The following is a 72,089-nucleotide window of genomic DNA, read 5'->3' as shown; positions in this document are numbered from 1 at the left end:
TTAAAAGACATCATCCACAAAGGCACTAAATCAGCAGGAAATGAGAGTTACATTGCATTGTGATATATACCTGCTTACTATTATGTCATCACAGTATATAAAGTGCATGAATACAAGAAGAAAGTCATATATGAAAAAGTGGCCTCACTCACCATCATTTCCAGTAACTCATTGTCCAGATTGGTCCTTATTATTCTGAAAGCTGCAGGCTACTCAAATATTACATTCTTAGTTCCTAGAAGAGAATGATTTACACCAAATGAAACAGAATGGGTCACATGGAATAGGAAGCTCTGATTTCCTACTCTCTCTGGAGGCCCAGTGTGCAAAGATAGGCAGACACTGAAAAGAATCACTCTCTTTAGCTTCATGGGTCCTGATCTTCAGAAGGAACATAGAGCTGCTACTTCACAATGGAGTTGAGAGAATGCATTTGAGGAAAGACTGTAATAAGAACATTTCTCTCATTACATTCATGTCTTGTTTTGATGCACAATTACCCTGGTCACCACCCTGTCCTGAGAAGACTATGGTAATTGGGGTTGCAAACAGCTCCTAAAATAAGGCCATGGTACACCACACTAGATATTCCATGAAGACTAAGAAAAATGCTGGTTAATGATAAGATTTATTTAAGATGTGTAGTGAAGTATGTGAATGATGAGAATGTCATGGGGCTTTAGAATCCAAACTTATGCAATGGGCCTAAGTTCATCATGAGGATATTTTATATTTAATATTTATTAAAAATTGCTGCTTGAGTTGCTGACTTGAACTTCTTGAAAAATTAAATAATATTGGCCTGGAATTAAGCTAGAATTGGAAAAAATTTCTACAAATGTTTCTAATCAAACTTCTTCCATTTTGTACTCTTCATGTATGCAAAATGGCATTCTTATCATTGACATTAAAGCAAAAATCATTCAACTTTGGAAAAAATTTCAGATGCGGTTGGTCAAGGAATCATTCAATATTTGGTCCTTTTTTATTTTGCAATTTTTATAAAAATCTTCCATGATTATAAAAAATATCCCATGGTAAAACCCTCCCTACCCCAACATTCCCCTTTGAAATTCTATTCTCTATCATATCCCCTCCCCATCTCAATCAGTCTCTTTTATTTTGATGTCATGATTTGCCCTCGTCTTATGATGGTCTTGTGTAGGTAGTGTCAGGCATGGTGAGGTCATGGATATCCAGTCCAATTTATGTCTGGATGGAGCATATTGTAAGGAGTCCTATTATTCCTTTGGCTCTTACATTCCTTCCTCCGCATCTTCCACATTAGACCCTGAACCTTGGAAGGTGTTATCAAGATATTACTCAGTACTACAGTCACTTCCTTCCAGCACCATGATACCTTCTGTGTCATCCCAAGGTCACTGCCATCTGAAAAGAGAAGATTCTCTACCAAAATTGAGAGTAGCATTAATATAAGGGTATGAATATTAAGATAAGTGCTTACTGGGCAGTTTGATAAGCATAGTATATACATTTATCCAGACATCAGAAGACGTTACACCCCTAGGGCTCATAACTACCCCTGTTATAAGTTTTGAGTATCAGGGATGTATTGCCTCCCATGGAGCAGGCCTCCAGTCCAGTTAAGAGGGCAGTTGGTTTCCACAATGATAGATGTACCACTATTGCACCCATTGGATTATTTGACCTGGCTGGCCAAATATAAGGCTTGTAGTGTTCACTGTTTAGTATCTTCATTGGTGGTATCTCTTTCTCCCATTGAACTACACGTAGAATGGCTTCCTCTGGCTTTCTGTCAGCTGGTCTACATGGAGGAGGTTATCAGTTCAGTTCCAGCACGTTTTCGCAGTGGCCTTGCATCCCAAGTATGTGGAGTCTTCAGTCATAGGGTCTACCATCTATTCTTGGTGGGAAACCAAGGGCCTTGGAAATGGCCTATGATGTTTTGGAGGCATCAGGGACCTCCCTGGACAGCAACTCACCGGAAGGTATCCCATCCCTGGCACTGAAAATTTTCTAGCAACAATGTATGGCTCCTGAGTGTTACATTGTCCAAAAAATGGAGGATTCCATATGAATTGTTTATATCCTCTTAGATTTTGATTAGCCCTCCCTCCACCTTCCCTTACTCAATCTCTTCCTCTGTTCTCACTTTGGGCCTTTACACCCGCATTAATCTATTCTTCTACTTACATATATACAATACAATCCTATTAAGAATCCCCCTCCCTTCCTTTTTCTTCCTTTTATATCTCTTCTTTAGCTTAGTGGCCTCTGCTACTGAGCTTTCCCCTTCTCACACAGAAGCCCAATTATTGACAGCTAGGATCCACATATAAGAAAGAACATGCAGCACTTGGCTTTCTGGGCCTGGGTTACCTCACTTAGTATAATCCTTTCTAGATCCATCCATTTTCCTGCAAATTTCATAATTTCATTTTTCCTGAATGTTGAGTAGAACTCCATTGCATAAATGTGCCACATCTTCATTATCCACTCATCAGTTGAGGGACATCTAGTCTCATTCTATTTCCAACCTATTATGAATTGAGCAGCATTAAACATGGTTGAGCACATATTTATAAGGAAATGAGATGAGTCCTTAGGATATATACCTAGGAGTGCTATACCTGTGTCATATGGTAGATCAATTTTTAGCTGTCTTAAGAACCTCCACACTGATTTCCACAATGGCTGGACCAGATTCCATTTCCACCAACAGTGTAGAAGGGTTCCTGTTTTTCCACATCCCCACCAGCATTTATGATCATTTGTTTTCATGATGGTAGCCAATCTGACAGGAGTGACATGGAATCTCAATGTAGTTTTAATCTGCATTTCTCTGATGACTAGATATGTAGAACATTTTAATATTCTTATAGGCCATCCATATTTCTTCTTCTGAAAACTCTCTATTTAGCTCCATAGCCCATTTTTAATTGGATTTTTTGACTTCTTATTATTTAACTTTTTGAATTCTTTGTATATCCTAGATATTAATCCTCTATCAGATATATAGCTGGCAAAGATTTTTTCCCATTCTGTAGGTTGCCTCTTTGCTTTATTCACAGTGTCTTTTGCAGTGCAAAATCTTTGTAATTTCATGAGGTCCCAGTGGTTAATCTGTGGTTTTATTGCCTGAGCAATTGGGGTTATATTCAGAAAGTCTTTGCCAAGACAGATATGTTGAAGGGTTTCCCCTACTTTTTCCTCTAGCACTTTCGGAGTTTTAGGTCTGATGTTAAGGTCTTTAATCCATTTTGGAGTTAATTCTTGTGCATGGAGAGAGAGAAGAATCTATTTTCATCCCTCTATTGATACATATCCAGTTTTCCCAGCACCCTTTGCTGAAGAGACTGTCTTTTCTCCAATGAATATTTTTGACATTTTTAACAAATATAAGGTGGCTATAGATACCTGGACTTATATCTGGGTCCTCTATTCTGTTCCATTGATGTACATGTCTGCTTTTTGCCAGTACCATGCTGATTTTGTTACTACGGCTCTATAGTATAGGTTAAAATAAGGTATGGTGATACCACCAGCCTTATTTTTGGTGCTTGGTATTATTTTAGATATGTGAGGTATTTTGTGATTCCAAATGTATTTTTGTATTGTTTTTTCTATTTCCATGAAGAATGCCACTAGAATTTTGATGGGGATTGCATTAAATGTGTAGATTGCTTTTGGTAAGATTGCCATTTTCACAATATTGATTCTTCAAATCCAAGAACAAGGGATATATTTCCATTTCCTAGTGTCTTCTGCAATTTCTCACTTGAGTGTTTGGTAGTTGTCATTCTCGAGATCCTTTACTTCCTTGGTTAGGTTTATTTCTAGGTACTTTATTTTCTTTGATGCAATTGTGAATGGGAGTGATTCTCTGATTTTATCCTCTGTGTGTTTGTTGTTAGCATATAAGATGGCTAATGATTTATGTGTATTTATTTTGTATCCTTGTACATGGCTATAGGTGTTTATCAGCTCTAACAATTTGCTGGTAGAATCTTTAGGCTCCTTTATATTTAGAATCATGTCATTTGCAAATAGTGGTAACTTGATTTTTGTTTTGTTTACATGATTTTGTGTATGATCTATAGCTTTTCTTGCTATTGATTTGTACTTTGATTCCATTGTGATCAGATAGAATGCAAGGAATTAATTTCAATTATCCTATATTTGTTAAGATTTGCTTTGTGTCCTAGTATATGGTAGATTTTAGAGAATGTACAATGTGCTGCTGATGAGAATGTATATTCTGTAGGATTTGGATGAAATATCCTGTATATATCTGTCATGTCCATTCCTTCTATGACCTCATTTAGTCCAGATGCCTCTCTGTTTATTTTTTCCCAGGATGACCTGTCAGTTGATGAGAGTGTGGTGTTGAAGTCACCCACTACCACTGTGTTTGGTGTTATCTGTGATCTTAGTTCTAACAGTGTATGTTTGATGAATTTGAGGGCCCCCATGTTAGGTGCATATGTGTTTATAATTGTAATGTCTTCCTTTTGGAGTGTGCCTTAATCAATATAAAGTGACCTTCCTTATCTCTCTTGACTAACTTTGGACTGAAGTCTACCTTGTCAGATATTAGGATAGCAACCCTTGCTTGTTTTCTAGGTCCATTTGCTTGAAGCACCATTTTCCAACCTTTCACCCTAAGATAGTGTCCATCCTTTGTAGAAAGGTGAGTTTCTTGGAAGCAACACATTGAAGGATCCTGCTTTTTAACCCAGTCTGTAAACCAATGTCTTTTCATTGGGGCATTGAGGGATTGATATTAATACATATTATTGAAAGGTGTGTATTTATGTTTGCCATTTTTTTTTTTTTAGTTCTTCCAGTTTTACCTTTGCTCTCTTGTGTTAACTAGTATTTGAGTATTGGTTGTTTTTTCCAGTTACTTATATGTGTGCTTTTCTTTCTCTTCAGCATGGAGGATTCTTTCAACTATTTTCTATAGAGCTGGTTTTGTCTTAAAATACTCATATTTTGATAGATAGCTTTGCAGGTTAAAGCAACCTTGGATGATAGTTGTTATCTTTCAGAACTTGGACTACATCACTCCACACCCTTCTGACTTTTAAAGATTGTATTGAGTAATCTGCTGTAATCTTGATAGACTTGCCTTGTAGGTAACTAGTTTTTCTCTCTAACTGCTTTCAATATTTTTTCTCTGTTTTGTATGTTTGTTAGCTTGATTATAATATGGCGAGGAGAGGCTCTTTCCAGGTTTTGTCTGGCTGGTGTTCTAAAGGCTTCCTGTATCTGCACTGGCACCTCTTTCCCAATTTGGGGAAGTTTTCTTCTATGACTTTGTTGAAGACACCTACTATGCCTTTGGAGTGAAATTCTTTGCCTTCTACTATGCCCTGATTTCTTTTGTTTGATCTTTTCATAGTGCCCTGAATATCTTGAAATTTCCATTCATACTGTTCTATTATTTTGTCTTTCTCTTTGTTGGACTGTATTAGATCTGCCACCTGGTCTGTCCTCTCCTTCATCCATTCTAGGGGTGAGATTTTCTACAGGTTTTTTTTTTTTAAATTTCATTTACTGTGTTATTTATTGCTGGTAATTCTGAGTGTTTTTTCTTTATTATTTCTATTTCCTTATTTATGTCTAGTATTGACATCTTTATTTCATTCAATTGGCATCCTATGTTTTCTTTGATTCCCTTGATTTCTTCTTTGACTTCTTTGAACATATTTATAATCATTCTTTTGAAATCCTTTTCAGGCATTTCCTCTATCTCATTCTCACTGGAGGTCATCTCTGATGCATTAATACTTTTTGGTGGATTTATATTGTTTTGATATTTGGTGTTTGGTGTATTATAATGTATATATTTTGCATAAATGATTAAATTAATGCTTGGAATTTGTAGTTAGTTTGGTATTATTAGATGTATCAATCAACCTGATGTTACATATCTTCAAGGTAGGGGCTTAAGGTGCTAGGTGTGGCTCTCAAGACTCTCAGAGTATCTACAAAAGTGACTCTAGGTGTTGTGTTTGCCTGCTATGAGAGTATGCAAGTAGGCTGAGTAGACAAAATACAGATAATTTAAAAAATTTAACTAAACAATATATACCTTCAATGAAAAACAACAAAAAGTATTTATCCAAGAGTAGATATTATGATAACCAGATCCTCTGTCCTTTGGGGTGTGTGGTACCCCACCCACTTCCTTAATCCTGACAACAAAGAGGTTAAGATTTCTGGTCTTTTGAGGGTTCCAAGCCAGCTTATGATCAGGTGAGACCCTTCCCTAATGTATAACAGAAGAGGAAACAAAGCCACTATACATCAAGAAGCAACAAATAACAAGCCCAAAATACAGCTTATTTAAGAATGGCCAATCTGACCATCCATCAGATTTAACACATAATTTATCCTGATATGGAAGGGGCAATTAGTACTTCTGGTTCGGGCCTATATACCAGGTTTATTTGGCGGGTAGTGACTTGGTGTAATCCCAGTTACTTTTGGGGATAATTGTTGTCTCAGTTATGCTGCATTCCTGCCTGAGTCCCTCTTTGGTGCATGTGGGTTCTACTAGGCTGGCCTGGTTGCTGGATAGCTGCTTTGTTCACTGGAGCTGGGCACTGGCGATGTAGGAGGGGAGGCTGCTGATGCTGGCTGTAGTTCTCTCACTGGCTCAGTGTTCTTTTCTCTGTGATGTGCTCTTATGTTGTTCAGTCCCTTCACGTTTCTTGAGTTTTCAGAGAGCTCCGGTGTGAGTAAAAAATCCCCTCACCTGGCTTTTCCTGTGTCTCAAGCCAAGTCTGGCAGCTGCGGTCTCGTGGACCTGGCATCACACTGCTGGAGCCGCTTCTGCCAGCCTATGTGGGCTCTGGATCTCTCCTACTTCTCTATTGCTATTTCAGTTTCCTATACACCTCACTTTTTAGTAAAAGTGTGTATTTTGGTATTGTTTTTTTTTTTTTTTTGGCTTTTCAACCCCTAGGCTGTTTTGGCCTGGTTCCTAAGCTGCCATCTTATCCGGAATTCCAAAATAAGCACATTTATTTCATTAGCATGAAAATTAGATTTATTAGTTAATAAAATATAAAATTACAGTCACATGAGAATATTTCTTTAATTTATTTATTTGAGAGCAACAGACAGAGAAAGAGAGAGAATGGGAGCACCAGGGGTGTCTAGCCACTGCAAATGAACTCCAGACATGTGCACCCCTTGTGATTCTGGCTAACGTGGGTCCTGGGGAATCGAGCCTCATACCGGGGTCCTTAGGCTTCACAGGCAAGTGCTTAACCACTATTTTTAAAAATAAGTTATTTATAACTTATTACTAGTAAAGGTTTTGATTGTATGTCTATTTTCTATACTTATATAAAGGTGAAATTGGTCATTTATATTATGTATACTAAATGGATGGAGGCATTACTCTACTGCTCTCACATCACACCAGTTAATGTTTATTAAAATTATGCGTGTGGGGCTGGAGAGAGGGCTTAGTGGTTAAGCGCTTGCCTGTGAAGCCTAAGGACCCCGGTTCGAGGCTTGGTTCCCCAGGACCCACGTTAGCCAGTTGCACAAGGGGGCACACGCGTCTGGAGTTCGTTTGCAGTGGCTGGAAGCCCTGGCGCACCCATTCTCTCTCTCTCCCTCTATCTGTCTTTCTCTCTGTGTCTGTCACTCTCAAATTAAAAAAAATTTTTTTTTTAAATTATGTGTGTGTGTATGTGTGTGTGTGTGTGTGTGTGTGTGTGTATGTGTGTGTGTGTATGTGCATGCACGAACACATATATGTGTGTATATAATTTTTATTTATTTATGAGAAAAAGGTAGATAGAGAGAATGGGCACAATAGGGCCTCTAGCCACCGCAAATAAACTCCAGATACATGCACCACCATGCACATCTGGCTTACGTGGGTCCTAGACAATTGAATCTGGATCCTTTGGCTTTGGAGGCAAGTTCATTAACTGCTAAACTGTCTCTCAAGGCCTAGTCGATGGTTTTACTCAGGGAGACTGAACTGCAGCATGTAGTTAGGAGGTCATATAATTGCCGAACAGAGAACTTTGATGGGATTTAGGGTAAGAGTATTTATTTATGTAAACTAATCTAGAATTTGCTCAGATTTGAAGGTATTCTTTTAATACAAAGTCTGCCAGTTGGCATCATACTTGCTAAGTAACCCAAGCTGAACATGCTATATTTTTGTCTCCACTGCCCAAAAGATGATATGCCACCATGGTTGAGGAATTGAAGAGTTTTGAAGAAAATTAATTTATCTGAATGTAAATTAGTGCAAGTAAGATAGGCATGGGCACAAGGAAGCTATAAATATAATTTCCTAAAATCCCTGTATCTCCTGTGATAAGTTTTAGTTTTCTTCTAAAAATTTTTAATTTGGACAAACACATGAATATACCTCAAGCTTCTGTAGTAGTGGTAACAGGAGTGATTACTACTATTTATTTCTAAAGATTACAAAAATACATCCTTTACATATGTGGAGAGAGAAATGCTTTTAAACAGTTATTTTAGTTTAATATTTTGTCAAATTTATGAAATTTTCATGCATGTATAAATAATAGCCTCTACAGATCATTGGTAATAATTGTGACACTTTTTAGATAGCTAGCATTATTAGAGGATATTTATAATGAGAATTGCCCACTCTATCCAATTAACTCATTTTATGGTTAAACAGGTTATATGCTCTTCTTTCTATTCACGCCTGCTCTTTTCCAGTAAGGAGTATAACAATTTATTTCTCAAATTATAGTTAAGCAGTGTTATTCAGCTTTCAGATGTCTTATTTCCTTTTTATAGGAATTATTTGCATATTTAATATACTCAAGCACTTCTAAATATATACAAATTCTCAATTCAGTTTTATTTTGTGTTATTACAAAGCCTGACAGAATATTAGCATGCTTATTTCTGGACATCTCTTTCACACACACTTTGTTACTCTCTTGGAAACATGCTTAATAACTACAGCATGGCCATGGTACAATGTTCAATTGATGTCATGAGGACAATCTATATATTGATGAAATGAATATGTTTCTGTTAAACTGTTTGGATAGAGATTGTGTAAACCTAGTATATTTCTAAGGGTTTGAACATGTGAAGAAAAGCTAAGAAGGGTTTATTTGCTATAGGAAACCAGCAGTGACACATATTTCCATTTTGTAAGACTAGCAATAGTGATTTCCATAAGACCTCCTATAGTTGGAGTCAGGCTAGTTATAGTGTCATCTAAACATTTTCTTCTAGAAAATAGTTTAGGTAGGTCCATTTAGTTTGCTGTGGCCTTCTTAAAATGAGTGTGTCTATATGATAATTACATAATGTCACTTGTTATAGTTATACATACCCCAAGCAGCTCATTGATAATAGACATTATCACACCCATTTCACAGATTAAAAAATGAGGGTTAAGCACTTTAATAATCTTGCTTATGGTCACAAAGAAAGAAACATCAAGTACATATCTGAACATAAAGTTCTTGCTTTTTCTATATATAATATTCTGTCTTCTAATTTATCATCCAAAATCATAAACAAAAGATATGATATGACATTTTTATCACTATGTGTATAAGAGGCAGAGAAAGAGAGAGAGAGAGAAGAGGAGAGGAGAGTATGACAGAGACAGGCACTAGCATCATCATTGCTTTACTATGTTTGAGTTGATTAATTATATGATTCATTATACTATCAGTCCTTTTACTGAGTTATCTGCTTTTTTTGAGGGAAGATGGTACTCTTGAAAAGGAAAATGTTATGTGGTAGGGGCATTAAATTGCTATCCATTGGAAGCATACCTAACCACTGAGATATCTCTCTAATCCAGAGCTAATGTATTCTTTAATTTTTTTTAGAAATGAAACTCACTGTTTCTATTTATTTATTTGAGAGTGACAGGTAGAGAAAGAGGCAAATAGAGAGTGTGAAAGAATGGGTGCGCCAGGGCCTCCAGCCACTACAAACGAACTCCAGACTTGTGCGTCCTGGGTCCTGGGGAATTGAGCCTCAAACCGGGGTCCTTTGGCTTTACAGGCAAGCGCTTAACCGCTACGCCATCTCTCCAGCCCCAATGTATTCTTTTTAAAATAAATTTATTTACTTATAATCGAGAGAGAGAAAGAGAGAGAGAGAGAAAGGAGGGGAGACACACTAGGACCTCTTTCCGATGCAAATGGACTCCATATGTATGCTCTATTTGGTGCATCTGGCTTTACACAGATACTAGGGATTTGAACCTAGGCTGTCAACCCCATACAAGCAAATGCTGTTGATGAATAATATATCTCTCCAGCCAAAAGCTTATATATTCTAATGATGACTGAAGGTTATAAAATGATGCTAGAAGTATAAGCAAGTGATAGGACATCAAAATATATGCAGGTATCTCCATTTAAAACAGTGTTCTGGGCTGGAGAGATGGCTTAGTGGTTAAGCGCTTGCCTGTGAAGCCTAAGGACCCTGATTCGAGGCTTGATTCCTCAGGACCTTCGTTAGCCAGATGCACAAGGGGACACACACGTCTGGAGTTCGTTTGCAGTGGCTGGAGGCCCTGGTGCCCTTTCTCTCTCTCTCTCTATCAGCTTCATTCTTTCTCTGTCAGTCCTTCTCAAATAAATAAAACAGAAAAAAAAATTAAAAAACTGTGTTCTACATTTTTCTGTGACAAAATATCTTTAATAATGCTTCAAAATTTCTTGGAGTAATTTTGCTTTTCTATGCCATTTTTACTATAAGAAAATATAGTATATTAATTGCTTTGCTTATTGTGACTAAATACCTGACCTTAAGGAAGGAAATCTTTCATTTTGACTTACAGTTCCAACAGAGACATGATGAGAAATGCATGGCAGCAGGAACAGGAAGGATCTTGTCACATTGCATCCATAGTCAGGAAGCAATAAGGGTGAACAGACAGTGGTACTGGGCTCCAAATCTTAAAGATAATCAGTAGTCACCCACTTCATCCATTAAGGCCTCCACTCTCCCTAAAGGTTTCACATTCTTCCCAAGCAGCGCTCCAAGCTTGGGGACCAAGTATTCAAACAAATGAGCCTATGGGGATTTGGAAATTGTGGAGAAATTCCACGACCCACGAAATACTTTTATGCCTGAAAAGCAGTGTCACGTGGACAATGCTGCCAAGTTCTTCTACCAGCTTGAGATATAGCCTTGCTCCCTTGGACCCTAGTTTCATCAGTGTCTAGGTGCCTTCCATACTGACCCTGATGAAACAGGACACTTGGTTATATACTATAGCATAAGATTCATTCAGTTTTGGTACTTTTCTTTAAGCTGAATTTGGAATTTCACAATATGGAGCCTCAGATAGATGCCATGTTTCTGTCAACATATCTTTCGTATCGTCCAGGTGTAGTAAGGCAGTTTCTCCTTAATAGTGCTGATTTTTTTAACAACTGCAGATGCTTTCAGAGCATCATAAATGTAACTTTAAACTTCCTTATTTACCAGGTAAACATCTCATAACTTTTGTTTCACTTATTGCTGTTGCTGTTGCTCCTTCTATTTCTTCCCTCCCCCTCCCCCACCTCCTCCTTCTTATTTTTTTCTCTCTTTCTGTGTCTTTCTCTCTCTCTTTAACTGGACCTGAGAAGTAGTTAGTTATGATATCACAGCTTGAATATAATCATGTTTGGAAATTACCTCACCAAACAATGATTACATTAGTTTTGAATTCAAACTCATTCAAATTCTCAGGACACAGAGCAAATGGCACCAGATTATTGCCAGATTATACCTTGAACTGCTTCTAGCCAAGTTCTGAAATGAGTCCTTGTTGACCTCTATAAAACCTGATTGAGCCTGGCCTACATTGTCCACATTTCTCTAGGCATTCTTTATTTTCAAGAAAACCCAGCAGACTGGCCTTTTTTTTTTAAATGAGAGGATAGAGAGCAAGATAAAGAGATTGAATTGGTGTGCCAGGACCTCCGGCTACTGTAATTGAACTCCAGATGCCTGTGCCAACTTGTGTGCATGTGCAAACTTGCACACTTGCATCTCTTTGTGCTTCTGGCTTATATGGGAACTGGAAAGTTGAACATGGGTCTTTAGGTTTCACAGGCAAATACCTTCCCCATCAAGCCATCTTCAGAATATCTGTTAGTATTCTGAATTTGTTTGCAATAATATGGATCATTGAGATATGCTTACAGAATTTTAAGCCTTTTCTAGCCCAAAACTCCAAACTTTTCCACTTTCCTCCAACAAACCAATGTCTGCCAACACCATTATTTGGCTTAGTACAGCAAGGATTCCACTTATTAGTAAAAGTGCTCTCTATTATATATTTTTTTCTTGTTGCTGCCATAAAACAATGTACAAAACCAACTTAAGGAAAGAAGGGCCAACTTTTGCTTCCACTTCCAGGGGCTTCAGTCCATCATAATGAGGAAAGCATGATAGCAGGAGCAAGAGGCTGGCTGGTCACTTTGTAGCCTTTGCAACTAAAGTCAGGAACAGAGGGAAATCCAGAAGATGGTTATATCACCTCAAGTTGCACACCCAGTCACCCACTTCCTCTATCCAGGCTCAACCTCCTAAATGTTCCACAAAACCATCAGAAGGGGGCATGTTTTCAAACACATGAGCCTATGGGGGATATCTCAGTCAGACTACAAGTGACATGTAGCATCTTGTTATACACACACTGAATCGTATTGTCAGTCTTCAGACCTAGGTCTATGTGATTTTAAAGACTCCCTCACAAACATTAGTTTAAACTTCAGGTTTGTTTGCTATTCTTGAACACTGAGTTGGCCACAAAGAAAGGCATTTGCATGGAGAACCAAGGTTTGCTTTTCATCCCTTGACATTCCTATTTCACATATGCATTGGGTTTACCTTAGCAATTCAAATCATCCTTTGTCACTTTTTGTTGAATAAATCAAGTTTAAGTACTGACATTTAAAGGCTGGGAAAATTAAGGTTCTTAGTTCAACACGTATGAATTAGCCACCTACTGTCTGCCAGATACTGCAGTACATACTGGTATGAGAAAGATAAGAGTATTATAGAACTATACTGACATTTCTATAACAGGTGTATGAAGTACCAAAAGAACAGTGTACTGGGTAATTATCTAGAATGCATTTTATTTGAATTTGATCTTAATACACATTTTTATATCTTTAAACAATAATGATTCCATTTAATCTGGTTGTTTTCAATGTAGGTGTAAAATGTACTTGTAAAACATTCTTATTTGTGTATGCATGCAGAAATAAAACAATAAGACAACTTTCCTAATATTTCAAAATCCAAATTAATAAAATGTACCTTTCCATCATAAAACTGCACAAGCTAGTCAAAATCAAAACTACACTTACTTTTAGGTTGGTTTGCATAGAATCAGTATCAGAGCAAAATTACTTGATTGGTTCTTGATGACATCATATTAATATCTAAGCCGATGACTATTATACCAATCATGAATAACAGAGCTCTGTGTGAGGTAGTCATGGTATTCAAATTAAACATGCTCAGTGTGTGACTAATCTGGAATTTGAGCACAGATTGATGACCACATTTAAATGATTGGTTTCAGTGAGAAGTACATAAGTTTCTGCAGACTTGCTTGATTTTATAGCTTATCACAAACATGACAATGATAAATGGGATTTCATAATGTTATTATAAAACCTTCATAATTATGGATTGTTGGTTGAAATCTGAGTCAAGAGTGAACCTGTAAAATAACAATAATATTGATGGCATGAACTAATAATGACTTAGTAAATGTAGTTTAGTAGGAAAAATAGGGAGGAAATGAACATTATAAATGATGGTTTTATACTTGACATCCAAGGAATTGCCTGATTCACAACCCTCATTTTTACTTCTACTTATGTTTCTTACTTTCTTTCACTAACTTTTGAGTTCATTTAGGAGTTTAGTTTTCTAATGGTTTATATATTATATTATTCGCGAAATTAATTAATTGCTTTGATATTTTAAATAATTGCTGTATTGTGTGTTTCTGTATGTTAGAGATTTCTTTATAAAGCACAAAGAATAAGGATGTACATCAAATACTGCAAAGAGTAATTGATATATTATTCTTCTCATAATGTGAAAGTAAAATGTCCATTTCAATTACCAGCATTTCACTGTGTTCTATAGCTATATTGACTCTGGTTGATACTGGGTATTTAATCCTTACATGTATTTTTTTTTTTTTAATTTTTAAAGTTGAGAGAGAAAGAGAGAGAATAGGCACATCAGGACCTAAGCTGCTGCAAACAATCTCCAGAATCATGTGCTACTTTGTACATCTGGCTTTATGTGGGTACTGGACAATTAAGCTCAGTCATTAGCATTTTCAGGCATGCTCTTTAACCACTGAGCAATCTCTCCAGCCCATAAATCCCCACATATATTTTTAAAGGTTTTAATCTTAGAAGAATTTTCTTATTAACCCAATGTCAAATGTTCTCATTTGCAATGTCTTAACATGAACATTTTGTTTGCATATGTTCTTCTCTTTCTTTTGAAAGAATGATATAGAATATATACATATGTAACCATTCTATTATATTCACTTGTACTTATTATATTACTTTTCCATATACTTTCTTTCAAAAGACCTTATTGTTAATCAGTAGTAGTGGCTCATGCCACTAATCCCAGAACTGGGGAGACTAAAGCAAAGAGATCTTGAGTTTTAGGCCACTCTACCAAACAACCAGACATTTTCTCAAAATAAGTAACCACAAATTCAAAGAAAAATGGCAACATCTATTATCTATTAAAATTACTATAATTATTATTTATCAAAAAGATAACTTTTATGTAATAGAACTTTAAGGATATGATGACCTGGTCATTGAAACAAAAATCCTGAAATGGCCATACTCTTTTTTGACAAAATATCTATTACATAAAATTTATAAGATTTGAATTGTGAAATTCTATGGCATCTAGAACATTCATATTCTAAAGGTCTATGCTTACTCATCATAGATTGAGGGCCAAAACTGAAGCTCCTTCAGGAAACATGAGACCAATCACAACATATAATGCCAAGTGTTTGTAGAACAATGTTCTTACCATTTACCCTCCCACTAGTGAGCAATTCCAAAAGTGTGGGCAGGTTATTGCCTTGGCTAAGGCAACAGCAATGAACGGGGGTGGCAGCTAACATGTGCACTCTGCTTTTCTCGCCAAGATCTGCAGCTACTTACTTCATAAAGTACCTCTGTTATTATAGTGTTTCCATTTAGGTTTTTTGTTTTGTTTTTTTGTTTTTTTTTGAGGTGGGGTCTCACTCTGGTCCAGGCTGACCTGGAATTAACTCTGTAGTCTCAGGGTGGCCTTGAACTCATGGTGATCCTCCTACCTCTACCTCCCGAGTGCTGGGATTAAAGGTGTGCGCCACCACACCCGGCTCCCAGTTAGGTTTTAGAACTACAAAACCAAGTTATTCTGATATATTTTTTTTTCCAGTTTAATGGGTTAGTAGTTATTTGTGTGGGGACAAGATGATCCTTAGGGCCTTCCTGTACTACCAGTTTTACTAGTCTTTTTTTCTCCTGTAGTGGGGACTGAAGCTATGGCATCACATATGTTAGGCATGTGTTTTATCATCAAATTGCATCTCCAGTAAAGTTCTGGTTTTATACTCTGTTAATATGTTTATTTACTTAATCACTCTGAAGATAGGGATAATAAATACATTGTCACTTAGGGCACAATAAAATATTTTGATATAGTTTTAAAATATATTTTATTTGTGAGGAAAAGAGAGGACAATGGGGAGAGAAAAAGAGAGGAAAGAGAGAGAGAGAGAGAGCAAGCATGTGGGCGTATCAAAATCTTTTGCTGCTATTAATGAATTCCAGATGTATGTGCCACTCAGTGCTTCTGTTTTTGTGGGTATTGAAGAATTGAATCCAGTCCATCAGGCTTTGCAAGAAAGTGCCTTTAACCACTGAGTAATCTTACCAGAACTGAGGTTCCAGTTTGGATGTATTTGTTTGATGATTTTTTTTTCTAGTAAAATGGACTCCTGACAACATTAGAAATCAAATTGAAATCCCAAATTGTGGGAAATTGTTGTAACTGAAGCATCAGTCATAGTGAGGTATATTCTGTACAAAAAAATCTATTCATGACAGAACATTCAAATAATAGTAAGCTCATATTCATATCCATGGGATGGATAACATTGAATTTTAAGTGGATAAATGGGTCCCATAGGAGGGGAATAATTTATGTTTCTACCTGCATAGCTTTGTCAGAACTATGTTTTTGTAATGAATCAAGATTGTTTTTTTTTTTTTTTTCAATAAGAGGTGTAGTTTCCTCCTCCCTAATGCCAGTAGAAAAGTTTATTTTTTTCTTTTTAATGGTGATTACTTTTTTGAAAGTGTCAGCATGAAGCTGAGGCAAGGTCCTGAAGACAAACCAAGTAACTGGTTATTCTCAGTTCTTCTATTCTTTTAATTTTTAGGGAACTTTGAGATATTTTACTTTCTACCATTGAAAAATTATGTAGAAAGTAAAATTAACTTTAATACCTTGCCTGATTGTGATGACACTTGGATAATAAACTTCTGTCTTAGTGTATTTAAGTTATGAGTTTTTCCTTGATTTAGGTGTTTCATTTTCATGTGAGCTTTAACTTTGAACAGAACTAATTCTTCTGGTAAGGAGCTAGTGAAAAGGAGGTTATCTGCCAGTTTCCCAATTTTAATTACATCCCAGGTGAAATCATATAGCTTTTGGGCTTCCATATCAAAGTCACACACTACTTCAAAAGCATAGTATAGGTTTTAACACCCCTATTTCTATTCAAGTGAAACTGTTGCTGGTAGAAACAGCAGGTTCTCTTCTCTGCACTGATTTGACATCAGCAGTGGCTCATACTCTATAGTATTGTTGAATCTTTGCTCATATATCCTGCCTGAAAATACCTCCTTGAGATTTTTAGGTGTGACCCCTTAATACAAAGAGTGAAATATCAATGTAGAATATAAACTTCAGCAAGAATAGGAAAGGGTGTGACTAATGTTTGAGTAGCCACAATGTAGTTACATGATTTTCTTTCAGTTAGATTAATTAGACATTATGAAATTTAACAAAATAAGTGATACTAGGTACCACAGGGGTCAAATAAATAGGAAAAATGGATTGGAAAAGTAGAAATCCAGTGAATTTTTGTAAATCCAATTAAATGAGGGGGGGTGGATGTGAGGTGTCAACAGTATAGTGGGAAGTCTAGTCTATACAAGAAGGTATCAGAGTTTCTATTGACAGGGCTTATTTGGTCCAGTATGTTCAAGGTTAGCTTGGATCAGGAAAGAATATGTCCTTGAAGGGGAATTAATGAACTTCATATTTAATTGAGTTATTTTTTTCATTTTGAAGAAACTTTTACTCTTTCCACTTTCTCTTTGTAACACATAATGACTGCCGAGTTAATAGGTATTTCTGAGGGAGTTCTGAAGACCTTGTAATAGCTCCGTTTTAGCTGATTCAGTTTGATAGCCATACATTTATGATACTTAGATTTATCTTTTCAGACTGTACATGACATGATCATTTTGTAGTGCTTGTTTCAGTTACTTTCTTGTTGCTGGGACAAACACCTGACCAGAAGCAGCTTAGGGAAGAAAAAGTGTTTGTCTTACAGTTTCATGGGGAAGTTCCCATTATGGTGGAGAAAGCATGACAGGAGCAGACAGCTGTTATCACATCTTCAAATCAACAAAAAGAGTCAATGGAGCTGGGTTGTAGCATGACAAGGCCCTCCCCAATTGAAACACATCTTCCAGCAAAGCTTTACCTCTTAAAGGCTCCATCTTTCCAAACATTTCTATCACCTCCTATTTATTCAAACACATATGTCTATGTTGGATATTTTCCATTCAAAGCACCACAGCTCTCAATCATTGATCTTAGAGAAAGGGAATTTTGACAATTAAAATGTTTTGAATAGCACATTTCAGTTAAGCATGGAACACATTAACAGTCATTAAATAAGGCAGATGTTATATTGGTTCATCTAGGGTTAGAATTTAGATATAATTCTAGATACTTTCTATATATTACCCATATTTATGAATAGATTCACCCCTTGCTGTGAACATATCTGAATCTTTGACCTTTTAATATTATATCAGATGGTTGTGAATGTAGGAAATGGAAATTTGTTTTGTTTAACTAGTCTGCATTTTTGTGAAAGGTACCAGGTTTATTTTAGTTAAAGTCTGCATTAATTTTTGTGTCACATAGGCCTCTCAACCAATTGGAAGGCATCTGCAGATACAATGAGAATCTGGAATTCTTGAAGATCTGTATGACCTAGAAAACATTTTTACCACTGGATATTAAACAGCAGTGTAAACTGCAAGCCTTAAATTTGGCTTTATGGGAGAAACTAACCAATCTCTAATTTGACTGGAAGTCTGTTCCAAGGGAGAGAATACATGCCTGATACTGAAAACCTATGATGGGGGAAGTCATGAGCTTACTAGGGGTGTAAACTCTGCTGGTATGTGGTTAAATGTACATCCTATGCTCACCAAACTCCCTGGTAAGCACTTCTCTTAATGTGCTTACCCACAAATATTAATGCTATTCTCACTTTTGGTTAGAGAAGCTTCTCTTTTCAGGTGACATTGGGATGACTCAGAAGGCACCATAGTGCTGAAAAGAAGTGATGGAAGAGTGCTCATCACTGAAACATCTCTATCACATCTTTCATGGCTCAGGATCCATTGTGGAAGAGGTGGCAGAAAGAATTTGAGCCAAAAGAAGGGTATGACTCCTTACAATGTGCTCCTGAAGACACAAAATGGCCTGGATATCCATGACCTCACAGTGCCTGATACTACCAACACAAGACCATCATAATAGAAGAAAAAGATAATGACATCAAAATAAAAGAAAGATTGATTGGGAGGGGGAGGTGATATGATGGAGAGTGGAGTTGCAAAGGGAAAAGTGGGGGGAGGGAATTACCAAGGTTTATTGTCTATGATTATGGAAGTTGTTAATACAAAATAAAAGGAAAAGATGTTCCTCACAATAACTTAAAGTGGGTGGAATAACCCTCCTTGTTCATTCTTGCATCAGGAAGAGCATTCATTCAAGCAGGTGAGTCAGATGCACTTCAAGGCTTTCAACATCTTTCTGATGGAGGAGACAATGGAATTATTGTGGATTTTTGTTCTTTGTTACTAAAGACAGAGGACACAGTACCAAATTCTTAAGTAGCTAAAAGAAACTGAGAGTGAGGAAAAGAGGAAGGTTTAGAGCAAGTGGGTAAATATAGAGAGAGGTAATGGAGGAGCTTAAGAATAATGAAAGACAGTTCAAAAAAGTAAGTGTTATCTCAATTTTCCGGGTGCTAACTTACTCTCCGTTGGAGAATCTGCTTCTCTTTTCCAGATAGATGCAGATCCTAAGAAGAGAGCTGCCCCAACATACCTCAAAAGGGGCCCAACTGAAACTAAGGACAACTGGCAAAATAAGCAAGGGTGATGTTTTCCTGTGAACCGGATACCAGCACAAAGGGGAAGGAGATCAACACAGAGAAAAATCAACTCCTACCAAATCAGAGAGCCAGAGCCTCAGAGGCCCCCAACACCTCAGCACTGAAGCAGACCAAAAATGAACCCAACATGGCTCAGGGAAATTTTGCGGAAGAGGGGGCGGAAAGAATGCCAGAGTCACATGTTGGGTCATGATTTGCAGAGACATTTATCATACCAATAACTGGGGGCTAACTCCACAATGCAAGACCCATTTTCATTAACAAGGAGGGTCTAATGGGAGGGGGTAGATCACAGATGAGCCTAAATAATGGTACCAAACTGCCTGTCTTTACTGAAAAGAAAACTAATAAATTAAATTAAAAAAAAAAAGATTAAAAAAATAATGAAAGAGAAAAGAAGTTAGTAGGCACTTTGAGGTTGGATTAGGTGAAGGAATTACCAGTATTTGAGAAGGACAAAGAATACTTGAGCCCCTTGGTACCTCAGATATGGTTGACTGATATGGCTAAATGGCCTATTAATCTTAACCTGATACAATATTTTCAGCTGCTACATCAAAAACATAGAAATAGGGCTGGAGAGATGGCTTAGCCAGTAAGCACTTGCCTGTGAAGCCTAAAGACCCTAGTTTGAGGCTAAGCTCCCCAGGACCCATGTTAGCCAGATGCACAAGGGGGAGCACACATCTGGAGTTCATGGCTGGAGGCCCTGGTGTGCCCATTCTCTCTCTTGATCTGCCTCTTTCTCTGTCGCTTTCAAATAAATAAACAAAATAAATTAAAAAAAAATAGAAATAAACCACTGTTTAAAGATGAAATTATTGATGCCTAGAATCCAATGACTTCCCAGTGCAGAACTACTCTAGGTCAGTTAGACTTCCAAATTATCCTTTTAAAATGTCACCTTTGGAGTTATTGGACAAAGTTTTTGCTGTATGTAGGGAAGAGAGTCAGTAAATACATAAGATAGTAGCTACTTGATTCTTTGAGAATTAACCATAGGGATAGAAGTCTTAGTCTAAAGTAAGGACTTCAGATGAGCTAGAAAACAATCCTACTTTATTTCTTTATGCAAATCTTGCATGTTGCCTACAATTTTTATTTCTGAAACCACCAACAGTTGAGCTGAGTAAAATCAGAAGATACCTCACAAAAAAGCTGAAGAAAAATCCCTTTGTTCAAAAAATCAAAGTGTCCCTTGTCTGTTCTTTAATATATAAGACATCTGGTTCCAGAAATGAGCTCACTGAGGGATCTATGATTCACTGAACAGAAGAGCACTTCAAAGGATTCACAATGCTCTGTTACCTGGCTTGGAGTGGCAAGTTTCCATAGCTGAGTTCAATCTCAATTGGAATCCTGAAACCAGAAGTTATAAAATACTAACAAATTAGCGGATATGGCTGTAAAAGAAGCACAGAAAATGAAAAATGGTACAAATGAGACTCCATTAGCCAGAAACACTATCCTGCATGGTAAAAGGAAACATAAAATCATTCAAGAAAACAAACCATATGTATGATAAGGATATATATATATATATATATATATATATATATATATATATATATTCTCCTAAAACTTAACAGTAAGTTTAAAAGAAAATAACTTGATTATCGTTTAAAGCATAGACAAATGACTTGAGTATCCATTCTCAAAATTTGAAGTACAAATGGCCAATTACCATGAAAAGTAGTTCAGCATCACTAATCACCAGGGAAATACAAATGAAAGTCACAGTGTGCTGTTACTACCAACTCACTTGGGCAAAGTTATGAAAAGCAACTACATCACAACACATGTAAATGAACTTATAAATAATATTTTCAAAGTTATAGAGAAATTGGGGACTTTATGAACTGTTGGTGGGATATAAATCAATGCAATTTCTATGGGAAACAATATGGAGGTTTTTCCAAAGTTAAAAATAAATAATGTATGATACAGAAATCTAACTTCTGGGTATATTCTCATAAGTATAAAGAACAAGACTTTTTGGTTTTTTTGAAGTAGGGTCTCACTCTAGCCCAGGCTGACCTATAATTCATTCTGTATTCTCAGAGTAGCCTCGAACTCATGGAGATCCTCCTATCCCTGCCTCCTGAGTACTGGAATTAAAGGAGTGCGCCATCACACTAGGCTAAGAGCAAGAATTTTGCCAGTAATTTTTATACCCCTTTTCGTTCCAGCATTATCTACTGTAGCTGAGAGCAGAAAAAAAAAAAAAAAAAACAAAACAAATGTCCACTGGAGGTTGGCTAAAGAAGAAAAACATCGATCATTCCTATGATTAAATATAATTAAATCATCAAATGCACAAAATCTTACACTTAAATTAAATAAGCCTTCTGTATTTTAAGCTCTGGGAAATACGCCAAATACTGAAGGATACATGCTTTATAAACTTGCTTTTGGAGACAAATATCCAGAGTAGTCTACATCAGAGAACAACAGAATGGCCCTTGTCCAAGATTTTGGGGATGGGGACATGAAAAGATGTGGAATTGGTGTAGAGTTTCCATTTTGCAAAATGAAAACAATCTGAACGTTGGTCTCATTGCAGTGCAAATATATTAAAAACTACTGAATTCAAAAATGATCTCTTCTTAAAAGTATCAAGATGTTAAGTTTTACATTATATATTTCTTCTATATCAGGAATATTAAAAATGACACTTGTTAATCTGGACATACATAAGGGTATGTGAGGCCCTCTTGCCAGTGCAACTCCAGATGTATGTGCTACTTTTTGCAGCTGGCCTTATATGGATACTGTAGGCTTTGTAAGAAATTGACTTTTTACCATTGTAGCATCTACCCAGCTCAAGAGAAAAACTTTAAAAGGATCATTCCAAGACAGGCCTGTACTTTCAAAATGTAGAAAATATTCCAAGATCAGAGAAATGAGGACTATTATAAGGAGAAATAAGAAAAGTTCTAAAGAAACAGGGATAGAGAACTGGTATGACAAAGTAGTTTATGGGGCCAATAGATAAGAGAACATTTTTCATCATATCAAAACATTCTTGGGAGGATACATGAGAGGAGAATATATTCTAGTTAAGGCCAAAGTTCAGAAAGCATGAGGAGGGAAACCATCTTAAATGCAGTTTTGATTAATAAGTATCTTGTTCAGGTTAGAGAAGGTAAAATAAATCAGTTAATTATTTATGACAAAGATAATGAAATTTTGGAGCCTTGACATTTTGACTTGAAATAGATAAGTACTGAGATTAGTGTTGTATGATTATTTTAACAAGAGTTGTAGGAAGCTGTTGCTCAGAACTCTAGGGTCATGAGATTTTTCTTTAATCATTGCTACATTCTAGGACCATGGGTCTGAGTGAACATTCAACACTTGGATATGAGTTTTCTGTACTTGACATCAAAAACATCCTGAGATTTTTCATGTATGCTCTCCAAGAGTTCTTGTCAAAGCACATATTGTTACCTTATAAATTGTTTTCATGAATTTTCAAAAATGATAATTCTTTAATTTCATGTTACCCTTGTAGGATCCTTTGACTCATGACTGAGAGATAGGGGAAAAAAAAGAAGGGAAATGCATAGAAGATGCCACCAGAAAGCATGGTTGAATTTTTCAAATGTATAAGTTTAAGAATACCTTTAATGCAAATAACACTAGTACTTCTGTGTAACAAAAATGAGACAAATGCATAGATACTTGAAATTCACTGGATATGTTGTATATAGTACAGATGAGTCTATGGCATCTTCTCCAAGACAATTAGGCTTACATAGTACTTTAACACTCTTAAGTTTGAAAATAAAGCTGATTATTCATTTTCTCCCCAGGCATCTTGCATCATTTGGTAGGAGATGCCAGTGCATGGTCCTCATGGCCATGTAAATTTATGCTCTTGCACATGTTCCACTAGTTGGACATAACTAGAAACCAGTTATTGCTTTGCCCAGAAAATGTATAAGACCACACAGACAAATATTTATACAAGTAATTACTTTTTCAGTTTCTTTTTTTTGAGATAATGTCTCACTCTGTACCACAGAATGACCTGGAATGCCAAGTGGCCAAAGCTAGCATAAAATTCCTGGCAAACCTAATGCCTACCCATATATATATATATATATTTACATATATTTCAAAAGTGATGAAATGATGTTGGAGATTATAGAGACACATGCTTCTAGTCTTCATTTTTCAAGGATCTTTGTAGTGGAGGCTTGTAGTCTAACTCCAATAGCTTTATTTGTTTCTATTTTATGGTATCATCTGGCATTATGGAGACCACTTAAATATGTATTTCACCCCACAAAATTATCTAACTATGATATAGAGTTTTTTGTCAAACCACCTATAAGAACAGATAAGCATCAGCATATCCCCCAGTATTAATTTACTTATTTATTACATATGTATGGGTGTGATGTATGTATAATTATGGTGTATGTGCCCATGCAGTACCATTTGAGCTGGCCTTCAGTAGGGTACATGCATTTGCAGTGGCGGAAGCAGAACATTGGGTGTCCTGCTCCATCACTTTTCCACCAGTTCTTGAGCTAGAATCTCTCATTTTCCATAATCCCCAGTGATTTGGGGATATCTGCTCCCCTATGTGACTAGGGTTATAGACATGAATGGCCATGTTCAGCTGTTTACATGGGTTCTGGTGATCAAACTCCTCAGGTTCTCATTACTTCACAGGAAGTACTGTAAACCACTGGGCAATCTCTCCAGACTCTTTTTCTTATTAAGAGTTGATATATCTGAATAAATGTTTATATAACTCTACACTGCCAATAATTGGAGGAAAAGGAATGATAGCACTAATGTGAATAAAAGTAGCTGCCAGTATAGGGACCTGATTGGAGCTACTTAACCCCTGTCCCAATATTCAATATTCAATAATTCATCACCATTTTTAAATTTTTATTGGTTTGAGAGAGTGATACATAGAGAAATAGGCAGGTACAGAGAGAGAAAGAGGGAGAAAATGGGTGTGCCAGGTCCTCCAGTTACTGCAAACGAACTCCAGATGCATGTGTCACCTTGTGCATCTAGCTTACATGGGTCCTGGGGAGTCAAATTTGGTCCTTTGGCTTTGCAGCCAAGTGCCTAAATTGCTAAGCCATCAGCCCAGTCCCCATTTTTTACAGAGGTGAGCACAGAGTTGCATGAAACACATGTGCAGGATAATTAGAAATTTCCAGCTATGATTCTCAATGTAGATATAGGGAGTGATGGTTAGGAATTCCATGAAGTATTTTGGAAGACTTCCATAAAGTTTGGAAAGCTGCTTCCAGGTTGTATGTATTACTTGATCCTTTAGGCCCTACCAAGCAATGGTGCTAAAATAGGGAGCATAGAATGATGTATTCTATTGCTCCTGGAAAACTTGAGGGAGTAGGGTCCAGAAACTGTACTTCCACAGTTTGAGGGAGTTCGGCATGGACTCCTCTGTTTGTCAGGCATCATGAAGCTGGCATTGATATCTGTGATATTCATGGTTTTCTATCTTTGCAATGGCTAAAAGCCTAACACTTTGAACAAGGGACTGTACCAATATATACCACATATGACATAATTTTCCTACTTAAGTTTAATAATAGTCTCTCAAATTTCTACAAAATTGCTGATTAAAGTGATATTAAAGGGAACCAAAGATAATTTTATTCACTGGCCTCCTCCCAGGGGTTAACTGTGAACTAGAACATTTATTAGCACCAGGAACTGACTTATAGTTTATCATAAATATGGGATACAACTCAGCTAAAGATGTCTCTCAGAGTGCCTGACTACATTGTTGAAAGATCATGTGTAGTGGTTAGAAAACTTATCTTTAGAGTCCCATTAGTTGTGTTAATAATCTGACCTACTCATTTGACGATATTATCCAGGTAGTCTAAGGACATGCTTTTTCTTTTTGAATGAATATTCTATAAGCAATTAATGCCATTCCCTAAGATCCTATATTGGCTTGAATGTGAACCGTCCCCCATAGGCTCCTGTAATTGAATTCATGGCCCCCAGATAATGGTGCTGTTTGGGAAAATTGTGCAACTTTTAGAAGGTAGGTGGAGCTATGCTAGAGAAAGTATCCCACGGAGGGCAGGTCATGAGGTGTTACAGCCTAACTCTGCTTACTGTTTTATTTCTACTTCCTCCCAGCTGATGTGACATGGGTTTACTCTCATGCTTTTTCCTTTGTGATGGACACTGCTTCTAGTTTAGCATTTTGTCCCAGCAATAAGAAAGTCATGTAGAAAATGATGTAATAATGTGATACTGGCTCGTGATTCTTGCTCCTGAAATGCTTTACCCTCCGTCAGGGCTCTATCCTCTGGAACTATAAGCCCAAACAAGCTCTTTCCTTTCCTGTGTTACTTCCATGTCTAATTCCCTTGCAAACAATTATTTTGCACTCATTAATAGTGTCTCACATACCCCTCAGACATTGTGTTCTTTTGACTACAATGTTCATTATAACAGTTTTTCAACCTGCTCACTCAATGGTCAATTATGACAAAAGGCCAAACTAAAAATAATACTCAAACTGTTGTACACTTATTGCAATGGAAAATGAGGCAAATTTCATATTGTTTCCTTTCCTTATGTAGAATGGCAATGGGTAAGGACTAGGTTCAAAGGAATAATCATTTCATTATTGAGGCACATTGAAGAAAATGCTCCTTTCTTTCTCTAGACACAGGATTGTTGTAAGAGGTATGACACTCACATAGGAGGAGAAGAATGTGTATTAGAGCATAAGATGCCTGTAATTCAAAGCTTCTAATTTAGTATATGTCTCTGTAAGCATCAGTTTTTGACCGTCAGTGTATGGACCAGGCATGCTGCTATGTATATATGACTGTTGTGAAACAGCCAGAGTTTTACACTATAATTCTCTCAAGAAAGTTAATGTTTTTTTCCATTTTAGCTTTTATAGTCATACCCCATTGATGGAGGGGCTTATAAACAACATAAATTTATTTATTCAAATTCAATAGAGGAAAGTCTAAGATCAAGGTGACATTTGCATCTGCATGGCCTGTTTTCTTAATAATAGATGGTGGCATTGTTCTGTGCCCTCACATAGTGGAAGAGATAAAAGAAAAAAAAGTCTTGGAGTCCTTCTTAAAAGGACACCAATCCCACTAACGAGGGCTCTTCTTCATATTGGGGGTGAAGTTATACACATGTGAATTGTGAGGAGACATTTATATTCAGACTATGCCAGCCACATTTCAGTGACTGCATCAAATCGAGTATGGGGAGGGAAGGTTTATCTCATCTGGCTAGCAGGACAACTGCTTCTTTTAGGGGCTAAATATTCTAATTAAGACTTTAACCTGGAGACTTCTGGTCAAGATGGCATCTGCCCAACCATGCCTCACGTCTGGGGGAAGGAAAGGCAAGACCTTTGGGAAATCACAGAGAGCAAAGTAGGAAACCCGCTGATTCTCACACTCTTGGGTAGCCCAACAGTCCCCCCAATCCCCTCAAGTCCCAGCTGCAGTTTCCTCCTATACTAACTGCAGGCTATGTGGACCCAAGCCAGCAGGCTAGCATAGCTACTCATGTGAATACCACCCCACTTGCTTCTGCCCCCCCACAAACTCCCCACATGTGAACCCAGTCCAACAGGCTAGCATTCCCCTTGCCCCAGGCTTTCCCATCACAGGGGACCTCCATAGTAAATGCCATCCCACTTGCCACTACCCCTCAACCCCCCATGGGTGGACCCAGGCCATAAGGCTACCACTTCTACCTGAGACCTCCATGCATCACACCCATTCAGTGAGTAGACCCAGGCCAGCAGGTTAGTGTTCCCCCTCCCTAGGCTTTCCCTCCATGGAGGGCTTCCATAACCCCCTGCATGTCACCTGACCTGCAGCAGTCCCATATTCCCACCCTGTCTTGACATAGAACCCAGCAGTCCCACCCACCACCTGCTACACAGTCCCAATGGACATGCTCTCCAATCACCTCACCCCTCAGCATCCTGGAACCACCAAGCATTTCCAACATCCCCCCCTCCACAGCCTACCAGTGTGCTTTGTCCCATTCTTACCTCCCCCTCATTCCTTCAGACTATCTGACCACACAGTCCCATACACCAAACCACCGAGCTACAAACCCCTTCATCAGGTCCCCAGGCCCCTACCAGAGCCTGACAGGCTCCTTCCATCTGAGCAGACAGGCCCCTTTGCCATCAGAAATCTAGTTGAAGTAAAGATAAAAGGGAATAGTCACGGAAGACACTGCAAGGCTAGACTACAGCTTCCTCCTAAATTAAATAAGATTACTACACTGTGATGGGCAGACTACAGCGCAAAAGGAATAACATTGAAAAAATGCAAGTAGATCCAACAAGATTGCCCAGTCCCACACTGGATGTCTCTAATCAAACCATAAAAAGGACAACAGAATCATAACCCCAAAATGAAGATACAAGCTATACAAACCTGGCCAAGCAAATAGGAGAACCTGCAGAAAATCAACAAAGGACCAATAGTTGTATGAATGCTACCCTCACTAGATTAGATCCAATAGAAAAGAACCAGGAAGGGTTCCAAAGACAGTTAAGTGATATGAAGGAGAGCATAAAGTAAATAAATATATAAATAAAAGAGGACCTCAATAAGCAGCTGGCTAAGCTCAATGAAGGCATGAAGAAATGCAAGGATGAATTCCAAGAAGCATTAAGAAAATCAGAAAGTGGCGTGAAAAGGAAACTAGACAGAGGGATGAAAACTACAGGTAATTATCCACATAAAACAAGCTTGAACAACCTCAAATGCCTACAAAAAGCACATCACAATAACAACTCAGAGAAGGCACCAAAAACACCAAAGTCCAAGAAAACACCAAACCATGTAAACCACAATATGGCAGGGATTAAGTCAAACACCACAGTAATTACTCTAAAGATTAATGACATTAATTCACATTTCAATAGACTTATGCTAATAGGATGAATCAGAAAATTAGACCCCTCAATCTGCTGTCTTCAAGAAAGCCACCTCACCACAAAAGACAGATACTTCCTCAGGGTGAAAGGATGGAAAATGATATTCTAAGCAAGTGTAAATAAGAAACAAGCAGGTGTTGCTATACTGATACCTGTTAAAATAAACTTCAAACCAAAAGTAATTTAAAAAGACAAAGAAGGCCACATTTTACTTATCAAGGGAATGATGCAACAAGAGGATATCACAATCATCAGTCTTTATGCAACAAAACATGGGCACCACAATTCATAAAACAAAACCTTCTTGACAACAAACAGAAATAACGACAAACACCATTATGGTTGAGGACTTCAATACTCCACTATCAATAGATAGATCATCCAAACAGAAAATTAACATGGAAGTGAGAGAGCTAAACAAAACCATAGATCATTAGACCTAATGGACATCTACAGAACATTCTACCCCAAATCCAGAGACCACACATTCTCCTCAGCAGCACATGGAAATTTCTCTAACATAGATCATATACTGGGTTACAAAGCCTGCCTCCATTATATTTAGGAAAATCCACATAATTTCCTGCATGATATGATATCAGATCACAATGCTGTATTGTTGTATATTAACAACATAAGATGGACCAGGAATCCCATCAGCTCCTGGAAATTGAATAACACACTTTTAAACAATAAATTGGTAGTGGATGAAATAAAAAAAAATGAAATTGCAAAATTTCTAGAATTTAATGACAATGAGAACACATAGTACCAAAATTTATGGGATACAATGAAGGCAGTCCTTAGTGGAATATTATCATAGCACTAAATACATTCATAACAAAGACAGAGAGATTCCAAATTAATAATCTAACCATCCTCCTAAAGGCATTGGAAAAACAAGAAGAAACCAACCCAAAATATTTGTCTCCAGACAAAATAAAAAAGAAATTAAGACAAGAACAAATATGAAATGGAAATTAAGAAAATTGATAAAAAAAGAAGCTGATTCTTTGAAAAAAATGACAAATTGATAAAAACCCTGGCCAATTTGATAAAGCAAAAACAAGAGTCCCTTCAAATTAACAAAATTAGAAATGAAAGATGCTGACATACCAAATAATAACTAATAATACAGACTAAAAGGTTGAACCTGCATCAGGTCCTTTGAGGGAGCATCTGAATCACAAGGCCCTTGAGAGGGTATGATGAAGATAATCCTTAATCTTCTCCTGTTTTTCTCTCTTTCTTCTCTCTCTTTTATATTACCTATCCTTTTCTTCCTTCATTTCCTTTCATGTTGGCTTATAACTCCCAGAACCATCATGCAGCTAACATTCACCATGAGCTTTTGATCAGAGACCTACAAGTTTTCACAAAAGAAAACAGATTTATGTCAGAGTGCTTGATGACTCAACAAAGTTCATGCATGGTAAGTTCCTATTGCTGAAGACACCATATACCATTGTTATGGAACATGGAGTGATCTGGCTGGAATCTGGAAGAGAGTCAAGCCCCAAAAAGTTAGCTTGTCTAGTGCCAGAAGGTGCTATATGAGTGACTGGGGAAGGTGACCAATATCTGTAAAAGCAACTTGTGGTCTAAGCTACTTAGCAAATTACCTGACATGATGCTCACAAAAGTGAAATACTGGCACATATCCATGGTGGGTAACCAACTGCTCCTGATTTGTGTAACAGATCCCCTTAGTGTTATGAGACCCATAGCTGGAACTGGGAAACAAGTCAGAACCATATCCAAAAAAAGGGCCCACTCTCCAATATCAAGCTCCCACCAGTTGTGGGCTACAAGCGGGCCTACACCTGTGGAGTTCTCTCTAAAATAATAGTGGTTATCCCACTTATCTGGTGCTGACTTCACTCTCCATTGAAGAATTTGCTTTTTTTTTTTCATATGGACACAGAACCTGAGGAGAGAATCCGCCCTTCACACCTCACCAGGGCCCCAACTGAAATGAAAGAGTAACTGGGGAAATGAGCAAGAGTGCTGGTTTATCAGTGAACCAGGTACTAGAACAAGGGTGAAGGAGATAGACACAGAGAACACTCAACTCCTACCAAACAAGAGATCCAGAGACACAGAGGCTCCCAAGAACTCATTACTGAAGCAGACCTAAAATGAACCTAACATGGCTCAGAGAAATTTGCAGAAGAGGGTGCAGAAAGAATGTCAGAGCCACATGTTGGAACATTAAACACAAAGGCATTGCCTCTTCCCCATAACTGATGGATAACCCCACAATGCATGACCCACATTCCCCAATGAGGAGGATCCCTTAGGAGTGGGGAGGACAGGGAGGAGTCTTACAATGGTACCAATATGGCTATATATACTCACTATCTATATAACTAATTAGAAAAAAAAAGTTTAGTCTGGAGCTAGACACCTTAACACTTGTTAATAATAGTAATTCACCATTTTATTTAACTGATTGTTTTGTTCATTTCTATCACAAACAACATGATGCCATGATGTGTATATGTCCAATGAGGTGAATGCTATAATGAAAGCCAGAACATATCAATGTTAGTTTTTTATTCAGTAAGAACACCTTATAATCTTATAGTAAATTCTAGAATATGATGTAACAATAATTATTAACTAGGGTTGGAGAGATGGCTTAGCGGTTAAGCGCTTGCCTGTGAAGCCTAAGGACCCCGGTTCAAGGCTCGATTCCCCAGGACCCACGTTAGCCAGATGCACAAGGGGGCGCACGCGTCTGGAGTTCGTTCGCAGGGGCTGGAGGCCCTGGCACGCCCATTCTCTCCCTCTTTCTCTATCTGCCTCTTTCTCTCTCTCTGACGCTCTGAAATAACTAAACAAAAATAAACAATCTAAAAAAAAAACTAATGGTTTAAAAAAAAATTATTAACTATATCTCTCATGCTCTAGATTACATCAATTGTACTTTCTTTTATTCCAATTCTGCATACTACAATATGGAAACATGTATATCTCCATGAGATAATGATTTCATTCTCTTTGGATATATATCCAACAGAGTAATTACTGTTTTTTAGATTTTTCCATAGATTTCCAGGCATAGTTTAGTTGCCTCATATCACATAGTTTGGAAACATTTTCAAAATCTGTATTTTACTGAAATACATTTTAATATGTTTATACAAACAACACAATTTTCTATTGTGTTTTTTTTTTCCTTTGAAGTGTAGCATCTTTTTGGTAGTTGTAGTTGCATTTCCCTAAAATAATGTGCCAAGTCACCAATATTTTTTACATAAGTTGACAACTTTCAGGAAATATAAATGATACCACTAGCAAAACAAATTTAAGAAAAAAATAAGGTTAAGGAATTAACATTCATTGAATTCAAAATAAATTATAATGCTATAGTAATCAAAATAGCATGGTACTTGAATAAAATATATAGACCACTGGAACACAGTAGAGAGCCCAGAAATAGATCCATGATAGCCATGTTATTTCAACAATCCCACCATAAACCCAATGGAAAAGAAAAGATAATTTGGACATTTCAATATTCAGATCCAAAGCAATGTAACTTGAGCCTAATTTGATGCCATACACAAACAAAATTCTAATCAAAATCTAATAAATACTTAAGTATAAGACCCACTAACTAAATAAAAGAGTCTTAGTATATGTATAGACAGAAAACTCAATATTTCTTGGCAATAATTATGCTCTGGATGCTACAACAAATTTGCTCATGAATAAAAAAAAAAGAGAAGAATAGGAGAAGAAAAAGAATTAACAAAGAGACTCACAGATGTTATTCATAAGAAGTAAATATCATTTGATTAGCCATTTATTCTGGGCTACTTATAAATCTCTGGAATTCACAAGTTATTTTTGATGACTTGATAGAAGCTGTTTTATCCTTAAGCACACACACACACACACACACACACACACACACACACACACACACGGTTCTTTGAAATACCTCTTGTGGTTGTCAGTTTTCCTGTTGTGCATTTGATCTTTCTGTATTCAAAATTATTATTTAGTATTAATGTTATCTAAACGGGAACCTTTACATTTGTTTTGTTCTATGGTGATATAATCAGGTTTATTACATTAACATTTTATTTGGAATCACTTTGAAAGGGAGGCTGAAGAATAACGAGTGAAAATTTGTTCCCATGAATTATTGTCTGTTCCTAATTTTTCATGTATCAGTATATATAAACACAAAATATTACTCTCTGAGAATGAGTAGTAAGTGTGTTATAAAAATTTTGCTCTTGTTGCTATTGTACATGGCCTGTGCTTACATGTTTCATAATACATCATTAGGCTATATCTAATCTTGAAAGAATATTGCATTCTAATTTTTCTTGCTTGATTAAAACCTCATTTACTGAGTCATAGATTTATAAGGTTGGAAGAAACCTTACAATATTCTTGCATAGTCTTGAATTAGTATATAATCTGGAATCAAACATATTCTGTAGCTGCTATGTGGTTCAGATCAACTGACCTAAACTGTAACTAAGTGGCTTTATATCTATAGTCAAAATATCATCTGTGGTGGTTTGAATGTGAATACATATGCCCCATAGGCTGAGGTATTTTTTATTATTCTTGTAATTCAAATCCCCAGAAGCCTGCTGGAGGGTGTGTCACCTGGAGCAGATCTCAAGTCAAGCCCTAAAGTTGTGTTCAGAAGAGCTTGGAGCTCTGGCTGTTATTTCTTGCTGGCTGTTGGTGATCTCTCTCTGCTATGAATATACATAAGCTTCTTCCACCTCAGTGGAACTTCCCCTGTATTCAAAACTTGAAATAAAACCTTCCTTATCATTAGTGGCTTTTGGTCAGTCATTTGTCCAGCAATGAGAAAGTAAATGCAACATAATCCCAGCCCCATTTGTTGTGCATTGTTGTCAGTTTGGCTACACATAATGACATGAATTAAGAAGAAAACCAGTAAAGGAAAATTCAATATGTTACAATGAGACATGTTGAATTATCTTGTTAAATGTTGGCCTTGATCTCACACCAACCCTCCTACATCTGCCTCCTAAGTGCTGGGATTAAAGGAATGAGCCACCATGCCTGGCTTTTTGTTTGTTTGTTTGTTTTTGTTTTTCTAGTTTTTTATTTTTTTGAGATAGGGTCTCACTCTATCCCAGTCTGACATGGAATTCATTATGTAGTCTCAGGGTGGCCTCAAACTCAAGACAGTCATCCTACCTCTGCCTCACAAGTTCTGGTATTAAAGGCATGTGCTCCCATGCCATCTGTAAAAGTGATATTTTCCTGATAAATTCCAGGCATTTGTTGTAGCAATATTGTGCTACTACATCATACATTACTATAATCTTCATGTATGTGTATATATATATATATATATATATATATATATATATATATATATATATATAATGTGTATGTATGTATGTATGTATATGTGTGTGTGTGTGTGTGTGTGTATTTTTTTTTTTCAGAAATTCAAACAGACTCAATTGGGATCTCTTGTCACCAAGCTAAAATCAGACTTTTTCTGAGGTAATCTCTATGGGAATGTTCTGGTTAATAATCTTCTTACATGTTCAGTCAATCTGTTGGCACAATCCACGTACTTGAACTTGAAGTCTGAGGTCCATTTTTTTCTTGTTGGCTTTCAACCATGTATTGTCCCTTTGTTCCCAGAAGATCCTGGCATCAAGTTCTTATTATTCCAGTTTCAACATTGTCATAGTTTACAATCCCAAGAAATTTCCTCAGTATACCAATATGTTATCATTATCTGGGAATTAGTTATGTCATATTTTTTTCTCTGATTTGTCTCTATCCTATTTTTAGCAAAATTCTGTTTGATATTAGAAAATGCTTTGTTACTCTCCTATGTTCTCTACTGGTTTCCCATGAAAGGTTCTTTCCTTGCCAGAATAAGCCAGTGGCATTCCTAATTTTGGCTTTATTTTTTTAATCTTTTGGTTTTTATTGGTGGAAGTAAGTCATGGACAATTTCTGATATAACTTTATTATGTCCATGTAGTTCACATTTAGGGGTACTTATATCTATAGACGTAGCTGATGCATATTGGCCTCAGACATAATTTGGGTGATTAATTTTTTCACTTTTTGATGAGTACTTGAGGTTTATCACACCTTTCATAATGTCATTATTGAGATACTTTAACATAAGTTGGAAAACAACGTCCCAAATCAAGCATCTTATCCTCATTACTACCTATCATTTAAAATTTTTGTAATAGATTAAGAAAAAAGACTAATTTGACATATCAGCTTGAAGTAGATAGTATTCTGACAGATGGTTCAGTAAAGTCAGCATAAGTTGAAAATTGTACCTAGAAGTGCTGGGTCTGATAATATATTACTTGTAATGAGGAGTGAGTATGCAATCAGATTCCCTTGCTTCATTTTCCTGCCTTTTACTTTTTTCCTGGTTGTCAATAGAATCATGATACATTACCATACATGACACTGTATAAGTCTGAGGTATACTGGGCTATATTGTAACTTGGAATTAAGTAAAACAAAACTATCAATGCTGAGGATTACAACTGTCAATCACAATCTTGTAGAACTGAGAATCCTTACAGTACCATAATGTGTAAGTTTATAACTGTGAAATTTAAATTAATTTGGAATGGCATGAACACCACTATAAAGTTTTCCATGAATTGACATGGTAGGCCTCATTTTTCCTGTTACATAAGTGGGTAGGCTTTAGATATAATATTCTTGTTCCATTTTGGACTAGTTTTAACTCATGTTAGGTGCTAGAAAATTTAAGAATTAATTCCTATTTTCAGATGCCTCTGTACATATATACAATTCATGGATAAATCTTAACATGAGACTCTTCAACCAGAAATCATATGTTATTATGTATTAGTGGTTACTGTTAGAATAGAAGAATATATCACCTAACATACCAGTTTATAAATAAATATATAGAATTTTTGCCTTTATGCAATAATTTTGAGATGATTTTAAAATCAGATCTTCTGTAATATGTGCCTGGATCAAATTATAATCATTCCACAACTATTTTCAAAAATGGCATAATATTGAGCTTTAACACCAAAGAAGGTCAAAACATTTTAATTAGAGGACTCCAGCTATCATATCTTTTTTTTTTCAAAATATACAGATTTAACTTTATTTATCACTGTCATTTATAGCTCATTTTTTATAAAATACTAAAGATAAAATAGTTACAAATATCCATTGCTCATGGGCTCAAATCATATAAATTAAAATCAAAGGGAGTATTTTTCAACATGGGAGCTATACAATAAGATCAATGACAAAAGGACCCAATAAGATAGTATTTTCCTAAGTTCAGAAACTAAAATTTTCAGAATGTTCAGATCTCTTTTGGCATATTTTATTTTCAAATATTTTTATATATTCTCAGTCAAGTTCCTTGACCAAAATGACTGAGAATAGCATGTAGTTTTACAACAAAAGATTTTCTATCTAGAATTACATCAAAGAATTCACATTACAATGCTGACAAAGTCTGCTGGCTTCTCTTGAGAAATGTGCAGTATGTTTATTATACTAATTGTATAGCTATTCAACCAGGAACCTCAAAAATGAACAATTATGCACATGCATTAGTCTAGTGCTTTCCCCACCTGACAACCAATAAAGAAAAACATATAAACCACAGCTGATCTGGTTTCAGAAAACCACATTCAAGAAAGAGAATGGTCTTTTCCTCACCTCACCCACAGTCATTGACAGGAATTTTGTAGGTCACCATGCTCTTCACTTTGTGGATTGTGGTAGTAAATGAGCTAAGACAGACTTCTTCATAATTAGTAATAAACTGTTGCCCTGACTCTTCCCACTTTTCAGGTGCAACCAAGTCTTTGTCTGTATTAATCAGTAGATCAAATGAAAAAAAAAACTTCTAACAGTGGCAAAAATGTCACTGTAGCTGTGATTTGGTGAATGGATTTCATCCTGGTTAGCTTTCTGTGACTTTTATCGGGGAGCACTGTCTTCTTTTGCAGTCTTGTCACACTCAATATCAAACTGCCATCTCTCAAGCACTTCACCACTTTCAATATTTGAGATGACTACCACCAGTTTTTGAATTGAGCACTTGTACAATCACTTTTTGAGTTGTTCCACGACATTATTGCGGTATTTTATGAGCTCAGGGTCAGTAGTTACAAGGAAAGTGAGTCCATATTTCTGCACACGAGTAAAGGGTTCTGACGGATAGATGCCACGCTGATATAAAATACTGTTGATGCCAAATGAGAAGAACTCTACCACGATCTTGGCTCTGCCCCGCAGGGTGATGCCTTGCTCCCAGGATAGCTGCATTGCCATGGCCCGGCCCACTGATTCCTCCTCATGCTTCCTCCACACACACTGTGTCCTTAGCAACTTCTCCAGTGCTTCCCTGCCACACCGTTAAAAAAAAAAAAGGCCCATCATATCTTTTTAATATAGTGAAATTGACACAATTTAATTTTCCCCATCTACTCAAGGGTTTTGTATGGACTGGTATTTATAGGTGTATTTTATAGGTAGACATTATAGTCAAGTATAATAAAATCAAATTAAATGAAATAGGTCTATTTCCTTTACATTAATCTCTCTCAGTTTTGAGATATCACTACCTGACTCAGTTCATATTCTTGCTGTAGGAAAATTTCAATAGTGGTTAATGTTGACTATATGATTACATCATAGTTATTGATATTTTTAATATCTTTACTGACATAATCTTCAGGTAACATAATTGTCCCATTATAAGCATCCAACCCAGTGGCCATTATTACATGTACAATTAGTCATGTAACTGTAACTGTAATTTAGTTAAGAACATTTTCAACTCCCCAATAAGAGTTCTCATGGCTATTTGTTACCAGTTCCTACCACACCTCAATCCTATGCCTTCACTAATTCTCTGTATCTATGGACTCTCTATGATAAGTCAAATAATTAGCAGAATTTTTTTCCTGGCTTCTTTCAAAAATGTAACTTATGCCATCCATCATTTTATACGCTTACTGCATTTTGCTTAACCATTCAACAATTAATGGGCACTAACTTGTGCCTACATCTTTGTCAATATTTTCAAATATTGGAAAACTTACATTTAGTGATCTCTATTTATTCATAGGAGGTCATTTGACGTTTCTTTAATATCATCTAATGCCTTCTAGGATGAAATATGAATGCTATCTATGCTATTTTCACATTCCCATAATATTTTTTTACCATAAAATATCAGTCTTTGGTCTAATTTAAAACATTTCAGAGGTCCTGTGTTTGTTTGTGCAATTCCTTTAAAACTTTTGTTTTGTTTCACTAGTTCTCAAAAAGAAGAAAATGCAGGGGCAAACTCCAAAGCTATGTAAGTAGTATCAACTCAAGCTATTTGTTGATGACTTTTAGACAGGTCCTATAGTCAATCTGTCAGTGATGCCTAGATGCCAGTCCCCAGGGTTCTCCACCTTGAGATTTAATCATAAACCTCTGAGTAATTTTAACTGTTGTGCAGAATATTCTGTTTCTCTTTGATGAAAACACTTATTTGAAGCAGCAGAAGTCAAACTCCTGGATACCTAGTGAGCTCACCTTAACATACCTGTGAAATAATCTGGTACTAGAATTACTTTCCATTGTCCCTCTGGTGATACTTCTCCTTGATCCTCATGAAAGGGATAAGAAAACAAGCATTTGTATAGCTACTGAACTCCAGCATTTTTTTTTCTTTATTATTTGACAGTATTTAGTCACTGTCTTGATCTGCTTGCTGATATAATCATTTTTGTAGTTATCAAACACAAACAAAAACGTTAGATGAACGTCTGTGTGGCTTGTAAATTGGCATTTCTACCCCTTAGCTCATCATCCCATCCTAACATGTAGGTCAGGGAGGCTTTAATTTAATCATGTTGCTAGTTACAGGGGATTGCCATCCATATACATGCCCATTTAGTATATATACTGTCTGTACATTCCTTTTGTAAATGTTCAGTGCTGTCTTCACTGAAATAGAATTCATTCTTCACTTCTTTGTGAAGTGAGATGTGCTGACTAGGTTCACCATGCATAGGAGCAGTGGGGCCTGGTTATGCCTTTATCTGAAATTATCACTACAGGTTTATTTGATGCTGTTATCTTCTGATTTAATTGTGCATATGGCATAAGCAAAAGCCTTGACACTGTCCATGGAAATAGTTTGGTGGCTTTGAGGACTTGTCTCATTAAGTATAGTTGCATAGTGGTCGAAGATGGCACAGAATATTTTATTTTCTAGGTATATGTTGCCTTTAGATCACAGAATTTATTGAACAAAATCTTGTTTTATTGAGAAAAGCATGCCTAAGTTTATTCAACATGTATGATAACTTAGTTTGTACTTCATAGGGGCTAGGAAGCTAGACATTTTACTTCTAAGTAGATAGCCCTACTGATCTGTTCATACTAAGGCTATTTCTCAATGTGAGATAATCCTAACTGTAAGGTTCAGTAGTGACCAAGACCACGGATACCACTCTGAGGCAAAGAGGGAAGATTTTATTAGGGGAAAAACACCAGCTGCCAGGATTTACTCTCAAGAGCAGAGCAGTCAACCTGGGGTTACAGTTAGTGGGTTTTATAGGTTCTTCAGTTGGGGAAAGGTGAGAAAGGGAAGGAACTCCTTTGTTCTTTATGTTAGCCATAGGGCGTAAAACCAGAAGTGACCAGGTGGGAGATAAGGGGCAGGGAACCTAGACCTGGGGAATTGTTAGACAAGGAAGGGATAATGGCTGGGTGGTTCCCTGAGGAATGTAGATGACCCACTCCCTGGTATCTGTCTGCCTCCTGCTGTCCTCAGTGACTACATTTTGTCCTGACCTAACACTAACCTTTCTGGTCACAATAAATATAGGTCATGTCTTGAAAAGGGCAATTTCCACATTTTATGATCAGAGACCTCTAAAGCTATTTATCAATGAGGACAGTTCCTATACCTGCTGGTCAGAGTCTCATAAGGATATTTCTCAGTAAGGGCTATTTCTATACCTACTGTTCAGTGCCTACTAAAATATGTCTCAATGAGGGACATTACTGCAGGTGTTTATGAGAAACTATGAAGGCTACTTCTCAATGAGAAAAAATTTCTATAACTGTTGTATAGAGTCTACTAAGGCTACTCTGTCTTAAGGGCCATTCTGATACTTAGTGGTCAGAATATGATAAGACCATTTCTTAATGATGGCAATTCCTATAGTTACTGTAGAGAGTGTATGAAGGCTATTTCTCAATGATGGTCATGACTACACTTGTCATACAGAGACAACCAGGGCTATTTCTCAATGCAAGCTAATTATACACTTGCTGGTCAGGAACTTGTTACACTTAAAGGTAAGAGTCTAATAAGGATAGTTTGCAATGAGAGCAATTCCTATGCTTGTTGATAAGAGACTACTCATACCATTTGTCAATGAAGACAATGCTTGCACATACTGGGCAGTGTCTACATAGGCTAATTCTAAATAAAGACAATTCATGCAATTGTTTATCAGAGTATATGAAGACTATTTCTCAATGGTGGTAATTCTTCTTCTTCTTCTTCTTCTTCTTATTATTATTATTATTATTATTATTACTAGTTATGTACACAGTATGTATACAGCCATGTTGGTACCATCATTAGCCTCCTCCCTGTCCTCCCCCCTCCACAGGGACCCTCCACATTGGGGAATGTAGGTGGTGCATTGTGGGGATAACCATTAGTTATGGAGAATAGGCAATGTCTCTGTGCATAATATCCCAACTTCTGGCTCTAAAAATAGTTCCATCCCCTCTTCCACAAATTTCCCTGAACCATGTTGGGTTTGTTTTAGGTCTACTGCAGTGATGAGGTCTTGGGAGCCTCTGTGTCTCTGGATCTCTGGTTTGGTAGGAGTTGAGTGTTCTTTGTGTCTGTCTCCTTTACCCTTGTGCTGGTACCAGGTTCACCAAGAAATCAGCATTCTTGCTCATTTCCCCAATTACTCTATGGTTTCAGCTGGGACCATGGTGGGGTGTGAAGGGCTGATTCTATCCTCAGTATCTGCTTCCATTTGAAAAATAGAAGCAAGTTCTTCAATGGAGAGTAGAGTCAGCACCAGATAAATGGGATAACCATTACTATTTTAGAGAGAATTTAATAAATGTAGGCCCTCTTGTAGCCCATGATTGATGGGAGCTTCATCATGAAGAGCAGACTCATTTTTTTGGGGGGGGGTATGGTTCTGATTCGTTTCCAAGAACCAGATATGGGTTTCATTTCACTGAGTGGATCTCTTAGCCAAATCAAGAGCAGTTGGCTACGTGCCACTATTGCACTTTTGTGAGCATCATATCAGGTTGTTTTCTGCTGAGTAGCTTACATCACAAGTTGTTTGGACAGATATTGGTCATATTCCCCCAGTTGCTTTTGTAGCACCTTGTGGGACTGGACAAGCTAGCTATGTGGTGACTGAGTCTCTTCCAGATTCCAGCCAGGTCACTCCATGTTCCATATCAACAGCATATGGTATTTTTAGCAGGAGGGTCTCACCACTAACTTGTGGTGGGTCATCAAGTACTCCAACAGAAATATGTCTTCTTTCTGGAAGCCAAGCGCCACATGTTCTCTCTCATATGTGGATCCTAGCTACAAATGACTGGTCTTCTGCGTGAGAATGAAAATACTTAGTAGCAGAGGCCAGTAAGTTAAAAAGGAGACATAAAGGGTAGAGAAAGGAAGGGGGGAGGATACTTAATAGGTTGATATTGTATATATGTAATTACAATGATTGTAATGGGGAGGTAATATGATGGAGAATGGAATTTCAAATGGGAAAGTGTGGGGGTGGGGAGGGAGGGAATTACCATGGGATGTATTTTATAATCATGGAAAATGTTAATAAAAATTAAATAAATAAATAAATAAAAATAAAAATATGTCTTCTTTGGGGAAACCTTGTAGGTCTCTTGATCAATAGCTCATTTTCATGTTAACCATATGCTGGTCCTGGGAGTTATAGGCCAGTGCCAAGTAAAAGAATGAAACAAAAAATAGGTAATGAAAAAGAGAAAGAGAGAAGTGGGAGAGAGAGAGAGAGAGAGAGAGGAGAAAATTAAGGTTAGTCTTCATCATACCCTCTCCAGGGTCCTGTGATTCAAGAGTTCCCTCTAAATACCTGATGAAGGTTCCAACATTTAGTCTGTCTTTTAGGATATAGAATTTTATGGTATCATTGCCATTTGGGTCCAGTTTTTTGTCCCCTGACCCTTACAATTCCTCTCCACCTTCCCTACTTAATTATTAAACTTGCTGGTTATAGTTTGTGAAGACTATTTATCAAAGACCATATTTTCTATACTTTCTGGTGAGAGTCTACTGAGGATATTTCTGGTCTGAGCCATTCCTATACTTGCTCATCAGGGTGCACTATGTGAATATCTCAAAAAGGAAAATTCATACATTTCTGTTCAGAAATATTTGTCTATGAGGGCCATTCCTACACTTGCTACTCAGAGTCCTTAAAGGCAATTTCTCAATGAGTGCTATTCCTAGACTTGGAACTGAGATCTATTAAGGCTATTTCTAAAGAGAGAACTTCCTACACTAGGGAACTGAACCTGAGTGCTTTGGCTGTGCAGGCAAGCACCTTAACCACTAAGCTATCTCTCCAGCCCTAATTATAATTATATTTATAATTATAATTATCCAATCTATCATCTGTTTCTATGATTATGAAAAGATTATTTCATGAGACTTATAGTTCTCAAGCATTAACCATCCTGCAGCTTCTGTTGCAATTTTTTGTTTCTTAACTGCATTAAAGTAGCATATTTTCTTACATTCATTCATTGGATGTTTGGATTGCTCTACCATTTAGCTACAGTGAACATTGCTACTAGGACTATGAATGGGAAGAGATCTTGCTTTCAATTATTTTAAGTATACTCTCAACAGTGGGATTGTTGAATCCTATAGTAATTTTATTTTTTGATTTTTTTTTAAGTAACATCATACTGTGTCTCATAGTGGCTATTTAAAAATACAACTTAGGGGTTGTAGAGAAGGCTTAGTGGTTAAGGTGCTCTTCTGCAAAGCTTAAGGACCCATGTTCGACTCTCCAGATCCCACATTAGCCAGACACACAAATGTGAGGCAAGCACAAGGTCACACATGCCCACTAGTTGGCATAAGCATCTGGAATTTGATTGCAGTGGCTGATGCCCTCCCTCTTTCTTTCTCTCTCTCTCTATCCCTCTAAAATAAAAAAAATAAAATAAAATAGGGCTGGTGAGTTTTCTCAGTGGTTAAGGCCCTTCCCTGCAAAGCCTAATGACCCAGGTTCAATTCCCCAGTACCCATGTAAAGCTATGTGTTAAAAAGTGGTGCATGCAGCTGGAGTTTCTTTGTAGTGCCTATAGGCCCTTGTATACCCTTTCTCTCTGTCAGTCTCTCAATAACTCTCTCTGCTTGCAAAAAGTTAAATATAGGGCTGGAGAGATGGCTTAGCAGTTAAGCGCTTGCCTGTGAAGCCTAAGGACCCCGGTTCGAGGCTTGGTTCCCCAGGTCCCACGTTAGCCAGATGCACAAGGGGGCGCACGTGTCTGGAGTTCGTTTGCAGAGGCTGGAAGCCCTGGCGCGCCCATTCTCTCTCTCTCCCTCTCTCTGTCTTTCTCTCTGTGTCTGTCGCTCTCAAATAAATAAATAAAAATTTTTTTAAAAAAAGTTAAATATATAAAAACAAAAACTTAAAATAAATATATAAAATAAAATAAATTTCGAAAAAAAGACATTTTAGGTAGGTAGTTCAACATGTTGACAATCACCCTTATTATCACAGTCATACGAATATTATTTCTATTTTCTAATAGAACATGTCTTTTCTTTTCATCAACCTGTCCTATCTAACTATTGGGGTAGTAACATTTTAGTTTTCATTATGTCTGCTTGTGTTACTTAAGTTCTTTACATGACTCCCCGATTCCCAGAGAAGACATGGATGAGGAGTGAGTGCCATTTGCTATTAATTCCCCAGGTTTGACCTTTTAAATCTCATGACATAACCCGGCCCCACCTAAAAAAACTTCACAGTAGCTTTGTGGATCCCTTAGCAGTTTTACTTTTTGTGGGCTGCTACCCTCTGAACTTGACACATCTTAGTTCATCATCCCTAATCATCAGAGAAATGCAAATTAAAACAACTATGAGATTCCACCTTACCCCAATAAGGATAGCCAACATCAAAAGGTCAAATGAAAATAAATGCTGGCAAGGATGTGGAGAAGCAGGGACACTCATTCACTGTTGGTGGGAATGCAGGATGGTACAACCACTTTGGAAAGCAATATGGAGACTCCTGAAAAAGCTGGCTATAGAAATACCAACAGACCCAGTTATACCATTCCTGGGCATCTACCCTAAAACCTTCAAACCAAAAGCCAGAGAGATTTGCTCAACCATGTTTGTAGCGGCTCAATTCATAATAGCTAAAAGCTGGAATCAACCCAGATGTCCATCATTAGAAGAATGGATAACAAAGATGTGGTATATATACACAATGGAATTCTATACAGCAGTAAGAAAAATGACATAAAGAAATTTGAGGAAAAATGGTTGAACCTGGAACAGATAATTCTCAGCGAACTTACCCAATCACAGAAAAAAAAATCGACACATAGTCTCACTCATCTGCAACACCTAACCTGAATCTGCCCAAGATGCTTTACACACCCAGCAAGCACCTCATCTTAGTAACTTTAGAGACATTTTTTATAACCTTCATCATGTCCTAGAATGCCCTCAATAAAGATTCTCACTGGAATCCATGCTCATTTCCTGACCTAACACCTCTATCTGCTTAGCTCTTTTACTAGTATATCTTTATCAGGAAGTGTCTCAAACAGACCTATTATTTTCTAAATATTTTATTTTTATTTATTCATTTGATATAGAGAGGTAAAGAGAGGAAAATATAGAGAGAATGGGTGTGCAGGGCATATGGGCCACCTTGTGCAACTGGCTTAAGTGGATCCTAGGGAACTGAACCTGAGTGCTTTGGCTGTGCAGGCAAGCACCTTAACCACTAAGCTATCTCTCCAGCCCTAATTATAAGGTATCTACTATGTAAATTTATAAATCCCAGAAGACTCTTGCAGAAAGCTGACTTGAGTTTCATTCCCTTCATTAATGGCCATTGCATGGATATTTTGACTCTATTCAATTTCTAGTTGTGTGTCATGCACCTCATTAAGTTCATTTTTTTATGGCTACATTAATCTTTGGATTTAAAATTAATCTTATTCATTGGACACTAAATTGATATCCAAGCTGTGACCCAGCTCTATCACATGGATGCTGTATGTATTCATTTTGTGGGGAGTTGAGGGGTGAGTTAGGATTTCCACATCTCTGAAGGGAATTCTAGGCTCTTTATGAAATTATTCTGTTATAGAAATTATATTGCAAGTCTTATAGTTAGATAGTAATTACAAAAAGAAAATGAAAAAATATGTAAAAGTTTTATAAATTGCATGGTGATTATAGCCATGGCAGATAACTTTTGTCTTTTCCAACCTTTCTCCTTTCATTTGGCAGTGGATCTACTTCTCTGAAGACATTCAGTGTTCTTCTGATCTTCCTTCCTCATCAGAACAGATCCTAAGAAAAATATTTGTTGGACTCATGCACACAGAAGGGATGATAATAATATAATAATAATGCAGAAAAGGAGAAGGGAATAAATTGAAATGTGCTTGTGTTCTGAAGATACCCAAGAGGATGTTTGTGCATGACCCTATGGTTTTAAGCTACCATGTATTAATTTTGTACTGTGTATTTACCCTAATACATATGACATCCATATAATACCATAAATGATCTCGCTTCAAACTCATAGATTCCTTGTCAGGAAGGTACTTCATATTTACTAATCTGAGGCTCAAAGAGGTTGACTGACATATGCAATTATTCTCACTTCATTGTAATAAGAGATCTTGGGCTTTGCACTGTAACAAAAAACAAGCCTTAAAATATAGTATTTCATTGTTTAGTATTTTGTTGACCTTATAGGGTAAGTGATTGTCACACTAAAGTTTTTTTTCTTTCTGCTGGGTGATTTCAGTGATTTCAAGAAAAATAATTCCAAGTGTACTGATATTCGCTAATGGGAGTTTTAACAGTCTCTTCTCCCATACCAACTCTGCCATCTTTATACAGACATACTCATACATAAATAATCACAAATGCCACATGTACACTACACACACACACACACACACACACACACACACACACACACAACTGCTGTTTAGAACATTATCAGATGGGCTCGAGAGATTGCTCAGTGGTTAAGTTGCTCACCTACAAAGAAAAAGGACCCATATTCAATTCCCCAGGACCCACATAAGCCAGATGCTCAACGTGGCACATGCATCTGGACTTTGCTTGCAGTGGCTGAAGGTTCTGGCATACCATTTCTCTCTATATATGCCTTCTCTCTCTCTCTTTCTATAATAAATAAAAAATTAAAGAGAACAGTATGAGAGAAACATTATTTTTCTTAATTCATGGTGTATTTACATAAAGGCCTAGTACTATCATTAATGCTTTTCAGTGTCAGAGCATTCTTTCCACCCTTGTGCTATAGTAAATGAGAATGTAAGGTTCTTATATGAATACCTTTTGGAGGGTAGCAAAAAGAGTAATGGGATTCTATATGATCAAATTATATTTAGTGCATGAAATTGTTAAAAACAAATGAAATTTTTAAAACTTAATATAAAGTGTTATATACAGACACACACGCACCACTCACTCACTGACTCTTCCAGCCCTGATGATCAAAACTAATTACAGTAAATTTCACATTGACTCATTCATTTTATTTTCCAGCAATTATTCACAGGTTTATATTTAAACTTTTTAGATTGATCAATCAGTAAAATAAAATCCTATTTCATTTTATTAAAGTGGTCACTGGACACACACGATTAGCCATAGGGATTACTGGCATTGTAATAGTTCCTAACAAACTCCCAGCATCATGTGCCAGCATTAATATAATAATTGTTATCCACATGCCATACTATAAAATACAGAGACCCTGATGTCTGTATCTTTTCAATTATGATAAAGTAGAAAAAATATTTGTAATAAAGAAGTGACTTTTACTTAATATTATATCAAATGTTAATTATTTGAAATCTGTTCCAGATTCACACCTATGGTTGATGAAATAAAAAGTGAAAGTAATGGTAACTATGTAGCTGTGCTCAGAATTTTGACAAAATCTCTATGTAAGTGAAGATGAAATAAAACATCTGGATATCTTAAATGCTTTTGTGTATAGGATTACTTTTCCCCACAGTAAAAAGAAATCACTCAATTTGAAATGCCTCCCTTGATATAGGCAACTAAATGAAATCTCACTGCTTTGAGGAAATAAAAGCAGAGCATTTACTCCCTGTGTACAATGCAAGAGGTTATGCCACTGACAATTGCATTTGGCCAAGTTTCAACAGCAGGAGACAGCATAGAAAATATTTGGTGTATAGAAAAGGGAAGGCTCCAGGTGTGTCACTTTGAAGTGTTTGGCAGAGAGAAGCTTCATGACTGCTAAGTAAAAATTGAGTATCCTAAATGATTGGGTTAGGAGGAAGATTTGCCTTTCTATTCTTGGTCCGGAGTAAGAAGTGAGGACAAATATTAGAGAGGCTGATTATTATTGACCAAGTCCTTTTGATGTGGATTCATGCTATAACTTAAGTAGAAGTTGTGCATTATTGTTTAGGAGATCTGGTCTGGCCATTAGTTAATGGTCAATTTGTCAGCTTGAACCAAATGCTACTCTCTTTCTTTCTTTCTTTCTTTTTTTTTTCTTTTGTTTATTTTTGGAGGTAGGGTCTCACTCTAGCCAAGGCTGACCTGGAATTCACTATGTAGTCTCAGGGTGGCCTCGAAGTCACAGTGATCCTCCTACCTCTGCCTCCTGAGTGCTGGGAATAAAGGCGTGTACAACCACACTCCGCTAAGTTACTTTATATTTTCACAGCTATGAAGACAGTGTTGAGACCAGAAACAATGTTTGCATCCTAGTACAATAACATGCACCAAAATCTCGTTTTGAACAAAAGGAATAATGCAAACTAGTCGCTTAGTTAATGTTGATATCTCATCATTGTAGGTGGTGGCCTAAAAGCTGCATTCCATACTGACATCAAGGCTGTGACTCCCCTAAAGTTGCTGTATATGAGCACCCTGAGGAGGTAGTGGTGAGTACAAATTAAAGGTAGAAAACAAAATAAATCTCAGACTACAGAAAACTGAAAGCCAAAATTCCCAAACACATGAGGAAACACTGCAAAAAACAGCAGATATCATCAGCTGCTGAGAAATTAATTCATTAAAATCAAACCAAAAATTATACAGCAATCCAACAGTGACTTCATAAATAGCATGTCTGTGTACTCTAAGGAGTGGAAGAGAGAAAAAGTTCCTATAAAATAGTAAGAGATTAAGAAACAAAATCAAGTAGGAGGCAAGAAAAATGAATAGAAAATTTTCAGAAAATATGTAAATAGAAACCATAGCCATTAAAACTTAGGAAGCAGGATTTAATATAAATGTAATAGTCATAAAAGAAGTCTTATGAAGATTATCATAATTCAGGTAACTGAAAATAGCTCTCTGAGATCTTAATTCTTGGAGATTTTCCAGAGCAGTTGGAGCAACCACATAAACAAATCCCATTAGTGTGAACTGCAGGTCACATTAGAGCAGTTTTATTTAGTTTAATGTTCTTTATCTTCCAAAGTAAGAAACATATGCATTGGTATTTATCATCATAAAAGAAAAAAAAAACTAAAACAAGAAAAAGTACCCAATAAATTGATCTTGCTGCAGGAGCTAGTCATGTTTTCATGAATAATTTTAGTTCTTTTTCATACAATGGAGTGGGTTTTAGCAACAAGTTAGATATCATAATTTTAATTGACCTATTAGTATTTCTGAACCATAACAAAAATAAATGTCTATTCTATAGCAAATATTTAGAAGAGGAATACAATGAGAAGTAACCAGATATTTTGGTGTGCTTTCTCCAGAAGACTTTGCATAATCACACATATGATGTGTTGAATTATAAAGTTTAATGGGCTGGAGAGATGGCTCAGTGGTTAAGGCACTTTCCTGCAAAGTCTAAGGTCCTGAGTTTTATTCCCCAGTATACATAGAAATTACAAAGCACAAGTGGCATATGCATTTGGAGTTCATCTGCAGTGGCTAGAAGCCCTGGCATGCCCATTCTCTCTATCTGTCTCTTTCTGTCTCTCATACTCTCTCTAATAAGTGAATAAATAAATAAATAAAAAGAAATATAAAGCTTTAACCAGTGAACAGCATGACTTATTAATTATGAGAATTGTAAATGTTCATTGAAAACCTTTTAGTTTTTAGAAAACAATCATAAGATTTTTATTAATGATGTAATATCTTCAGAGTACTTAAATTTGTGAATAATTATTTCAATTGAGTTATTTTTTTCTTTCAAATATCAGTACTGCTCTCAGGGTATCACAGGCATCCATTAGAAAACATCTAAGTGGCAAATAAATTGAAAAAAATTGTAAATATTTTACTTTCCTGCTGTTCACATGACTTTGGGGTAAAGAGGTTAGAGTAAATACTGTAGAGTCTCAGTGATGAAACTGTTAAAATAAATGTTAGGCATATTAAAACCATTTATTTATATATTTAGCATAAATTTTGTGTTTTTTTCAAAACTTATTTGCAATATAAATTTAGAATTTTCTAAAACCTTTCTAATCTGAAAATGAAATCAATGCCTATAGTTCTCTATATTTATTTGTCTTGACAATTTACACTTTCTTACATTTCAAATGACCTTCCTCTGTTAGGACTTTGAGTTTTATTGACCTACCTGAGTGACAAGGCAATTTTACAATTAGCATCTCCAATTTTCTTCACATATTCTCTTCATTTGTTCATTAAAATGGAATCATCCTGTTTGCTCATTAAATTATTCAAGAACCAAAGATAAATTTAGAGCATTCTATGACTTATCATCCATATTTGAAGTGAATAATGCCTGTTCTTCATTTTGAATTCTATGATTATTTCATGTAGCAGATGTTTTGTGCTATGATCATGGAATTTGTGAGAACAAATAGTGCCTCAAGATTGAATGCTGGATTACTTCCTCACTAAACTACTAAAAGTGCTCATTACAAGTGCTCATTATTATGGCCTCATATTTCTCAAAATCAATGACCTTGCCTTGGTTTTCACATACCTTCAAGTCTTTGTGTTAATAGTAGCTCATAAAAATATGGCTCTATAAATTTAAATCCATGTCTATTTGGAATAGAACATTTATTAACCAGAGAATACAAAATAGTAAGCATATATCACTTTATACATGTTAGTGTGAAAATGGACAGCATTATATTACTAATAATTAGCAGAAATATGAAAACACAGGGATCACTGGGCATTTCTTATGAGAGAGTATACTATTGTGCTCATTATGGGAAGTAGTATGGTGTAATTTAAGGTAAGTCTATTATAATGCAGAAGAATTTCAGCTGGATATTTTTACTTTTATTTTTAATTATTATTAGTTATGTACACAGTGTGTAAACAACCATTTTGGTACCATCCTTAGCCTCCTCCCTGTCCTCCTAGCTCTGCAGGTACCCTCCACTTTGGGGAATGTGGGTCGTGCATTGTGGGAATAACCATCAGTTATGGGTAAGAGGCAATGCCTCTGTGCATAATGTCCCAACTTGTGGTTCTAACAATCTTTCCACCCCATCTTCCACCTCTGTGTCTCTGGATATCTGGTTTGGCAAGAGTTGAGTGTTTTTTGTGTCTATTTCCTTCACCTTTGTGCTGGTACCAGATTCATCAAGAAAGCATCACTCTTGCTCATTTCTCCAATTACTCTATGGTTTTAGATGGGGCCCTGGTTAGATGCAGTGGGCTGATTCTCTACTCAGGATCTATGCCCATCTGTAAAAGAGAAGCAAATTCTTCAAAGGAGAGTGAAGTTAGCACCAGATAAATTGGGATAACCATTATTATTTTAGAGAGAATTTAATAGGTGTAGGCCTGCTTATAGCCCATAATTGCTGGGAGCATGATATTGGAGTGGGCTCATTTTTTGGATATGGTTCTGAATGGTTTCCTGGGTCCAGCTATGGGTTCTGTTCCACTGAACAGAATGTTAGGGCCTTTGTCAAATATCAAGTGTCTGTAGTTGCTTGACCCAAAGTCTGGGTCCTCAATTCTGTTCCATTGGTCTGCAGTCTTTTTTTTTTTTATGCCAGCACCATATTGTTTATATTAATATGACTTTGTAATATAGCTTTAGATCAGGTATGGAGATGCCTTCATATGTGTTTCTTTTGCTGAGGATATGCTTGGATATCTGAGGCCTTTTGCCCTTCCATATGAATTTTGATATCTCTTTATTTCTATCTCTGTGAAGAAAAATGTTAAGATTTTTACTGGTATAGTATTAAGTCTGTATATTGCCTTTGGTAAGATTGTCATTTTCACAATGTTAATTCTACCTACCCAGGTGCATGGGAGGGTCTTTCTATTTTCGCAAGACATTCTCAATTTCATTCTTGAGTGTTTTTGTATTTTCATTGTACAGGTTTTTCACATCCTTGGTTAATGTTATTCCAAGGTGTTTTAATTTTTTATGCTATTGAAAATGGGACAATATCACTTATTTCTTTCTCTATATTTTTATCTTTTGCATGTAGAAAGGGTACTTGTTTTTGTAAATTGATTTTGTATCCTGATACTTTGCTGAAGGAGTTAATCACTTTTAAGAGTTTTGAGATGGAGGTTTTTGAATCTGTTATGTATAGAATCATGCCATCTGTGAATAGGGCTAACTTAAATTCTTCCTTTCCAATTTGTATCCCTTTTATTTTTTTTCTCCTATCTCATTTCTTGAGCTAAGATATCCAGTACTAAGTTGAAGAACAGAAGTGAAAGTCAAAACCCCTATGTTGTTCCTGATCTCAATGGGAATTCCTTCAGTTTCTCCCAATTAAGTATTATTTAGGCTTGGGCTTTTAGAGCTAAACATATAACCTCTATTATGTTGAGATGTAAACCATCCATGCCTATTCTGTCTAATGTTTCAATCATGAAGTGATGTGGGGTTTTTTTGTTTTTGTTTGTTTGTTTGTTTGTTTTTTTTTTTTTTTTTTTTTTGGTCAAAGGCCTTTTCTGCATCTATCAAAATAATCATGTTTTTTTTTTTTTTTTGGTTAAGCTTATTTATGTGGTGTATTACTTTGACAGATTTCTGTATGTTTAACCACCCCTGTGATCCCTGGATGAAGCCTACTTGATCAAGGTTGTTAATACTTTTGATGTGTTGTTGAATTCAGTTTGTGACAATTCGTTCAGAATCTTTGCCTCTAAGTTCATCAGAAAAATAGGCCGGTAGTTTTCTTTTCTTGTAGCCTATTGGCCTGATTTTGTTATTATAGTGATATTAGCTTCATAAAAAGGAGTTTAAGAGCTTTCCCTGTTATCTTATTAGGTGGCACAGTTTGATAAAAAATGGTTTCACTTCTTCCATGAATGTTTGATAGAGTTCAGCTAAGAAGCCATCTGGTCCCAGACTCTGGTTTTGGGGGAGTATTTTGATTACCTTTTCAATTTTCATTGGTGTGATAGATTTGTTTAGGTGATTATTTTGCTCTGAGTTTAGCTTTGGTAGGTAGTATGTGCTCAGGAATTCATAAATTTTCTGCATATTATCCAGTTTTGCGGAGTAGAGATTTTTGATATAAGTCTTGATGATTTTCCCAATTTTACATATATTTGTTGTGATCTCTCCTTTTTCCTTTCTAATTTTCTTAATTTGAAGCTTTCCTTTTTTTCCACTTGATCAAATTGGCCAGGGGTTTATCAATCTTGTTTATTGTTTCAAAGAACCAGCTCTTTGTTTCATCAATTTTCTTAATTATTTTCTTCATATCCAATTCATTAATTTGTGCTCGGATTTAAATTATTTCATTCCATTTGGAGCTTTTTTGTTGGATTCTTCTTGTTTTGCCATTGCCTTTAGGGGGATGGTTAGGTTGTTGATTTGGGATCTCTCTGTGTTTGTTCGGAAGGCATTTAGTGCTATGAGTTTTCCTCTGAGTACCACCTTCATTGTGTCCTATACGTCTTGGTATGTTGAGTTCTCATTGTCTTTTATTTCTTGAAATTTTGCAATTTTATTTTTTTTATTTCTTCCACTACCAATTTATTGTTTAAAAGTGTGTTGCTCAGTTTCCAGGAGTTGGTGGTATTCCTTGCACACCTTTTGTTGATAAATTCTAGCAATACAGCATTGTGATGTTATATCATGCAGGAAATTATGTTGATCTTTCTAAATATATGGAGGCAGGCTTTGTGACCCAGTATATGATCTGTTTTAAAGAAGGTTCCATGGACTGCTGAGAACAATGTGTAGTCTATGGATTTGGGGTAGAATGTTCTGTAAATGTCTGTTAGGTCTAATTTTTCTATGGTGTTCCTGAGCTCTCTTAATTTCCTGTTAATTTTCTGTTTGGATGATCTATCTATTGCTGATAGTGGAGTATTGACATCCCCAAATATCATGGTATTGGTGTTTTTTTTTTTTTTTTTTTTTTTTTGTCAAGTAGGTTTTGTTCTATGGATTGTGGTGAACCTGTGTTTGGTGCATAAAGATTGATGATTGTGACATGCTCTTGTTGGAGCACTCCCTTGTTAAGTAAGATGTGCCCTTCTTTGTTTTTTGTTTTCTTTTGTTTTGTTTTTGATTACTTTTGGATTGAAGTCTATTTAATCTGCTAACATTTTAGCAAATGACTACATGCTTCTTATTTCCATTTGCTTGGAGTATAATTTTCCACCCATTCACCCTAAGGAGGTGTCTGTCATTAGGGATGATGTGGGTTTCTTGAAGACGCAGATTGAGGGGTCTAATTTTCTTATCAACACTGTTAGCTTTTGTCACTTGATGGGTGACTTGAGTCCATTAATATCTAGGGTAATAACTGTGAAGGTTGATTTACTCCCTGCCATATTGTGGTAGTTTGTGTTGTTTGGTGTTTTTGTGGACTTTTTAATTTTTTGTGCTTTCTCTGATTTTGGTTACCGTGATCTGCTTCTTGAAGGCACTCGATGTTCGTTATTTGATGCTTCTATGTGGAAAATTACCTATAGAACACTCTATAGGCTTGGCTTTGTGCTGATATAGTTGTAAAGCTGAGTTTTATCATGAAAAGTTTTTTTTTTTTCCACCATCTATTATGAGGAATACTTTTGCTGAATAGAGTACTTTGGATTGGAAGCCATAGGTTCTTAGACTTTGTTGTGTTCCATTCCAGCCCTTCTGGTTTTCAGGGTTTCCACTGAGAAGTCTGAAGTAGTTCTGATGGGGTTACCTTAACATGCAATGTCTTCTTTTTTTAAAATTATTTATTTATTTATTTGAGAGCGACAGACACAGAGAGAAAGACAGATAGAGGAAGAGAGAGAGAAGGGGCGCGCCAGGGCTTCCAGCCTCTGCAAACGAACTCCAGATGCAGTGTGCCCCCTTGTGCATCTGGCTAACATGGGACCTGGAGAACCGAGCCTCGAACTGGGGTCCTTAGGCTTCACAGGCAAGCGCTTAACTGCTAAGCCATCTCTCCAGCCCCAATGTCTTCTTTCTCCCTAGCTGCTTTTAGGGCTTTCTGTTTGGCATCAATGTTTAGAGCATAAACAATTGAGTGAGTCCCAACGTTTTCGTCAGTAATTTTGTTGAATAAGTTATCCATGCCTTGGTCTGAATTTCTTCCCCTTCTGGTATTCCCTTGGTCCTAATGTTGGGAGGTTTTAGGGTATCCCACAGTTCCCTCATGTTCTGTTCATAAAAAAATTGAACTTATTGAAAATTTGGACTCATGAACTGTTTCTTCTGTTTTGTCTTCCAGTTCTGAGTTTCTATGCTCCACATGGCTGACTCTATTCTTGAGAGCTTCTGTAGAATTTTGGGCTTTTTCAATTTGGTTTGTGCTTTCTACTATTTTTTATATATCATGTCCATTCCTCTGTCAATTTCCCTTTTCATGTCATCTTTTGGTTTCCTTAATGCTTCTTGGAATTCATCCCTGCATTTCTTTATGTCTTCATTGAGTTTACCCAGCTGGTTATTGAGGTCCTCTTTTTGTTCACTCTCCCTCATATCATTTAACTGTCTTTGGAACCCTTCCTGGTTCTTTTCTATGAGGTCTAATCTAGCAGGGGCAGCATTCATTTATTATTTTATTCGTTTATTATTGGCCCTTAGTTGATTTTCTGTAAGTTCTTCTATTTGTTTGGTCAGTGTTGCATAGCTTGTATCTTCATTTTTGGGTCATGAGCCGATTATCTCTTCTATGTTTTGATTAGAGACAGCCATTGTGGAACTGGGCAATCTTGTTGGATTTACTTGCATTTGATATTTCATGTTATGCCTTTTGTACTGTGGTCTGCCCATCATAGTGTAGAAATATCATTTAATTTAGGAGGAAGCTATATTTTACCCTTGAAGTGTCCTCAGTGATTATTCTTTGTATGTTTGTTTCCACTAGGCTTCTGATGGCAGTGGGTCTCTGCTCCGAGGGAAGGAGCAGGTAAGTCTGTAGTGATGGCCCAGAGACCTGATGCAAGGGCTTGTTGTTCAGTGGTTTGGGTTGTAGGATTGCTTGATCAGGTGGCCCAAAGGGGGAAATGGGACAAAGCAGACTGGTATTGTGGCTGGACTGCTGAAGGGAGAGGATGGGAATTCCTGGTGTTTATTATGAGATGCTAAAGTGTGAGGGTATGGAACAGTGGGCCCTTGTGACCATGTGCTAGGGTTGTGAATGAGACTGCCAGGTCCTGTGACATGGCAGGGTGGGGAATGGGGATGTTACACATGTGGAGGTTCCCTGTGGGAATTCTAGCCTCCTTTCCTGGGTCCAAACGTGGGGGTAGAGTATGGCATGGAGTGACAAGGTGTTCACGGATGGAAGTACCCTTTGGGAATGCTAGCATGCTGGCCTGGGTCCTCACACAAGGGAGGGAGTGGTGGCAACTGTGACAGCATTACTCATGGAGTTACTCTAGCCTGCTTGTCTGGCTCCACTTAGCCTGTGGTTTGTGCATTAGCAACCTGGAACTGGGACTGCAGGCAGCTAGAATGGCTGCTTAAAGTGGTTGGACTGATGGGCTACCGAAGAACTTGGGAATCAGTGGGTTCCCTACTTTGCTCCTCTGTGCCCTCCCACTGGAGGTCTACTAGAATATGTAAACACGCAAAAAACTCAATGACCCCTAAAGGTCTTGCCTTTCCATCCGCAGCAGAGATGAGGCATGGTTAGGTGGATGCCATCTTGATTGGAAGTATCCTGAATTATTTCTTTAAAGAACATGTAAAAGGCTGCCCAGTATTGTGTTTGCAGTGAAGGAGAGTTAGAAGGGATATGGAGCTATGGATATTTTTCTATGGGACATTGATTAGGTCAAATGTAGCAGATGTTAGAAATTCCTGGTTATGTATCATTGTATTGCAAGGACACTGCAATCATACTGGCTTCTAGACAGAGATAACTCCTTGAATAAATAGTGCTTTGAGGGCAAAGTGAATTGTCTTTGTACAATGAGACTATTAGCCTTTACCTGTTCCTTGTCTTACTAGCACAGACATGAATGTCAAAGGAAATAATTAGTTAGAAACATGGAGTGCTCACCACCCTGGAATATATTTTGAACAGATATGTCAAATAAAACTATTTCTCACCAGGTTCTACATTACTATCCTGGTGTAATCCACCATCACATCTCACCTCATTTACTTCCCTAGCACCCTTACTGGCCTTTCTGTTTACATCTCTGTGTTTTTTGTTCCTCACAGTACTTTGAGGAGATATAAACATGTCAAAATGTCTAAAATATATGTCAAATTATGACACTTCTCAATTTGGACTAATCAGAAGATTTTGTATCACACTTAGAATAATGAAATTGCATTAGTATTAGCTCTGTGGCCTTTCATTTGTTTCTCATACCTACATTATTGTTAATTATACACTAAAAATCTCCCTATAAAATAATTACTTTCAGAGCCGGGCATGGTGGCACACTCCTTTAATCTCATCACTCGGGAGACAGAGGTAGGACGATCACCATGAGTTCAAGGCCACCCTGAGACTCCCAAGTGAATTCTAAGCTTGAGCTAGAGTGAGATCCTACCGTGCAAAAACAAAATAATAATAATACATAATTATTTTCATTATGACATTTTCACAGCAGTATGTTACCCAAATCCCTCTTACTGGTCCCTGTCTTCCTTCCAAATGACAACCATCTACTTCCATTTCATATATATAAGTTTCAAAATGCTCTACCCATAATATTACAGCACAGACTTTCCATTTTCTTTGGGGTACATTCAAAAGTGTTCCAGTTAGACAAAAGGAGATACATTTTCCATTCTCCTATATACCCATTCTTTCCTGGTAGTTGAATCCCATAAGATATTCCTATCATTATACATGAGTTATGTTTCTTTAGGATAATATATTGATAAATATGAAATCAGGTTAGTCAGTCATTAAGAAAACATGGAACACTGAAGAGGGTATTCCATAGCAGAGAGGGGGAGGATAAGTAACAGGCAATGATCCTGACCACACAAAAATGAATAAAGCACAGTTGGAAAGAAAGCACTAAGCTTTCCTCATATGGAATATTTTTGATTTCAGCACAAAGGTAATGTTTACACAATGTACAATAAACAGTGAGTTGTACCAGGGACTGAGAACAAACATTTCTGAATGTGATAACATTATTAACTATACTTATTTATATATGTCTCATTTTAATATTCTATTTTAATTCACTCAGGAGCAATATACTCAGTTGCATAATGTACATACCATAACTGAGTTAGGGAAGCAACTCGATATCCCTACCATAAAAGTGGAAAGATTTCTAGTTTCCCAACATTATCTGAGGATTAATGAAACCACTGTATTTCTATGGTCACAGATACGAAAAATAAATATTCATTATTTAGCAATTGGTATTCCATGCCCACATTTTTTTCTTTTTGTTTGAAGAAATGCAGGGATTACTTTCCATTTCATATGCTAAAACTGTTATTTACTTGTCATACTCCATTTACTTATTTACTTCATAACTTATGGCATTTTCCTGAATTAATTCCTTGGCTTCACTATTTATACACATGCTCACTTTTTTTGCATGGATGTGCATGTCATGTGTGATGTGGTTGTGTGTGTGTGTGTGTGTGTGTGTGTGTGTGTGTGTGTGTAAACATAAAGTATGCATGTGTATGTGCATATGAATGGGCAACATGTATATGTGATGCATTCCACAGTACGACATCTTGTATTCTCCTTTATCACTCTTACACTTTTTTTTTAAATTGAGAACTTTATTGCATGTAAACATTATGTGTTGACCATATTCCCATTGTGCTATACTTTTTTTAATCTTATTTTATTTTTCTCAATTTTTAAAACATTTTCCATGATTATAAAAAATATCCCATGGTAATATCCCCTCCCCCACTTTTCCCTTTGAAATTCCATTCTGTATCATATCCCCTCCCCATTTCAATAAGTCTCTCTTTTATTTTGATGTTGTGATCTTTCCCTTTTCTTATGATGGTCTTCTGTAGGTAGTGTCAGGCACTATGAGGTCATGGATATCAAGGCCATTTTATGTCTGGAGGGAGCACGTTGTAAGGAGTCCTACCCTTCCTTTGGCTCTTACATTCTTTCCGCCACCTCTTCTGCAATAGACCCTGAGCCTTGGAAGGTGTGATCGAGATGTTACTCGGTACTCTAGTCACTTCTTTCCAGCACCATGATACCTTCTGAGTCGTCTGAAGGTCACTGCCATCTGAAAAGAGAAGATTCTCTATCCAAAGTGAGAGTAGCATTAATATAAGGGAATGAATATTACAAGAAGGGCTTACTGGGCAGTTTGATAAGCATAGTATATACATTTAGCCAGACAGCAGCAGACGTTACACCCCTAGGGATCATGACTACCCTTGTTTTAAGTTTTCAGTATCAGGGATTTATTCCCTCCCTTGGAGCGGGCTTCCAGTCCAATTGGAGGGCAATTGGTTTCCACCATGATAAACATGTCACTATTGCAAGTGTTGGCTCATTTGGCCTGGCAAGACAATTATAAGGCTTGCAGTGTCCACTGTTGAGTATCTTCACTGGCGGTATCTCTTTCTACCATTGAACAGCGTGCAAAATGGCTTCTTCCAGCTTTCTGTCAGCTGGTCTACATGCAGGAGATTATCAGCTCAGTTCCAATAGGATTTCTCAGTGGCCTTGCAGCCCAAGTATGTGGAGCCTTCAGCAGCAGGGTCTTACCATCTATTCCTGGTGGGAAGCCAAGGGCCTCTGCAATGGCCTATAAAGTTTTCCGGGCATCAGGGACCTCCCTGGCCAACAACTCACTGGATGGTATCCCATCCCTGGTAATGAAAATTTTCTGGCAATGATCTATGGCTCGTGAATGTTCTATTGTGCAAAATCAGAGAATTCCATATGATTTATTTATATCCTTTTAGATTTTGATTAGCCCTCCCTCCACCTTTCCTTTACTCAATTTCCTCCCCTGACCTCACTTTGGGCCTTTTTACCACCGTTAATCTATTCTTTTACTTTACATATGTACACTACCAACTTATTAAATACCCTCCTCCCTTCCATTCTCTTCCCTTTGTATCTATTATTTAGATTACTTGCCTCTGCTACTGAGTTTTTTCCTTCTCACACAGAAGCCCAATCTTCTGTAGCTAGGATCCACATATGAGGGAGAACATGTAATGTTTGGCTTTCTGGGCCTGGGTTACCTCACTTAGTATAATCCTTTCCAGATCCATCCATTTTCCTGAAAATTTCATAACTTCATTTTTCTTTACCGCTGACTAGAACTCCATTGTATAAATGTGCCATATCTTCTTTATCCACTCATCAGTTGAGGGACATCTAGGCTGGTTCCATTTCCCAACTATTATAAATTGAGCAGTAATAAACATGGTTGAGCACATACTGTTACATCTCTGTGGTTTTTGTTTCTCACAGTACTTTGAGGAGATATAAACATGTCAAGGCAGATACAACAAGTTTTTAGAACATCAGACAAAATCTGGAAATAACCTACCCTTGCCATGTTATAATTAAACTATTAAACACAAAAACCAAGGAAAATATATTGAAAGAATTTAGAAAGAAAAAGCAAGTCACCTACAAAGGAAAGCCCATCAGAATAACAGCAGTTTACTCAACACAAACTTTAAAAGCCAGAGTGGCTTGGAATGATGTATTTCAAATTCTGAAAGATAACACCTGTCAATCAAGATTACTTTATCCTGCAAAGCTATCTATCCAAATTGATGGAGAAACAACTAAACTTGCTCAACAGAAAATACTTGAAGGAATTGTTAATGCTGAAGAGAAAGCAAAACACACAGGAGGAAATAGGAAAAAATAAACAGTAGTCAAATTACAGTTAAAAAGAAGTGAATAAAGGGAAAACAGGCAACACTACAAAATACGAAGAATGGCAAGAATAAATACATAAATTTCAATAATAACTCTTAATATCAATAGCCTCAATGCCCCAACCAAAAGACATAGGCTTGCAGACTGGATTAAAAGGCAGGATTCTGACATTTGTTGCCTCCAGGAAACTCCTCTCTCAATAAACATAGACATTGTCTTAGGGTGAAAGTATGGAAAATACTATTTCAATTAAATGGGCCTAGGAAACAAGCAGGGGTTGCTATCCTAATATCTGACAAGATAGAATTCAAACCAACATTAGTGAGCAAAGATAAAGAAAGTAATTTTCTACTGATTAAAGGGCCACTCCAACAGGAGGACATCATAATCCTAAGCATATATGCACTTAACATGGGGGCTCCCAATTTCATCAACCAAACATTATTAGACTTACAGTCACAAATAACATGAAACACAACTGTAATGAGTGACTTTAATACCCCACTCTCATCAAGTAACAAGTCATCCCAGCAAAAAAATAAATAGAGATATATCTGGATTAAATGATATGGAACAAATGGACTTAACAGATATATACAGAACACTCCACCCAAATGCTGAAGAATATACCTTTTTTCAGCAACACATGGAATATTCTCTTAAATAGACCTTCTATTAGGGCACAAACAAATATCAACAAATACAGGAAAATTGAAGTAATCTGTTGTACTCTATCTGACCACAATGGATTAAACTGAAAATCAATATCAAGAAAAACTACAGAGCATACATAAATTCATGGAGACTAAACAGTACACTATTGAATGATGAATGGGTTATTGAAGAAATAACAAAGGAAATCAATAAATTCATAGAATCAAATGATGATGTGAATACAACATATCAAAACCTTTGGGACACAATGAAGGCAGTACTAAGAGAGAATTTATTGCTCTAAGTGCCTATATCAAGAAATTAGAGAGATCACAAAATAAACAATTTAATGTTTCACCTTAAGGTCTTGGAAAAAGCAGAACAAGGCATACCAAAAATCAGGAGATGGGAAGAAATAATAAAGAATAGGGGAGAAGTTAATGAAATAGAACCCCCCAAAAAAATCCAAAGAATCAATAACACAAAGAGTTGGTTCTTTGAAAGGATAAACAAAATTGATAAACCCTTAGCAAATCTGACAAAAGGAAAGAAGAGACAAAATTTAATAAAATTTGAGATTAAAAATGCACTATTATAACACATACCAAAGAAATTCAGAAAACCAGAAAGACATACTTTAAGAATATTTCTCCAAATTTGAAAATCTGAAAGAAATAGATGATTTACTTGATTAATATGACCTACCAAAATTAAATCAAAATGAGATAAACCATTTAAATAGACCTCCAACAAGTACAGAGATCCAAGCATTTATAAAAAAATCTCCTAACTAAAAAAAGTCCAGGCCAAAATGGCTTCAATGGTGAATTTTACCAGACCTTCATGGAAGAAATAACAGCACTGCTTCTTAAACTTTTCAATAAAATAGAAAAGAGAGAATACTACTAAACTCCTTCTATGAAGCCAGCAGCACCCTGATTCCAAAACCAGACATAGACAGAAAAATACAAAAAGAAAATTACAGACCAATCTCCCTCATGAACTTAGATGCAAAAATTCTGAACAAAATATTGGCAGACATGAAAATGAAATTGTTATAGGAAAAGGTAGGGAAAAACCTTCAATATATTGGCATAGGCAATAACTTTCTGCATATAACCCTAATTGCTCAGGAAATAAAACCACTGGAATCTCATGAAATTACAAAGCTTTTGTACAGCAAAGGACAGGGTGAATAGAGCAAAGAGACAACCTACAGAATGGGAGAAAATCTTTGCCAGCTGCACATCTGAGAGAGGATTAATATCTACACTATACAAAGAACTTAAAAAAAAAAAAACAGAACAATAAGAAATCAAACAACCCAACTAAAAAATGGGTTGTCGAACTACATAGCGAATGCTTATTGGGAGAAATACAGATGACACATAAGCATCTAAAAAAGTGTTCTGTGTTCTTAGCTATCAGTGAAATGCAAATTAAAACTACTTTGAGATTCCATCTCACTCCTGTCAGAATAGCTACCATCAAGAAAACAAATGACATTAAATGTTGGCAAGGATTCAGAAAAAGGGGAACCCTTCTACACTGTTGGTGGAAATGTAATCTGGTACAGTCATTATGGAAATCACTGTGGAGGTTCTTGAGAAAGCAAAAATAGATGTACCATGTGATCTAGCTATAGCAATCCTAGGCTTATATCCTAATGACTCTTCTCACTACTTTAGAGATACTTGCAGAACCATGTTTATTGCTGTTCTATTCACAATAGATAGGAAATGGAACCAGCCTAGATGTCCATCCACAGATGAATGGATAATAAAGATGTGGTACATTTAAAAAATGGAGTTCTATTTAGTGGTAAAGAAAAATCAATGCATAATATTTTCAGAGAAATTGATAAATCTGGAAAGGATTATACTAAGTGAGGTAACCCATGTCCAGAAATCCATATATCACATGTTCTGTCTCATATGTGGATGCTAGCTACAAATGTATAAACATGTATGTGAGCTGGAACGACAAATCAGTAGCAGAGGCCAGTAAGCTAGAAAAAGGCTATAAGGGAGGGAGGAAAGGGAAGGAGTTTAGGGGATGGTATTGTATAGATGTTAGTAAAAGAACAGATTACAGGGAGGGGAAAGGCCTAAGCAAGGTCAGGGGAAGAGATTGTGTAAAACAAGAGTGGGGGAAGGTCAATCAAAATTCAATATATTTTGAATAAGGCATATTAAAACCTACTCTTTTGAACAATGGCGCACCCAGAAGCTGTAAATTGCTACTAGGAAATTTTCAGTGCCAGGGATGGCACTTCCAGTGCGTTGTTGACCAGGGAGTTCCCTGTTGCCTCCAAAACAATAGAGGCTATTCCCAAGGTCCTACATTTCCCTCAAGAAAGAGTTGGTAAGGCCACATTCCTGAATACTTCACATGCCTGAGTGGCAACGTCACTGAGAAATAAAGATGGTACTGAGCAGAAAACCTTCTTCCTGCAGACCAGCCAAATGTAAGCTGGAAATGCTGCAAGGTTTGCAACTCTGTGGGAGACAGAAGTCATCAGTGGTGAAATCAGTGGACGAAGCCTCAAGTTCTGTCAAACAGGCCAAATGATTGAATGAATGCCATAGTGGTATGATTGCTCTGGGGGAAACCAATTGCTCTGTAATAGGACTGAAGACCCACTTTATAGGAGAGAATACATGCCTGGTACTGAAAACCTAGTCAAAAGCCTATGGCAAGGGTGGTCATGAGCTTTAGGGGTATAAATTCTGCTCTTGTCTGGATAAATGTATATATTATTGTCACCAAACTGCCCTGAAAGTACTACACTTACTGTTAATGCTTCTCTCACTTGAAAAGCTTCTCTTTTCAGATATCGATGACTACTGGAATGGCCTAAAAGCAACATCGTGCTGAGATGAAGGAAAAATACTGAAACATCTCTACCACACCCTCCAAGGCTCAGAGTCCATTGTGAAAGAGGTGATAGAAAGAATTTAATAGCCAAAGGAAGGGTACCACTCCCTACATGCAACTGTACAGACAGAAATTGGCATCAACCTCCATGACCTCACAGTGCCTAGCAATACCTACACAAGACCTTCATAATAGGAGAAAAAAGAGAGGGCTGGAGAGATGGCTTAGTGTGTAAGGTCCTTGCCTGCTAAGCCTAAGAACCCAGGTTCAATTCCCCAGGACCAACATAAACCAGACACATGCTTCTGGAGTTCATTTGCAGTGGTGGGAGGCCTTGATGCACCCATTCTCTCCCTTTCTCTCTTTTTGCCTCTTTCTCTATCAAATAAATAAATAATGAATTAATTAAAAGAGAGATAATTGAGAGAGGGAGGGGATATGATGGAGAGCAGAGTTCAGAAAGGGAAAGTATGGGAGGGGACAGAAATATAATGGCTTATTGTCTGTAAGTATAGAAATTGCCAATTTAAAAAAGTAGATTATGTCTGGGGTACACAAGGCCTCCATATTTCTACTTGCATGAGCACTCACATACTAATGCACATCTGCATGCATACATACACACACATACACATACATAAAATAGCTAAACAAAAAATAAATGAGTTAAGATTTTCCTTTTCACCCATGAAATACATTAAAAAAGAGTGTTAAAAAAAAGGAGGACAATTATCTTGGCCTGTCTAACATGATGGGCAATCTTAAGGAAAATATCCAACATATGTTTGTTTCATCACCAGCCCCTCACATCTGGAAATTTATGGGGCTGAAATGTCACTCAACAGATCAATGAAGATTGTGATTGATATATATATATATATATATATATATATATATATATATATATATATATATATAGTGTTGCAAGGATGATTCAACATATGCACACCAATCAATAAACTAAAGGGCAAGTAATCGCATCTTCTGAGTAGATGTAGAAAAGGCCTTTGACAAAATTTATCTCTTCATGATATATAAATAATAATAGAGAGAATATACCCTTACATAATAAAGACTGAAGATTAAAAATGTAAGGCAACATTATCTTTAATTGGGAAAATCAGAAAGCATATTCTCTAAATTTGAGAATAAGACATTTTTAGTCAATATATGACTTGAATTCTTAGCAAAATGCACAGAGATACAAATAGGAAAGTAATCCCAACATCAAAATTTGCTGGTTACATAATCCTATACTTCAAAGACTTTAAAAACTCCACCAGAAAAAAAAAATCTTATACCTGTCAAACACTTTCACCACATAGCCAGATATAAAACCAACATAAAAATCTCAGTAGATTATCAATGCATCAGTAGATGAACATGCTGAGAAAGAAGCTGGGCTATTAATTTCATTCATTAGAGTCTCAAAAATCATCCCTAAAAATAAAGCTATGGGGGAAAATAATTCCTACAGTGAAAACTTCAAGACACTAAAGAAATAAATTGAAGATAATAAAAGAAAGTTTTATCATATTCACAAATTGGTAAAATCAATATGAGTAATTTAATATACTACTGAAAATGATCTACAAATTAAATGCAACTAATACTATTATCCCACAGATATTCATAACAGAAGTTGGAAAAGTACAATCCTAATTTTCTTGTGAAAGCATAAAAGGGCCATATAGCCAATGAAATACTGAGCAAATGAACAAAGACAGAGAGTTCCAAACAATATCAGGTCATATGATGTAGCTAACTGTTAAAACAGCAGCAAAGATACAAAAACATACATGTGTATCAATGGAGTATAATCTTGGACCCATAAATGTGTACAACCTTAGCCACATGATTGTTGACAAATATATCAAAACAATGTTTTGGGATAAAGATAGCTTCTTCTACAAATGGTAATGGAAAAACTGTATTATTACATTTAGAGAAATGAAATTAGATCCCTATCTGCTGTTTTGGATCAATAGATGAGTGTATTCATTTAAAACTAACATTGCTCTATAATTAAGACTGAAGTTCTTTAATTTGGAGACAAAATTAAGACATTCATTTAATAATTAAGCATCATATATGATTAACATTTTTGTATTTTTATGTGTTTAAACATCTTGCAATGAAAAAATAGCTTATGAAAATCATGTTTGACTCAGTTATATATGTAACAATTTACATGTTATTGACTTGAATATCAATCTACAATCTTCCATTGTAATATAGGAATAGTAAGAATTAATTCTGTTCTGGGGAACTATTCATATGTCCTTCATTCATGTCCATATATGGATGGAGATCTGTGAAATATTTTCTGCATGGCAACATTTTCTTGATCATTTCAACAACAAATTTTATGATTTTATTTTGTCTATAATCATGTTATTAATGTGATCTCATGTATTTTTTATTAGTTTTATGGACATACTCAGTATGTAAACAACACATGTTGGTACCATCCTTACCATTGTCCCTGTATCCCCTCTCCCCCCGATCTCATGTATTTTTAAAACTTTATAAACATTTTCATAGGTAATAATGTGAACAAAAGTACTGGTATCACTTTCTCCTTGATATAATAATCATCAGTGTGAAGTGCATTATTCTTTTCCTACTGAAAATGCTTCTTTCTTAAAAGTTTAAGACCTTTGATTCATCAATTTCCTTCTACAATGAAAATTTTAAAACATTTAAGGCAGATATTGAGGAAAGGCACTAGTAGAAGGAAAGATCTTCCATAATCATGGATTGGAAGAACAATACCAAAAAAATGGTATCAGCAAAAGTAATTTACAAATTTAATGTGATTACTATTGAATTTTAATGCTGTTCTTCATAGAATCAGAAAAAAAAAACTTTTTTTCAAGTTCATTTGGATAAGACATGGATAGTCAAAGCAATCCTGAGGGAGAAAAATGCTGTGTGAGGCATCAGAATCCCCTATTTAAATCTGTATCATAGAAGCATAGTAACAAAAATGGCATGGTGTTCCCACAAACCAGATCTGTGAATTAATGAAAGAGAATAGAAGATGTAGACATATGTCCACACAACTACAACCAACTGATTTTTTAAATTTTTTAAAGTTTTATTTAGTTTTTTTAAAATTTTTTTTTTTTTGAGAGTGACAGGCAGAGAAAGAAAGAGGCAAATAGAGAGAGAATGGGCGCGCCAGGACCTCCAGCCTCTGCAAACGGACTCCAGATGCGTGCGCCCCCTTGTGCATCTGGCTAACATGGGTCCTGGGGAATCAAGCCTCAAACCGGGTCGTTAGGCTTCACAGGCAAGCGCTTAACCGCTAAGCCATCTCTCCAGCCCGAGTTTTATTTATTTGAGAGAGACAGAGACAGACAGACAGAGAGAGAGAGAGAGAGAGAGAGAGAGAGGACACGCCAGGGCCTCCAGCCACTGCAAATGAACCCCGGATACATGCTTCACCTTATGCATCTGCCTTACATGAATAGAACCTGGGTCCTTTGGCTTTGCAGACAAGTGCCTTAACCACAAAGCTATCCCTCCAACTCCCAACTTTTTTTTTTTTTTTTTTTTAACAGAGACAAAAATGCTCATTGGAGAAAAGAAAGGCTGTGTAATAAATGGTTTTCTAGTGCTGGAAAAATTGCATATTTACATGGTGCAGAGTGAAATTAGATCCTTATCTCCCATCCTGCACATACATAGCACAAAATAGATCAAGACCTTAGCATGTGACCTGAAGGAATGAATCTGCTAGAGGAAAAAAATAAGGAAAACACTTTAAGATATAGAGATACGTAAGGACTTTTTGAGTAGGACACTGTTAACTCAGGAAATGATGTCAAAAATGAATGAATTCAACCTCATGAAATCAATAAGCTTCTCTACAACAAAGGAAATGGTTCAGGTTGTGAACAGTCGGCCTACAGAAGGGAGAGAATCTTTGAAAGCTATACATCTAACAGAGGATTAACATCTAGAATATATACAGAAATTTAAAAAACTAAAAAGAAGACAAAATAATCTATTAAAAGATGCTAAGTTTCTAAGGGAAACAGGATATTCAGTAAAGTGCTTGGTTGCAAGCATGGTTACCTGAGTTTGATTTCCAGACCCACATAAAAAATTGATGAGTCTGGTGGCACACAGTTTTATTTCCAGCACTGGACATGTAGATACAGAATGGACATTGGAGCTTGCTATCCAGGAAGCCTTATCCCAGGCCCAGTGAGACACCTCTTAAGAAACTTTTTAAAGATAGGCAGTGTTTCTGAGAAAAAAAAAATACCTGAATTCTTCCCATGTCTCTAAATGCATAAGAAAATATGCATATACACACACATGTACCCCCACCCCCCACATGAACATGTACACACATGCATGATATATTTTTTCAGAATTCTCTACAGGAACAGGACTAGTAGAATAAATAAAGCATTCCAAACTGTTTTATTATATTGGTTTATGCAATATGGACTGGGTAGTCCAACAATAGCCCTCTGCATTCTACAGTGGATGAGAATGTGTTATCTGCTCAGTGCATGAGTTTAGTTTGGACACCTTAGTAGTTCCAATAAAGTGTTAAATTCCTGGAGAATTCCTAGAGGTTGTTTTCCCAGGGGCCCTTTATATATGGGTCACTGCCAGATGGTGCTGCTCACTATGGGAGTGAGTTTTCTCATCTTAATTAATAATTCCTAGAAATTCATATATGTATATATATGTGTGTGTGTGTGTGTGTGTGTGTGTGTGTGTGTGTGTGTGTGTTTCTTTTGTGATTCCTGTTCCAATCATGGTGACAATTATGATAATCATCACACAGGCATACACAAACACACATACCCACAACACAGACATAAGCCCCTCATGCAAAGATGATCTTAAGAACTGAACTAAAAGACCCACATATATCTTTAAATGTTCAACATCTTTAATCATCATGGAATGCAAGTTGAAACTACATAGTAAGAGTCATCAAGGAAGCAAAGGAACAAATACTAGCAATGATGTAGAGATCAAGTAACATCTATCCAGTATTGATAGATGTATGAACTGGTGCAGCCATTATGGATATTAACAAAAAGTTTCTCAAAAAGAAACCTAAAAATAGAGCTGCCATATAATCAAGGTATGCATCCCTGTGCATATACTCAAAGATCTTTATATCATGTAACAGAATTGCATGGAAATATATATTTATTACACTTCTATTCACAATAGAAAGAAAAATAGAATCAGCTTATATGTACAACAACAGATGAATGTAAAATCAAACTATAATAAATATATACAATGGGTATTTATTCTACCACAAAGAAAATGTTTAGAATACATAAGGCTATTCAGGGACATTTTACATTCAATTCATAACAGTAGCTACATTAAAATTTTAAACAGAACTAAGGAAGCCAGAGCTAAAACAATTCATGTTGACTACTGGGATTTGGGAAATACATAAAAACTTAGACATTAAAGTAAGTATACAGCTTTGGCTTGAAGATTGCAAGTTGTTTGTCTTGGGGGTATTTTGCCAGAGCTCTGATTCATAATGACTATAGCATGTAAGCTATGTACTTTAACATAGGATATTTGTAAGTGACCTCATTCCATCAAACTAAGAAAAATACTGTTAAGAAAACACATTATTTGAAAAAGTAAGAATACTTACGATTCACTTATTTTAATAGAACCTCACTTTTTATCTATTATTTCCTCTCATAGGAAGAGAAGCTTTAATCTAGCTGTTGATAAATCCTGATTAGTAGAAAATAGTTTATGATTTAAGGGGAACCATTTTGCTAATAAAATATGAGTAAAGCACACTGGGCTTTTTATTGGGGGGATTGCTTGTACAATAAACAAATCTTCCTCTGTAAGAAATCACTTACTTTCATGTGATGTTAGATTCAATGTCAGCCACATTACAAACACAGGAAAAACTAAAGAATTATCCATGTTTGGAGCATGGTAAAGCTAAATAATGAAGAGAAACTTTCCCTTGATGATTTATTATTAGATATAATTACTTCAATATTGGTTAAGCAATTCTGAATTGATTTTTCTTTTACTTGCAACTGAAAACATAATAATTCATCTATAAAATATTCAGATAGGTAAAACTGCCTCATTTTGAAAACACTAAGTTTAGTGGGTTGAAAAGTTTTCATAAGGGAAGCCTTGAATATTTTACAGGGATAAGAGACCATATGCATTTAAATTGGTTGCTATGCCTTTAAGTTCCCTTTCGTGAAGTGAAAATTATATAGTTGTGCTCAAATATTATCCAGTTGTGGTATATAATGGCATGCCATTCTGAATAGAAAAATTGAAGATGATTCAAAGTTCAGCAAGAAAAAACAGAAAGCATGCTTGGGAAAAATACATATTTATATACCCTTAGATGTGAGAATTAAAGCTGGCCACTATTCATTGATTTGAGTGTAATAATTTTCTAGAAATGCTGTAACAAATTACCACACATTGATGACCTAGAACACCACCAATGTATTTTCTCACAGTTCTAGAGACCAGAACTATGAAATCATTTTTAGGAGTAGTGATTAATAGATTGGCAGGACTATGATCTTTCCAGAAGGTAAGTAAAGTAGAACATATTTTTGTCTTGTTTTGTTTCTTGTAGCTGACAGAATTCCTTGGCATGTGACCATCACACCCTCTGTGCTGTCCTAGTTACACTGCCTGTTCGTCTTTCAGTGCCAAAACTCCCTGTACCTCCTATAAAGAGAAATTTGATTGCATTTACAGCTCACCTGGATAATACAGTCTATGCTTCTTAGTTACATTAAAACATTTTTTTTTCAGAGCTATATTCTTTTCCTTAAATACTGACCATAGAGGTTAGGACTTGGTAATTTTAGTGACCATTATCCATAATAAAACATTGTTTATCTATTTACCTTTCTACAAACTCTTGTTTTTCATTAATTTTAATTGCACAGAAGGATAACGGAATTTCATTATACTATTTTATTAGGTACATAGCATTACATTTTACTCATATTTGCCTCACTGTTACCTTCCTTTACCCCTTGCCTCTCCTTTTCATTGTAGTAGTTTCCTTTCTCTACACATTAGCCCCCTTTCTACTCTTCTGCTTTCATTACTCATATATTAATTCTGTGTTGTACAAATATTTGGTGTTTTATATAGGCTGTTGTTTCACTATGAAATTGTTACATTTGCTGTGGAAAAGCTTTGACCTTAGGCTAATCCCACTTGTCAAATTTTAGAATTATTTCCTGACATTTCAGAGTACTTTTCAGATAGTCTTTGATTGTGTGTATATCTAGAATTATTTTAATTTCAATTGCTTTTGTATAGGAAGAAGGGCAGAGATCTAGTTTCATCATTTTATATGTAGTTATCAAGCTTTCTCAGCACCATTTGTTGAAGAGGCCCGCCCACACACTGTCTGCAAGGAGCTCAGACCAGGGAGGTGGGAGGAGCCCTGATAAGGGTGGGGCCCAGTCACTCCAGACCTCCTTGCCTGTCCACACACTATGGGCGCAAGGAACTCACACCCGGAAGGTACAAAAGTCATAAGAATGCAGAGAATGAAAAATAAAACTTACACTTACAACATATTAACAAATGAACACAATTAACATAGTTGAAGGACACTAGCTAAAATATATGACAGAAAGAAAGGAGAGCAGGTGTTCTTTCCTGAATCAGGACTCATAGTGGAGGCGAGGACTTGGAGATAAAGGAAGATAAGTACAAGTTATACTATTCATCCAGGAACAATTAACTCCTGCCAATTCTGAAAACATACCTGCCTTGGAAAGATATCATTTTGAAATAAAGTAAGCCTAACACAGATGGAATATGGAATCTAAAGAAGTTCATCTCATGGTGGTAGGCATTAAATGTTGGCGATCAGAGGTTAGCTAAGAAGTCAGGAGGGCCAGGCGTCCTGGCACACACCTTTAATCCCAGCGCTTGGGAGGCAGCGGTAGGAGGACTGCTGTGAGTTCAAGGCCACCCTGAGACTACCTATGAATTCCAGGTCAGCCTGGCCTGGAAAGAGACCTGACCTCGAAAAACCAAAAACAAACAAACAACCAAAAAACGAGAAGTCAGGAGGGCAGGGTTATGAAAGGTTGGTCCATGTGTACTAAGTTAGAATGAGATAAGAGGAATGAGCAGAGTAGGATGTGACTGTGGTGAACAGTATTTTATTGACTATATTATGCAGAAGAGATGGTGGTCCCATCACAAAGCAAAAATGAATTTAATGAGGTGGCAGATATATTAAGCACTTTTGTTTTATTATTATTTAATGCATACAAAGAGGCAGAGAGAAAAAGAATGAATGGGCACACCAGGACCTTCAGCCACTGCAAATGAATTCCAGATGCATGTGCCACTTTGTTCATCTGGCTTACGTGTGTCCTGGGGAATCGAGCCTCAAATCAGGGTCCTTGGGCTTCACAGGCAAGTGCTTAACTTCTAAGTCATCTCTCCAGCCCCTGTTATTTTATGTTTTTATTAACAACTTCCAAGATTATAAACAATATCCCA

At 36.5% G+C, this 72,089-nt stretch overlaps 1 pseudogene; it reads right to left on the bottom strand.

Annotated features, from left to right (window-relative positions):
* Positions 1–36,171: 36,171 nt before the first annotated feature.
* On the bottom strand, positions 36,172–36,788 carry LOC101605394 (annotated as a pseudogene).
* Positions 36,789–72,089: the final 35,301 nt, after the last annotated feature.

This window comes from Jaculus jaculus, chromosome X (assembly GCF_020740685.1).
Source record: "Jaculus jaculus isolate mJacJac1 chromosome X, mJacJac1.mat.Y.cur, whole genome shotgun sequence".
Lineage (NCBI taxonomy): Eukaryota > Metazoa > Chordata > Mammalia > Rodentia > Dipodidae > Jaculus > Jaculus jaculus.
The sequence above is the reverse complement of the archived record's forward strand: the minus strand, read 5'-3'. Positions and strand labels throughout refer to the sequence as shown.